The 72,089-nt window shown below is 34.9% G+C and overlaps 1 protein-coding gene and 1 long non-coding RNA gene across 5 annotated transcripts; both read right to left on the reverse strand.

The window, feature by feature from the left end:
- Positions 1-18,560: 18,560 nt before the first annotated feature.
- Positions 18,561-54,191, reverse strand: LOC100806098 (plasmodesmata-located protein 8). 4 transcript variants are annotated; one of them, XM_006591192.4, is made up of 5 exons: positions 54,108-54,191; positions 52,782-52,874; positions 20,420-21,200; positions 18,979-19,086; positions 18,561-18,881 (listed from the first exon to the last, which is right to left on the reverse strand). In XM_006591192.4, the coding sequence occupies exons 3-5, from the start codon at positions 21,174-21,176 to the stop codon at positions 18,877-18,879; spliced, it is 870 nt and encodes a 289-aa protein (XP_006591255.1). In that variant the 5' UTR covers positions 21,177-21,200; positions 52,782-52,874; positions 54,108-54,191; the 3' UTR covers positions 18,561-18,876. The 4 variants fall into 4 exon arrangements, 1 of the variants encoding a protein (XP_006591255.1); XR_005887259.1 differs by lacking the exon at positions 18,561-18,881 and adding an exon at positions 19,481-19,597 and having other exon boundaries at positions 18,974-19,086; XR_005887260.1 differs by lacking the exons at positions 18,561-18,881; positions 18,979-19,086; positions 20,420-21,200 and adding an exon at positions 49,469-49,528 and having other exon boundaries at positions 50,830-52,874.
- A 218-nt stretch (positions 54,192-54,409) lies between these two features.
- LOC106797861 (uncharacterized) lies at positions 54,410-56,127 on the reverse strand. The gene is made up of 3 exons (XR_005887261.1): positions 55,563-56,127; positions 55,245-55,420; positions 54,410-55,158 (listed from the first exon to the last, which is right to left on the reverse strand). It is a non-coding gene; the product is annotated as an uncharacterized lncRNA (long non-coding RNA).
- Positions 56,128-72,089: the final 15,962 nt, after the last annotated feature.

Here is a 72,089-nt window from a genome sequence, read left to right on the forward strand (position 1 = left end):
GAATGCTTAAATCAATCACTTCTCACAAGCATGCATCTTTTCAAAGATAAGAGCACAAGTATTAGAGTCACAGCTGAAATAAGCTAGTAAGCATGACAGAAATCAAGGAAGGATCATCGACCAAAACCTCACAGTCATTATTTCACTCAAACTCAAGTGTTTACGCTTATTCCATCATAAACGACCAACACAAGTTCCAACCTTTACATTTCATCTTCTATCATACAACAATGGACACACAAAAATGAATCCGAAAGACTTTCTAGGCTTGTAATGGGGTTAGGCTGCCAACAATTCATGGTTTTTCTAGGATTCAAAAGCTTAGGTTCTAGGAGAGCATTCATCCATAGAATAACCTTCACTTTTTCATTCATTCCTTCCCCATACTTGCCCTTTTTTCTTAAGCACTTAGCTTCCATACCTGAAATTATAGCATACACACTTATTAACTTTATTTATACTTACAGTTTTTTTTAACACAGAAATAGAAACAGTGTGTATATACTATTTTCTTTAACCATTTCAATCCTTACCCAGTGCCTCCCCCAAATTTGGGACAAATTTACCTTGATAATACCTCCCCCAAATTTGGGAAAAATTTTCCTTGAACCATCTTCTGTGGATGATGCTCTCCTACAACCTAAAATAAGGTAGCAGAAGATACAACTGAATAGGCTCAAGGTTTAATCGATCAATCAATTCATTCAGCTCAAACTGGGTGCAAGGGATAATTCATTCAATCACAAGGTTAGCTTTTTGGCTAAGTAGCTATTCATAATCAAGCATGGCCTTCATTGTTCTCAAGTTCATGCATCCAATCCATACATCAGAGATTCACGCAAAAATCAACACTAAATGATAGTTGTTTCTCTCAAAATTTTAAAGATCACACTCTCACCGGGATACGGTTAATGCATTTCTTCTCAATCAATCTGACAACCGACTAAAATTTTCAAACATAATTCCAATCATATGCTCATTCTCTTCTAATGACTGCAAACTTGATCCAAACAATCATCCAATCATCCCAATCCATTCAATTCATACATTTTCTCAATCAAATCAATTCCAAACACTCATTCCATACCAAACAAGCCACTGCATACAATGTTCAATCAATTCACTGTTCAATCAAGCTTTTTTGTACAAGCACACAAACAACTATGCTACTGAAATTAAAATGCTGAAATTTAAATGACATAAAGCATAAAATAACTGAAATAAAATTGATGTGTTCATAATGCAAAAAATTTAAACGTCCTGCTCCTCCTGTGGCTGGTCTTCATTAAGATCCAGTGCTGATGATGGATGAGTCTCCTCAAGAGAAGGTGCAGATGGTGGAGATGGCTGAGGGGTCTGAGTTGGAGTGTTCTCCTCCTCTGCTACTGCTGGTGATGATGCTGGTGTTGTGGGCTCCTCAGTCACAGGCTCCTGGGCTGTGGAGGCCCCACCCCTTCCAGAGGAAGAAGGCTGGTCTGCTGGCTAGGCCACCTGTCCGTCAAACTCCTCTATGCTCATAATGAAGGGCAAGCCCAAGCCCTAAAGGCTCTGCATGATGATGGACTACCCTCTATGGATGCTCTAGAGCATGGAGTGAAGCATCTGAGGAGTGAAAATAAAATCTGTTGGAGCTGGTAGTGGTATTTGTGAAGGTGCTGGAGGAATCACTGGAATATCTATGGAGGAAGAAGGAGGAAGTGTAGAAGAAGAAGGTGTTGGTGCCTCTAATGCTGCTATGAAAAGGACCTTAGATCTATTCCCTCTGGCCTTCCTGGGTCCTCTAAAAGTTACTGTTGGATCATCAAGATTCCAACAGTTCTTAATATAAGCCAAATTAATGGCAGGACTCAGGCTCTCCAAGGATCTAGAGTTAGAATGAACTCCCCTAGCCTTACATAAAGCTGTAATCAAGGCTAGGAATCCAAGTCTGGAAGTATCATGCAGAGCAGTGAGGGAGATCTAGTGGGAAATGAGGTACCCCACATTCATATCCATCTTCATAATAATGCCATAAATGAGTCTGGCCATGTCAAGAGTGACATCAGAAGTTGGGAGGTGGGAATCAAGTTTGAGAAGGAAAGAACACTCCATGTCTGAGCTAAGGTGGTCATGTTCTTCCTCAAAATCTTCAGGGGTTGCCCATCAGCATTAAGCTCGAATCCCCTCCCTGGGATACAGAGCTTAGCAGCCAACTCCTGAGGGCAAATCTAGAATAAGCACAGAGTGATTCCCCCTCTTCCACAATAACAGGGGTCTTCAAGAAAGTATTAAGCATATCCTCATCAAATTTAATCAGATGACCTCTCACCCTCACCTGCTTAGGTGATTTGTCCTTGCGGTCATAGAGGTTGGTGTAGAATTCCTTCACAATAGCAACATCAATGTTGCCATCCCCAAAGTCAGTCAACTCCTCGTCCTAATCGCGTCTTTCAAGTTCCTCCTTGAACTCATCAAACTCTGTATAATAGACCACCACGTTCCTCTCTGGCAGAAGCTTCCTAGGCACAATAATGTATGTATATCTTTCCCAAGCCTCTTGGGAAGTAAATCTTGATCTGTCAAATCTAACTTGTGTGGGTGTAGATGGTGCCTTTCTTTTCCTAGAAGCCATCTGCAAAATATAAGACAAAACACACAAGATTAGCACAGGTTTATTCTCAAGAAAACAGAAAAATTAAACTAAAAACAAAATTAGGCGCTTAGCGCAGCACGCTGGCGCTTAGCGCGCCTTATGAAATTAACACAAGCGCTAAGCGCAGCAAGCTGGCGCTTAGATCGAAGACCCAAAAAACATTTTTTTTCTACAAAATAGACTTAGCGCATAAGGGAGCTTAGCCCAAGTCTACAATTTTTAGAAATAGTAGAGGATTGGGGCTTAGCGCCACATGCTAGCGCTTAGCTCAGCCTCAACAGAGAGACAGTGAGGCTTAGCACACAGGTGCGCTTAGCCTTATTACAAAGGTTAAAGAAACAGAACCTAAGTGGCGCTTAGCTCAGCAAGCTAGGCTTAGCGCCTGAACAACACTAGTTATCTCAGTATACCATTGACGCTTAGCGCACAAGCGCGCTTAGCGTCAGCATCGTTTTTGTTTAACAACCAAGATGAACGTGCTTAGCGCGACATGGTCCGCTTAGCGCGATCATCAGAAATCTGAAAAATTTTAACAGTTGCGATGAATAGGCTAAGTGCACCAGGCGTGCTTAGCGCATTCATCGCGAATCCCAGAAGATACTCAGGTGTTTTCACCCCTTTTTAACCACATTGCCCCTAATTGGCTTCTAAACTACCTAAGGTCCTAAAATACCTAACCCTTAAACTAAGTAACTTAACCTAACAACAATGCTAACTAAGAAAACATAAATCCTCTATCCTAAGGTGTGAAGCATGAAATACAAAGCAAAAATGAAATCGGGTAACTTACTTGGATTGTGTACTGCAGAGTGTGAAGAAGCAAGGGAATGCAAAGGGGCAGATAAACACACAGCAGAAACAGAAATGCTCAGGGATGAGAGAGTGTAGAGGTTTAGGTGCCAAGGTAGCAACCCAAGTGCCTCTGCCTCTACATTTTAAAAAACTAAAATTCATATGGCGTGCTTAGCGCACGGCTGCGCTTAGCGTGCCAACGTGAGGTTTGAGTTTAAAACACTGGCGCTTAGCCTAGCCTCACGCTAAGCCCAACTTGAAGTTGTAACTTCCAGTAAGCATTTAGGGCTTAGCGCAGCAGCGACGCTTAGCGCTTTCTGCAACACCAAAAATCTTTCTGCAACATGTGCTTAGCCTGAGATGCGAGGCTTAGCGTACATCAAGCTTCAACTTATAGTGAGTGATCCAGTCTTAGCGCCACTACCTGTGCTAAGCGCACTTCCAATGACTTCAAAACAAAATGATGTTGGTGCTTAGCGCACCCTTTCTCGCTAAGCCCAGCTTGATAGCTCATCTTATACAATGAATCTGGGGCTTAGCGCATGATGGCATGCTTAGCGCAACTATAATAAATTTTCACAGAAAGGAAGTGGCGCTTAGCGCATCATCCACGCTAAGCCCACTACTTAAGGTGCAACTTACAGTGAAGATGTTGGGCTTAGCGCAGCGATGTGCGCTTAGCTGAACCATTCAGCCAATCAATTAGGGGTCTTTGTGCTTAGCACGAGCAAGCTCGGCGTAGCGCGTGAAGAGATGGCGCTTAGCGGATAAGCAATCTAAAAATTTTCTAAGTCATTTTCTGCTTATCTCTTCACACATAATTTTAACAACCCTTTTGTTCATTACTAAACAAGCTGAAATCAATCACAATCATAAGCAAGATGTCCTAACTATATGCAAGCAATAAAAATGAAGATAGAGAATAGAAAGAAAATATGGGTTGCCTCCCAGTAAGTACTTCTTTAACGTCATTAGCTTGACGCATCATCATGTTATCCAGGATCCAATAATGTTCCCACTTCATGGACCTTCTTCTCAGGTCTTCTTTCCTCCATCACATGAACTTTAAAATAGACATTCCGGTCAGGTGGCTCTTTATCTTCATGAAATAAATCAAAGCTGATTTTCTGATCTTCTATGCCCATTTGCAACATATTATTTCCCATATCTACTACACAACTTGCAGTAGACATGAATGGGCGACTAAGAATGAGAGGAATATCAGCGTCCTCTTCTACGTCTATCACAACAAAATCAGCTGGGAATATAAGGTGTTTCACTTTCACCAAAACATCTTCAATCACTCCATATGGTTTTGCGATGGAGCGATTAGCTAACTGAAGGGTCATGTGTGTAGGTATTATCTTTATCTGTCCAAGTCGCCGGCACATGGAAAAAGGCATTAAGTTTATACTAGCTCCCAAGTCTATGAGAGTTTTTCCTACTACAACCTCACCAATGGAACATGGTATCGTGACAACTCCAGGATATTTGTGCTTAGGTGGAAGAATGCGTTGAATCACAACACTACAATTGCCTTCCACCACAATTTTGTCACTGTGGATGTACCAGTTCTTCTTTGTCAGTATATCTTTTAAAAATTTGGCATAGAGTGACATTTGTTGAAGTGCTTCTCCAAAGGGTAAAGTAATTTCCAGTTTCTTTAAGATATCAAGAAATCTGGCCAAATGTCTTTCTTTCTCTTTTCGGGAAGGTACCAAAGGATAAGGTACTTCCTTGACTTCATTTGGAGTAGTATCCTTCTTCTTGTCAATGTTTGCCTCACTCTTTCCTTTCCTCATCTCATCGTCAACAACTTTCTCTTTTTGTTTTTCATTTTTCAACTTTTTTTCTTTTTCTCCTTCTTTTATTCTTTCTTTTTCTTTCTCTTTTATTGGTGTCTCTTCTTCCTTGTCATCTTCAGTCTCCTCATTAATCTCTTCAAGTTCTAAAAAATCAGAAACAGGTTCAAGTGTTGGCTTAGTTGCCACTGTTGTTTATGTTCCTCCATCTTCTTTCCAGCTTCACTATCATCTCTTTGGATGGCCATTCTACTTCTAGTTATCACAGCTTTACATTCCTCCTTGGGATTTTTCTGTATATTAGCTGTAAAACTGCTTGATGATCTATCCGCCAATTGCTTTGCAAGCTGTCCCACTTGGACCTCAAGATTCTTTATGGCAGACTCTGTGCTCTTCTGATTGGACATAGAAACCTGCATAAACTGAGCTAGAGTCTCTTCTAGCTTCGTTGTGCGATCATAGAGACTAGGCCCTTGTTGCAGTGGCCTTATGGATGGTCCACCTTGATCTCTATTGAACTGATTTCAAGTGTGGTTCCTCCATTGTCCCTGCTGATGATTATATTGTTGGCCATGTTGGAATCCAGAAAATCCTCCTACATTGAAATTGTTCCTAGGCTGATTTCCCATGTAATTGACTTCATGAGTGGGGTGTTCTTCAATAGGAATACAACATCCAGATTCATGAGCTCCTCCACAGATGGTACATCCTGCAACCTGCAAAACAGAAGCATGTGAAGTATGTGCAGAATGAATTTGAGTTGGCAACTTACTTAGTGTTTCAGTCAAGGTTTCCAGTTGCTTAGACAACAATTTGTTTTGTGCCAACAATGCATCTTGGGAACTTAACTCCAATAAACTCTTTTTGGTGGGAATGTGAGCTCTATCTCTCAAAATAACAATGTCGCTTGCAGCCATATTTTCAATGAGATCCATGGCTTCTTTAGGGGTCTTCAATTTGCTTTTCCCACCTGCAGAAGCGTCTAATAGCTATTTGGACTGCGGTCTTAACCCATCTATAAAGATATTGAGTTGTATCGGTTCCGAGAATCCATCAGTGGGAGTCTTTCTCAATAAACCATGAAATCTTTCTAAGGCCTTACTCAAAGATTCATTGGGAAATTGATGAAAAGAGGAGATGTGGCAGCTTTGCCTTCTGCAGTCTTAGACTCAGGGAAATATTTCTTCATAAATTTCTCCACTACTTCATCCTATGTCTTAAGACTATTACCTTTGAATGAATGAAGCCACCTCTTGGCTTCTACCGATAAAGAAAATGAAAACAAGCTCAGTCGAATTGCATCTTCAGGCACTCCAGCCAACCTAATAGTATTGCATATTTCTATGTAAGTGGCTAAGTGTGCATATGGGTCTTCATTTGGTAATCCATGAAACAAATTATTCTGAATTAACTGAATCAATGATGGTCAATAAGTAATGGTTTGTGCTTGAACTTCTGGTTGTGCAATGCTGGTGAAAAATTGTGGCACATTAGAACTTGAATAATCTTCCATAGTAACTCTTCTTGGCTCTTCAGCCATGATGTATTCTTCACTAGGATCTAAATGAGAATGTTCGGCAATAGGAAAACTAGAAGATGCCTCAGATGATTGAGGTTCTTCCTCTGGAAATGCTGTTGCCTCTAAGTCCTGCAAAAAATTTCTAATTCTCTCCTGATTACGCCTTCTACAAGTGGTGTTAATCTCCAAATCAATGGGAACCAAATCACCTGTGGAAGATCTTCTTTGCATACAAGAACAGTACAGCAGTTATCCAGTTCAAAAGAACAATCAATGTACTAAAACTACTATGTTAGTCAAAAGAATCAAAAAAATTGAAAAAGCAAAATTAAAGCAATGTTGTAAACTGAACTAATCTCTACTAAGAGTTTAGTTCCCCGACAATGGCGCCATAAATACTTTGATGGCTCCCCACTGCAGTTACTTTTTGTGCATTTATGTCTCAAGGAAATTTTCAATGGGGAGTTTTCTCACCGGAAAGCACACTAGGTCGTCAAGTATTTAAAATTAAAACGGATGAATTCGAGTATCGAACATAGGGAACTAATGTTAGCCTAGATTAAGTTCAGAATCGAAACATTGTTTAGAGAACATGTATAAGTGATAAATTCAAACAGAATTTAAACTAAACTTGTATGCTAAAAACTATCAAGTGCAAGGTTAATAAAATGACAGTAGTAGGTAGATATGTTGGGCATTTCTAACAAACAAGCTGATGCATAGAAATATATTTCTCTAATCAATCGTGCTCTTGTGTTATATGTTGTAGCCTAAATTACTAAACCCTTGATCCCTCGTTAGGCTGAATATCCAAGCTTCATCCGCAGATCCCTCATGTAAGACTACACCTAATTTAGACAGCCCTCTTAGGTTTAGACTAACTTAAAATGAGTTTTGTCCGCAGATCCCTCATGTAAGACTAGACTCAGCTCGAGTAGCTTACTAAAGTTTAGCCTAAGCTTCATCCGCAGATCCCTCATGTAAGACTAGGCTTAAACTAAACAGCATTATTGTAATAGCATAATTAAAACCAAAACATAACCCGCAGATCCCTCATGTAAGGCTAAGTTTCAATCTTGCTTCAATCAAGTTCTAAGGAAACAGTACATTTTCCAATGCCCAAGTCACCTAACTGTACACACAAATGGGTGATCAGACCAAAGGCATACAAACATTAAGCATTTAAGGAAGCATTAACACAAAAAAACATAATCAATTAGATATTAGGTATTTACATCAGTTGTTCATTAGAAATCCCCAACTAGGTTGTTTAGCCAGCCATTACAAAGAAACCCTAACAATAAATGAGATTAAAAGCAGAGAATGATAGTTCCTTACACAAGAAGGGGGATTCCTCCTCCTCTTCTCAGCATCTCACACTTACTCTCTACTCAATAATCTCTCTCAAATGACAAAACCTAGGCTTTAATGCACAAGTTGCTCCTCTTTTCTGCTTCTAGGGCTCTTTTCCCCAAATAGGCCTGTGGCTGCTCTGGAATTCTATGCCCTGGCCGTCTATAAAAGCTGTCATAAAAGTGTCATAAAGGTGGTAAAGGTGATACCCTAATTCTACACAAGACAGACTTTAAATAGGCTTTGAAATCGCGATGTTGCGCTTAGTGCCACCCTCGAGATTAGCGCGAGTAAGTGAAATTGGGCTTAGCACCAGTCTCGACCTTAGCCTAGCTGAAGGAACCTTCTGCGCTTAGCGCACTGATCTCGCGCTTAGCGTGCGGCTTTGATGCTAATGCTCTGCTAGATTCTCCGTTGCGCTAAGCGCGCTGAAACTACGCTTAGCGGTGGAGATGTGCTTAGCCCAACTGCTACATTTTGCAATTCAAAACTTAGCCTCTTTTTCACCTGAAAATGCACAGATTTGATAAAATTCAATGGAAATGTTCTAGGGACAACGTTAACCATAAAACAAGATTTATTTATCAAATTTACCTCAAAATGACTATAAATTGGGGAACTATACAAGCTTTGGAAAATGATTTCTATACAAAAGTTAGTCGTATAAAGCGACTAACACCCACCTTGATCTTGGGGGGGGGGGGTTATTAGAGTATTCGTACTCCACTAAGTGAAGTGTATTGGTTTATACTTAGTATTAGTTGTTATCTACCAACTGTTAGTTAATTTTCAGTGAGTTAGAGTCACTAACTGTAGTCAATTAGTAACTATGAGGGTTTAGTTTGTTAGGTTTATATTAGTCACTTTATATATAGAATCGACAGAGGCCTTTGTAACTTGGCCTTATAATTTTCTTATCAATGGAAATAGTTTTACAATTTCTCTCAATTTCTATCAATTTTAAATTAAATTAGACATAAAATTCAACAACTTTGAAGTTGAGATAAAAAAATATGAGTTCAAATTAGGGGTCATATGTGGTCATCAAGTTGACCTTTATTTTTTGAAGTTTAAGACTAGCAATGCTTTGGTTTTCTCTTTGTAATTTTGTGTTTACAATTTTGGGAATTTGATTAATTATCCTTGAACTAGACAAAATAATATTTTTGACCATGTATATTAGGTAAATTAAAGAGATTACTTTCAAATTTTAAAAGGCAAGATAAAATAGAGTGGGTTTCTAGAAAAATATTTTTGAAGTCAGGGGAAGGTCTAATTTGGAAAAATTATTTTTTTAGATTCATAGCAACTCTGTCTTGTTGGATTATTATTATTTTGTAGAATTTTTAGGAATTTTTTGGATTTTTGCTAAACAATTGGGATACCATGTTAGAAAGTGGAGACAATAACCTTTGTTCCTATGTAAAAAGTTTCTCTGTTAAAATCATTTAGCTAATTTTAATCATAGCATGTTTCTGTTATGTTTTTCTATGACTTTGGGTTTGGTGTATTATTCATGTTTTGTGATTAAATGCTTGTCTTGGCTAAGTGTTGACTTGCTGAATTGGATTGATAAAAAAATGTGTATCGCTGTTTTAATTATTTTGGAAGACCCAAAAATGTCAATTTTCGAGCAAGTATTATTTCTTATGTGTTGTTTCATTTGGAGACCGAGAGCAGTGTAACCTTAGGCACTAAATTTGTATGTGACTGTGTGTGGATACAATTGATTTACAATCGTAGTGTGTAATTGCCATGCTTGTTTAGATGTTTGATGTATGGTAGTTACAGGGACTCGGGAACAAGTATCAATGTTGACTAGAACTTTATTCTAATGGGAATAATATATCTTGAAAGACGTGCATTGTTGTATGGTAGTTCATAGGGGCTCGGGCACAAGTGTCTGTGGTGATTAGAACTTTGTTCTAACAAAAGTAGTTGCTTTGAGAGACATTCAAGTGGATGTTTATACGCGGTGGAATGCAGAAAGTACAAGATAAAGAGAGTAGTGGGGGCGTCTTGCTGGAAAGATTGTTAGAGCTCATAGGACGAAGATCAATTGGCGGTATTCACACCATGTGGTGTGAGGGATTGTGTCTCTAGTTAACTCACTAACTCTTGTGAGTTCACAAGTTCACTTACCCTCTATGAGTTGACTCTTGAGTAAATTCTTTTTTTAGTAGACTCTGGGTAGACTTTATAAACTCTAAGTAAACTCGGTAGACTCTCAAGTTTACCACGAGTCAACGAGTCAGCAAGTTCAAAAAATTAGACCAAAATGTATGTCATTTTGGGTTTTTTTCTGTCTGTTTAGTGTTCAACATACCTTCATTTAGTGTGTTATTCTCAAATACAAAAATTATCACCTTTAATAACATCAAACCCTCAATGGGAATGATCTACCACTACTATAACATCTGCAAGTTAGTATCTAGTAGTGATGCATTACTAGACTTTGTTATTTAAGTGTTGTGAAATTTATCATTTACTATTTTGCTTTATTATACTTATGAAATGTTTAATTGGTGTTATTTATAGATATTTTGTTATTATTTTTATATGAAGTGGTCTATTACGAGTCTACGAGTTGAGTTCACGAGTCGAGTCGATGGAACTTGTAGAAGCAAGCTTCATGATGATGAATAAAGTTGATTCAAGTAGTTTTGATGACGACAAAGATGATGACAAAAAGCTCAAGAGAATGATTTCAAGATTGAGTCAACAAGTTTAAGATCAAGATTAATTTCAAGTTTCATGAAAAGAAAACAAGAAGATTCAAGATTCAAGAGAAGTTTGATTTCAAGATTCAAGAGAAGAAATCAAGAAGACTTCACAAGGGAAGTATTGAAAATATTTTTCAAAAAACAAACATAGCACAGTTTTTTTTTTCAAAAGAGTTTTTCTCAAAATTTTCTAAGTTACCAGAGTATTTACTCTCTTGTAATCGATTACCAGTTTCCTGTAATCGATTACCAATGAAAAAGTTTGATTTCAAAAGCTTTTAACTGAATTTGCAACGTTCCAATTGTTTTTTAAATGGTGTAATCGATTACAATATATTGGAAATCGATTACCAGTGTATCTGAACATTGAAATTCAAATTCAATTGTGAAGAGTCACATCTTTTCATAAAATGCTTTGTGTAATCGATTACATGGTTTTGGTAATCGATTACCAGTGACAAGTTTTGAATTAAAAGTCAAGAGATGTAACTCTTCCAATGATTTTCAGGTTTTTCTCAAGGTTATAACTCTTCCAATGGTTTTCTTGACCAGACATGAAGAGTCTATAAAAGCAAGACCTTGACTTGCATTTTAATAACTCTTACATATCTTTTTGAATATCTTTTTGAACATCTTTTTGAACTTCTTCTTCTTCTTCTTCTTCCTTTTCCAAAAGCTTTCTAAGTTTTCTGTTTTCCAAACCTTGTTCTTTCACATAAAACAAAAGTGTGCTATTCATCTCTTTCATTCTCTTCTCCCTTTGCCAAAAAGAATTCGACAAAGACTAACCGCCTGAATTCTTTTTGTGTCTCTTTTCTCAATTTTCCAAAAGAACAAAGGACTAACCGCCTGAATTATTTTGTGTCTCCTTTCTCTCTTTTCAAAGAATTCAAAATGACATAGTCTAAGAAATCTTTTGATTCTTCCATTTCCCTTAAACAAAAGATTTTAAAGGACTAACCGCCTGAGAAATTTGTCTTAACACATTGGAGAGTACATCCTTTGTGGTACAAGTAAAGGGTACATCTACTTGGGTTGTTGTAACTGAGAACAAGAGAGGGTACATCTCTTGTGGATCAGTTCAAGTGGAGGGTACATCCACTTGGTTGTTCAAATAGAACAAGGGAGGGTACATCCCTTGTGGATCTTTGCTTGTAAAGGCTTTTACAAGATTGAAAAGAAATCTCAAGGACCGCAGGTCGCTTGGGGATGGATGTAGGCACGGGTTGTTGCCGAACCAGTATAAAACTCTTGTCTTTGTCTTCTTCTTCCCTACACTCTTTAATTTCCACTGTGCACTTTAATTATCGCTTTTACTTTTGGTTAAGTTTATTTTTCTTATCTTAACTTTGTTGTAAAAGCCTAATGAAATCTAGTAACATTAAGAAGGATAAATTTTTAATTAGTCAAGGCACATTAATAATTAATTCAACCCACCCCCTTCTTAATTACGAGTTTTCCAATAGTGTAGCTCATGACTCTGGATGCTGTATCCCTAGTGAAGAACCAATTTTTCATGAAGTCAAATACTTTTAATGTAGGAGGATTTACAGGATTCCAAAATGGCCAGCAATATCAACAATAGAGACAATGGCAGAACCACCCTGGCAATCAATTCAACAGAGACCAAGGTGGACCGTCCAATAGGCCTCAGCAGCAAGTGCCTAATTCAGTTAAAAGCTTTTGAAATCAAACTTTACCACTGGTAATCGATTACAAAAAACTGGTAATCGATTACCAGAGAGTAAAAACTCTGGTAACTTAGAAAATTTTGAGAAAAATTCTTTTGAAAAACAAAATTGTGCTATGTTTGTTTTTTGAAAAATCTTTTCAATACTTCCCTTGTGAAGTCTTCTTGATTTCTTCTCTTGAATCTTGAATTCATCTTCTCCTGAATCTTGAAATCAAACTTCTCTTGAATCTTGAATCTTCTTGATTTCTTTTCATGAAACTTGAAATTAATCTTGATCTTGAACTTGTTGACTGAATCTTGAAATCATTCTTTGGGCTTTTTGTCATCATCTTTGTCATCATCAAAACTACTTGAATCAACTTGATTCATCATCATGAATCTTGCTTCTACATTAATGAGAAAATTTGTACATTCCCAGGTAAAAAAAGGCTAAAATCTTGAAGTGCTAAAAGGAGCAGTCACGCTAAGCGGACCCTGTGGGCTCAACGCGCATCCACCGCTTAGCCCAGCTTCAGCGTGCTTAGCGTGACAAGGGAACCTGGAAGAGCACAAGAATCAAGGCCGCACGCTAAGCGCAAGATCAGCTTGCTAAGCGAGACGTTTGTCTCTTGCCAGGCTCAGCGCACGACTGACACCAAGCCCAAATCCACTGACTCGCGCTAAGCGCGAGGGTGGTGCTAACCGTGACGTCGTGATTTCAGAGCCTATTTAAGCCCGAATTGTCAGAATTAGGGTACGATTTTGAGAGACCAGAGCTGCATATTTTTGCATAGACTTCGAGAATAGTGCTCTAAAAGCAGCAAAGAGGAGAAGTTATGGAGGGATCCCCCTTCTTGTGTAAGCAACAATTATTCTATACTCTCTATCTCATTAGTGTTAGGGTTTCTGTGTATGGCTGGCTAAACACCCTAGTTGGGGATTTCTAAGGAACAGTTGATGTAACTATCTTTTCATATCTAATTAATTGTGTTTTATGTGTTCAATGCTTCTTTCAATGCTTAATTATTGCATGCTCTTGACCTGATCACCCACTTGTGTGTACTGTTAGATGACTTTAGCATTGGGAAATGTACTGTTGCCTTAGAACTTGATAGAAGCAAGACTAAATAACTACATTACCAGGGATGGATTGTGGGGTTTTGGTTTTTTGAATATGCTATGATGATAATGCTGTTTAAGTTAAGCCTAGTCTTACAAGAGGGATCTGCGGACAAAGCTTAGGTTAAATTAGTCTAAACTTACGAGGGATCGAGGTTTAGTACTTTAGGCTACAACATAGAACAAAAGAACATGATTAATTAGAGAAATATCCTCATATGCATCAACTTGTTTGTTAGAAAGACCCAACGCTTTTTACCTATTGCTGTCAACTTTTACTTACTTGCATTTACTGTTTTTATCATAGAATTAGTTTATTTCTATTTTTAACCATCAATTATCAATGTTTGTTCCAACAATGCCTTACTTCTGAATAAAACTCTATCTAATAAGCAAGTTCCCTGAGTTCGATACTCGGATCACTCCGTTTTAATTTTAAATACTTAACGACCCAGTGCGCTTGCTGGTATTTCATTTCCCTTGAATATATTTGTTAAAAATTGGAGAAAAAGGAACCATTTGGGAAATTGAACATGATTCAACACTCAGAAAGTCGTTAAGCTGATTGTTGCACTCAAAAAGTTATTATTCAAAATATTGTACTCAGAAAGACATTGTTTAGAATATTGTTTGAAGCTTTTCATGAACCAACCAATTTCATGTTTTCTTAAAGCTTTCATACTTTGATGCATATGATTGAATTGGTTTAAAACAAATCTTATTATCACAAAGATTATATAGTTCAAGTATGGCATTTTACAAACTATTTAAGCTTGTCATGAAAACCTTCTTATGTATACTAGTTTGATGCTTAGAATGTTTTAATGCAAATGCAACATATAAGACAGTAAATATCATAATGTAAAAGGAAGGAAATAAGATTCAACAAATGGATTTTTCTACTGGTTCACCCCAACCTTGGGCTAGCTACGTCTAGTCCTCACCCAACTGATGAGATTTTCACTAACATAACCATCAATCTATTGGACTAGTCAAATCACTCATGCGACACCGTCCTCTAAAAAATAAGATGTATGGGTGAGTCCTCTACTCCCCTATCATACTACAAGCAAAAGGACCGAAGTCCCCAATCACAAACACATTACACGCTTCACATATCCATTCATAATGTTCAACTACGTGCATTCGCTCTCGTAGCCTAATCTTTGACTATACGTTTTGTTCCATTATTCGGGTCTGGCTGCCTTATTAACATGTAATCATAGAGGTCTTACATCAACATCATTTATTTACTTTGTTGGGTGACGTTGTAGGAGTACATACCCTTACTGGTTATGCTCTCGATGATTGTTGGGATTGCCAAGTCAGCTACGTGAGTCCCCTAGCCTTGCAGAGGTATCACAACTTGACACTATGTTTGATCCCCAAGGACTTAGGTACCATTTGTTCCACCCACTCACTTATAGGTTTAGGCACTCTCTTGCCATCACTTCTCACTGGGATTGAATTTAGGGATGTATTCTTTTCACGAACATTTTTTGCAAGGTTCGTAGTTAGTACAAGTGACATGGTTACCAAGGCATAGGCTCTAAGCTCTCATTTGTGGTTCCCCATCCAACTTTAATATCATAAAACCATTGTCACATCACCCTTTTAGGGCACATCCTAATGGGACACAAGATATTTAGACCACACCTCTATGCACAGAAAGTTGTGTTGTCTCCATGCATCATTGTGCATCATTGTCATATGTCTCTTGTTGGAACTCTAATCCTTTCATACTCAGTTTCCGCACGGGTTTCACATCTCACTCGTGTCGTAACAAGATAGGTTCCATAAGTTTTACAAGATTCATCACATAATACCAAGTAACGATTCAAAGATTCACAGAGTAATTAATATCTTCGTGCTTCCTACCTTACAACTATCAGATCAAGAAGTTATTAAAATCTTATGAGATTATTCACCCATCTCCAAGTTCCTAATTCTCACAATACTACTACCAATAGTTGAAGAATCTTATTCTATCAACATTATGCATCTACATTCACACATATTCAAAATGACTTTCATATTGCTTCCACTTTGGGTCTTTTGTAATTTCTTTGCTTGTCTGAAGTTTGAATTCTACTTCTATTCATAACGCCCACACTCCATGGTGTTGTAAGATTGTTCGCATAACACTCCAAGCTAAGTTGTTATGTCTCCCTCGTCCTTTATTCAATCGCTTCTAATTAAGTAAGGGTATTTACCTATAACAAAATAAGACTACCGTTTTCCTTTAACATAATTCCTCTTAATCAAACTCATCTTTTAATTACCATTTAGGGGTTGGATCATAACCCTCAAGTTTCATCCTCCATATTCTTAACAAAACACATGACACATGTTTGGGATAAGAAAATTAGAATTTTAACATATAAAATGAAAGAACAACTGAAATTATAGAGTTCCCCTCGAGAAATTACTTCAAAGCATCACAAAAATCCCTTCAATCCACACAACCTAGCCTCCAAGAGCAAGAGAGAGAATGAGCTTTTCCTGAACCCTTTGTTCTCCAAAATGGCACACACCCTTAGGCACTCTAGTGGTCTTAATACCACTTGGATTAAGGCCCAATTAGATTGGGTGCCTTAACAAAACCTTAAACCCCCAATTAAGCTTCTTGACACTTAATCCTAGCCTTAACTCACTTTTAACTATTAATTCTAACTCTAACTAAGTTTTTTTTATTAATTAAACTCTCTTTTAAATGAGGTTTGGTCATATTTACCAATATGTCATTAATGAGTTGACCAAAGTCAACCTCTTCCCATTGACCCTAGTGGTCTACGGTCGACCATGTTGACTTTCTATAATTTCTACTAAAAATAAGTTTTTTTCCTCATTTTCTCACCTTTCCTCTAATCCTAATCTATTATAACTTTAATAATTTAATTACTTTGTTGCTAAGTGTCGCAACCTACCCTTCGACGGGAGGGCGAGGCAAAAAGAAAAACTGCGTCTTTTTTAAAAAAATGCATGGGAGTCGCCACCAACGTTTATTCGAGGAAAACATTAGAAAAACCAAAAAGAGGTCTGCGAATTTTGAAAATAAGGGTTCGAGAGTTGTTTACGCATGGGGAAGGTATTAGCACCCCACGCGCCTGTCACAAGGGACGGCAGCCTTTAATCGAGTGTGCGCAACGTGACTTCAAAATTATTTACTTTTCCCTTTTTATATTTTTTTATTTTTTTTTTGTCGACAAGGATGTTGCCCTTGCTCCTACGTATCCTCAGGTGCGATAAGGAATTCAGACCTACGTAATTCTTTAAGTATGAATGTTTGTGTGTTAAATTGATTTTATGTTTTTTGAAAGATTTATTTTAATTGCGAACAAAGAGTTGTTTAAAGCGTTGGACCTTGAAACAATGTTTTAAATTTTGAAAAGCGGAGAGAATCGTTAAGGTGTTGGACCTTGAAACAATCTCAAGTGATACTTGATGAAATAAAGTTTAGTTATGAGTTGGTTTTATCTTGGTTTTGTTTATTAACTTTCAATCTCTTTAAAGACAACTTTACAACACTAGTGATCGGTTAAAATTGAACTTTACAAAGAAAAACGAGATCGCCGATGATAGATGGAGAAGATGAATGTGCACATAATAACAAGGGGAACCCCTAAAGGTACATAGATCACATTCAATCCTCAAAAATAAAACTAACTGACGGTGGCACGAAGAACATAGAACATGAAAACGACGTAGGGAATGATTGCGGTCGTGATTCGGTAGCGCCTCAGCTTTGTTTCCTCTTCTTTCTTCTTCTTCTTTCTTAGTTATCTCAATTCCCTCCACTTTTGAACCTTTGGACCCCTTCTCAGCCCCCCTAGCATGCCTATTTATAGGAAAATGGCACTTAGGGCAATTGCAACTCGCCCAGGGGAGCTAAGGCTTAGTCCTGAAGTCATGAGCTCACCCAGGCAAGCTGGTTTCTTAACCTTGAAGTCATTTGGTGGCCCAGGCGAGGCAGAGGCTAGCCTAGGCAAGCTAGGGTTCAGGAAAACCAAGGAAAAGACTCTTTTGCCTTCCTAATCGAAACATTGAATGGTTGCTTGCTTTGCACTAGAACTGACATTCAACACCGTAAGTCGACTAGCAAGAATCAAAAAATCAACGAACGATAGTCCCCGGACGAAATTAGGATATGACACTAAGTTATCATTATTATTATTTCTGTAGTCATTTCATTTGGTTAGAAACACTTACATGACATCTTTGTAACACCAACATGCCGCACATCAAAATGGATACAGGTTTCGTGAAAAAAGTGTATGTTGTTACCTAACTTTCATATTAATGCAATATCTTTTCTCATACGTGATTCTACTTTCAAACAAGTGTTGTTTTGCCTATGACCCCTTCTTCTATATATTTCCCTTTATTTTTTCATTTAAATTATTCATCTTCTCATAACACAATCTTCTTTTGATAACATTTTCTTTAATCTATTATTGTTCTAAAATCATTTTCGAAAATGCGTAATTGAACACCCCTCATCGAAAATTACATGTTTTGCATATAAATCTTCATTTTCTTTACGAAATACATAATTGTTATGTTTCTTTGAATTTGTTACTGGGAACTACATTTCAGTACTTGTCTTCGTAAAGATTATTACAAAATTTGAATAAGTTGATTTTTCACAACTTGGGGTTCAAAAAATTACTAGTTCGAATAAAAAGAATTCATATCTCTGAATATTATTATTTTAAGTCCCACAAACTAAAAAAATACTTTTATTTGTTTAGAATTATTGTGAGAGGTTATCTGATAAGTTTTATGAGCGTCACGTTTCCTAAATCTCAACGTGTGATTGTGTCATATGACTATGGGATTCGGTATAATTATCATTTAAAATAAAAGAACCTCCCAAGAGAACTCTGTGTACAACTTGGAACTCTGAATAGTCTAGAATTGTCCTTCGAAAAGGGCACTAAGAAACAAGTCAACACAATAAAAAGGCAAAGTAATTTAGGAAGAAGTAATCAACAGAATAATCTACAAATGATTTTAAAATATGGAAAAGAATGATGGGTTTTGTTGGACATCACCAAGGCAAAGACAATCGGCTGCACTTTCTAAGTTGATGGATAACAGAGTTCTACTTTTAGTTCTTTATAAACTAAAAGATTACATCCATTTTCTTTGGTGGAAAAACATAACGTATTAAATTGATCAAAATGTGGAAGCAAGGTTTTCAATAAATTTAAACAAACATTTGAGGACCTTTCGTAATGATTACCCCTTTTAGCACCTCTCTCTTAACCTGCATGTAATGAAATAAATGATCATGAGCACCATCATCTCCTCAATGATATTCATTTCATAATACATAGGGATCACAATATTAGGAAAATATTTACCCGCTGCTGTTTTGCAAATTGAGAGGATTACAACTAGAACGGCAAGACCTGCAAACACTCCCACAATAATGGCAACCGATTTCCCCACTTGATCATTGTTGGAGGAATCTGCACAAAACGCCAAGTTGAAGTAAAGCTATGCGAAGTTGAGAACTATTACTATTTTGCCCGAGATCTAACAAGAGACGCTCCTTAATTAAATACATTTTATTGCACAAAAATATACTTCCAAACTAAGAGAGAAGACAGAATTTAAGATGGTTATATTTTTTCACTTAATTCATAGTATTTATTTGAGTTAACAAATCAAAAACAAAAAGGGAAGGAAAGGGAATCTTAGACTTCGCTATAATCTCATATATATACTCATGTTAATGTTTGATAATAAAAAAAATTACAGTTTTCACATTAATATTGAAATTTACGGCAAGCTTTGATTAATTTTTTAAGCATATAATGGAAGCAAATTATCAGTGTAGGAATTTATGGAAGAATATATAACCTTTAGTTGTTGGAGGTTAAAACATGTTTCTCAGATTCCATGCTATCTTCTTTCAATTGCAGCTTTATGCCAAATCAAGTCAGTACTTGAATGAAACCAGTGGGATGCTGAGGTTCACTAGCGAATTGATAGGAAAAGAATATAGAATGTGATACTAAGTAAAAGGTATTCAAACAAAGGGATAAAGAGGAATGGCACAAAGAGGGCATTTTCCTAAATAAAGTATAAAAGCATATGTTCTCAATGCTTTCCCCCATAAAATATTATTGACCATTGCATTTCACAATTTGTTAATACCTCTGCTTCCTCTTCATTTTCTGATCGCTTTTCTACGAAGGGGTCATTTATGGCATAACTGTTCATGCTCCTCCCCCCTAGTAATTCAAATCGTATTCAAAACAATTTCATCTTTTAATGCTCCTATCTCCTAAGAATTGGATTGATTTAGTTATAATTAACTTTTTTGCCTGTGCTATCTTCGAAAATATTTTAAGCTAGGATTAGCAATAAATTAATTAGCGGCAACACTTTGAAGTAGAAAACACATCCGGGGTGGAATAAGTTGCCTTTGCATAAAAAAAATGCTTCTAGTTTTACTAAATATTAGCAAAAATAGTAAGGATTAAGTTTTTAGTCTCTAAATTTTTTTAAATTTTAATTTTTAGTCCACAAACTTTTGATTGATTAATGTCAGTCAATTTTTTTCATTAAGATTTTTAGTTCCTAAGTTTTTGTTTGACTAGTCAAGGTCTCTCAACATTTAAAAATTTTAATTTGTAGTTCCTATAAAAAAATTTGAACTCATTATTTTTATTTGTTTAATAAGATTTGAAAGATTAAAAACCAAATTTTTGAAAAGTTTAAGAACTAAAAATCTTAACCAAAAAAGTTTAAAGACTAAATTAACGTGAAAGAAAGAAGAATGAAAATGAAATGAACCTGATTCATGATAATAACCAGAGGCCCAGTATCGAGCATAACATTGTCCCAAGAACAAATCAGCTGCTGCTGCTGATCCACATAAGCTTTTCAGCTTTCCAACTGCATCTGCTATACAAGAGGAGCAATCTGATACACTTAAATCCCCCAAGCATTGTGCAAATCCTTCAACTATGCCTGAACTACTGACTCTAAATCCATTAGCTGTTTGCAAATCAGCAAGAACATCGTCTCTGCGATGGAAGAACTCGACGTCGCTAGTCGCGGCTTTACTACATTTCTTATATCTGAGACTGGTGTCCAGTTTGCCCAGGAAATCACCAGCATGCTCATATCTTACAAGGCAGCCTTCAAGTTGCAAAGAAGCCCCAAGGGCATAGGGACAAACCAACCCTATTTGGTTAACAAGTCTTCCTACACACTTTGAGCAATCAATTGGATGCAAATCGCCTCTGCACTGATATAAGCCGTATACACTTCCTTCTTGCGGTGTTAGGCTTCCATTTCCAACAGCAAAACTATTGTAAGTTATATCAGAGGATGAACTGACAACTGAAGACAGAAAGCTGTTAAGGTTGCCTTCAAAGGGTGAGTTTGGTTGGTATTTTTCTTGAGAACAGACTGCATATATGAAGATATGAGCTCTTGAAGGGTAGCCACGAGCACTCAGAACCGAAGAAAAGAAAATTAGCAGGGAAGAGAGTCTCAAAGCTAAGATGATTCTGTAACCAGACTCCAGTTGAAGACTTCTCAACATTTCTTTTTTCTTTTTGCTGGTTTTCTGCGAATATGAAGTATGAACCTTCCTTAAGTTTTGTTTTTGTGCCTTGGTTATGACAATTAAAGAGTGAGATAGTGGTTCGTTTTTTGGGCCTGTTGAATGGAGCCTTTTTCTTTAGTAAAAAAGGGCTTTTGTTTGGTCATGCATAGAGCATCAACTTTTGGTCATAAAGATTAAAATCAATATGTCCATGAACACACAAAACTATATATAGAGATTCCTATTTGTTCCATGTCTTCACATGATCCAAACATCCCCAAAAATTACAATAATTTGAAGGCTGATCTCCATTATTATCGCAATCAGATGAAGTTGTCAAACTTTCAAATGTTATGGTTGAATACTTACGCATGCTGCTTTTGAGTGGTACGTACACCTCTAAAAGCAATTGAATATAACATTAATTTCATTTCCCCATGGAGACCAAATTCCATAAAAACTTAGCTAAATTTACTTTTACTATTCACAAAAGTACATAATCACATGCATCCTGGATCCTTTTTCTGTAACTCGCCCCTACTTAAACGGCAAAATAACGAATTGTAACGAGAGAACATTTTGCTATGATGTTTCAAATGAGAGACTAAAGAATATGAAGTATTATATTTACATTCTTCACAAACTGCTGAATCTCCATTAAAACTCATGCTACTTGTGGTCATGTGTTCATTACCACAAGTAGCTAGATCTCGTGTTTGATACAGTAAGGCATCAAAAGGCAGTAACTCGACCTAAAATTGAAATCGACACTTACAGATCTTCTCTTGTAAATTTATGAAAATAATATCAGACCCCACTCTGTTTAATTTCATCAGTTTACTTAAATAAGTTATGGAAGGGAAGTTTGTCTAACAAGCTACGATTTTTTTTTTATAAAATCGCTTGTGATCATTTGTATTGTTGGTTACATACAAAGTAACTATTTTCATGTTTTCAAGATTAAAGTTATGTTAAGTCATTTAAGGTAGTTTCTAATTTTTTTAGTAATTAAAAAAAAATTGACTATTCGGTACACAAACCTTTTTTTAATAGTTTCTAATGTTTTTTGAAACTCTACTTAAAGTAACATTTTATTAAATGTTAGTTTCTAATTTTTTATATTTTATTCTTTTTTATCCTTAGTATCTTTTTTTATAATACTCTACTTGAAGTAATTATTGTTTATAATCATTAATTTAATTATTATCTTTTTTAAATAAAACAAATTTATTATTTGTTTGTTTTTTTCATTCAATCATCCTACACATTTTTATATTACACTATTTTATTTTAATCATTATACTATTTATAACATTTAATTTATTATTTTAACATTATATTTCACGAAATTGACAATGATAAATTTAAAATTAATTTTATTTTAATTTTATATTATTTCTAGATTATTTTTAAATATTATGATAATTAACACAGTAAAAGTATAATGTTTACTTAAGTGTATTTTTTTACCTAATTTTAAACTTAATTAAAAATATTTTAAGACATACAATGAGATTAATAGTAGAATATATAATATGAAAAAATATATAATAATTGAAACTAAAGTTGTAATGAAAATAATTTATCTATAAATAAAAAATTACAAAGATTCAAAACTAATTGAAAATAAAATTATATTTTATCCATAAAATAAAATTAAAATTTATATAAAATTATTATTTAAATATGTTCATTTATGTTATTTTATATTTTTCAACTACTTCAACAGATAGTTCTACTGAACATTTATAATTTAATATGCTATTTTTTTAGCTTAGCTTCCAACTTTTAGCTAACAGTTAGCTTTTCAACTTGCAACTAATTTTGTCAAACATTACCTAAGAATCTCTCTGAATAATTAATTTCTTTATGATTTGAACTATGGTCAATATGATGCTCTTATTACAGTACCAAATTTTTATGGGTAGGTATTAATTGTATTCTAGTTTTTGAGATTTTTATTTAATTACACTTTTGGTTCCTAGGTATTGCAATTCGACAGTTTTAATTCTTCAAGTTTCAATTGTGCCAATTGGATTTTCCAGATATCTTAGATGTACGATTTTAGTAACATTGATTTCAATTGTCCCAATTGGATCCCCAAGTATCATAATTGTGAGATTTTAGTTCCTTTGTTTAATAGGCCAACATTGTTAATAGACACACACACACACACACACATATACTTGGAAGATTAAAACCACACATCTGTGATACCTGAGAAATTCATTTGGCGCAATTGGAACCTACGAGACTAAAATTGAACATCTTTTTTATATGTGGGAGACCCAATTGGCACAATTGAAACAAGGAGAACTAAAATTGGACAATTGTTATACCTAGGGAACCAAAAGTGAAATTAATTGAATTTATGTGTTTGTGATAAGGATGTTAATGAAGGATCTTTTTTAAGGAAGGATTGATTAAGTATTGATTATGTTTTATTCATATATGTGTTTGTGATATGATCCATACAAAAGTTTTTTGTAACTCTATTTTTTAAAAGGTACATTTTGTTTTGAAAACCAATCCACCCCCCTCTCCTCTTGGTTTATTGAGTTCCATAATCTTTTTTCAATTGGTATCAGAGCTAAGTCTTGAAAGTTACTTAAGATCACAGTTTTTTTTAAAAGATGGGCAAAAAAAAAATCACTTTCAAAGATGGTGCATTTTTTAATCGACATCCTTTGTTAGAGGGTGAACATTTTTCTTTTTGGCAAAAGAGAATGGAAATCTTTATTCAATCAATTGATCCCGGTACATGGAATTCCATCATTAAAGGTCATTTCATACCTAATAAAGAACTGGATGGTAAATTAATACCTAAAGAATGGGATGAAATGAGAGATGATGAGAAAAGAAAAGTGCAAGATGATAAAAAAGAAAAAAAAACATTTTAACTTTTGGTTTGTCTTCTAATGAATTCTTTCGTACTACAAGGTGAAAAAGTGTAAAGGAAATTTGAAATATGCTTGAAGTCACTCATGAAGGCACAGTGGATGTGAGAAGAGCAAGAAAACACACTCTTGTATCCTAATATGAAGCGTTCCAAATGAAGAATGGGGAAACCATTTTAGAACTTCAAACAAGATTCACTCATATTATGAGCAGTCTCCTTGATCTAGGAAAAATGTTTTAAGATAAAAAGTTGAACATCAAGATTCTAAATTGTCTTACAAGAACTTGGGAACCAAAGATTACAACAATCAAGGAATCCAAGAATCTAGCTACAATGATGATGGAAGCTCTCTTCGGTAAATTACTTGCCTATGAACATGAACTGACTCCATAATCTTATGTAGAAGAAACAGAAAAGGAAAGGAAAGGAATAACACTGAAAGTCAACTCCTCAAAGGAAGAATACAAAGATAATTCTAGCAGTGAGGAAGATGTAGAGAATTTCAATTTGATGGTAAGAAAATTTGGAAAATTTCTCAGGAAGTCCAAAGACAGAAAATTCTTCAAGTCAACAACCTCCGAAGATGGAAAATTTCCTTAGAAAATATGGTGAAAAGAAAAGAAAGAAGACCAAAAAATGTGGAAGCAAAGCTTCATGATGAATCAAAAGTGATTCAAAGGTGTTTTGATGATAACAATGATGATGACAAAGGTGATGAACAAAAAGCTCAAAAGATCAAAGAACAACTCAAGTGAATCAAAGAACAATTCAAGTGAATCAAAGAACATCTCAAGTGAATCAAGAACAAGATTCAAGACTCAAGAAGAAAGCCTAGAATCAAGAATCAAGATTCAAGATCTCGAGAATCAAGATCAAGATTCAAGACTCAAGATTCAAGAATGAAGAAAAGACTCAATCAAGATAAGTATCAAAAAGTTTTTTTCAAAACTTTGAATAGCACATGAGTCTTTGACAAAACCTTTACCAAAGAGTTTTTACTCTCTGGTAATCGATTACCATATTGTTGTAATCGATTACCAATAGCAAAATGAGTTTGAAAAAGTTTTCAAACTGAATTTACAACGTTCCAAATATTTTCAAAAGGCTGTAATCGATTACAATGTTTTGGTAATCGATTACCAGTGTCCTTGAACGTTGAAATTCAAATTCAAATGTGAAGAGTCACATCCTTTCACTTAAAAGCCTTGTGTAATCGATTACACTAATTTGGTAATCGATTACCAGTGTTTGTTTCTGAAAAATCTAAAGATGTAACTCTTCAAAAAGGTTTTGACTTTTTCAAATGGGTTTTAAGTTTTTCTAAAAGTTATAACTCTTCTGAATGACCTTCTTGACCAGACATGAAGAGTCTATAAAAGCAAGGCTTTGTTTTGCATTTTCATCAATCTTTCTAACAACAATCTTGAATACTTTTCCAATCAATCATATACAATCCTTTACAAGCCTTGAATCTCTTTGAATCTCTTTGAACTTCTTCTTCTTCTTTGTACCAAAAGTTTTCTGAAGTTTTCTGGTTTTCTAAACCTTGAAAACTTGTGCTATTCATCTTTTCATTCTCTTCTCCCTTTGCAAAAAAGAATTCGCCAAGGACTAACCGCCTGAATTCTTTTGTGTCTCCCTTCTCCCTTGTCAAAGAATTCAAAACGACATAGTCTGAGAATTCTTTTGATTCTTCCCTTTCCCTAATACAAAAGTGTTCAAAGGACTAACCGCCTGAGAATTATTCACAAAGTATCAAAGGTTTAACAGCCTGAGATCTTTGCCTCAACACATTGGAGGGTACATCTTTTGTGGTACAAGTAGAGGGTACATCTACTTGGGTTTGACTGAGAACAAGAGAGGGTACATCTCTTGTGGATCAGTTCTAGTGGAGGGTACATCCACTAGGGTTTCAAAGAGAACAAGGGAGGGTACATCCATTGTGGATCTTTGCTTGTAAAAGGATTTTTACAAGGTTGAAAGAAATCTCAAGGACCGCAGGTCGCTTAGGGACTGGAGGTAGGCACGGGTTGTTACCGAACCAGTATAAAAACTCTTGTGTGTTTGTTTCCTTCTTCCCTACTATTTTACTTTCCGTTGTGCATTTAATTTTCGCTTTTACTTTCTGTTAAGTTTCTCTTCTACTCCATATTCTCTTAACAACATAAGTAAAAGCCTTAAAAGAGTAATTTTTAATTGGTAAAGATTTAGGAATAATTAATTCAACACCCCCTTCTTAATTATTCTGAGGCCACTCGATCCAACAAGTGGTATCAGAGCAGGTTTCTTGTAGGATGGCCTCCTCAAATCCCTTGTTTCCTGAAGGAAATTATATTCACAGACCACCCATTTTCAATGGTGAGGGTTACCATTATTGGAAAACCCGCATGCAAATATTCATTGAAGTCATAAATCTAAATATATGGGAAGCAATAGAATTAGGACCACATATACCCACTATAGTAGATGTAAGCACAAGTACTTCAACACAAAAACCTAGAGATCAGTGGACAGAAGAAGATAGGAGAAAAATCCAGTACGATCTCAAAGCCAAAAATATCATCACTTCAGCCCTAGGGATGGATGAGTACTTTAGAGTGTCAAATTGTACTAATGCCAAGGATATGTGGGATACTCTCCAGTTAACCCATGAAGGAACCACAGATGTAAAAAGGTCTAGAATAAATACCCTTACCCATGAATATGAGTTATTTAGGATGAATCCAAATGAAAACATTCAGAGTTTACAAAAAAAGGTTTACACATATTGTAAACCATCTTGCATTATTAGGAAAAGTTTTTCCTAATGAGGATTTAATTAATAAAGTCTTAAGATGTTTAAGTAGGGAATGGCAGCCCAAGGTAGCTGCTATTTCTGAAAGCAAAGATCTCTCTTCCATGTCTCTTGCCACTTTATTTGGTAAATTGCAGGAACACGAGATGGAACTTCAACGCCTCAATCAAAATGAAGAAAATGACAAAAAGAAGAGAAGCATAGCCCTTAAAGCCTCATCTTCAATACAAGAAGAAAACGAAAAAGAAGATTCAGATGATGAAGATTTTTCCTTTTTTGTTAAGAAATTTCAGAAATACATCAAGAAAAGATGAATTGATAGACGTCAGAATTTCAATAATGGAAGAAAATCACAAGAGGATTCTCAAGTCCTTAGGTGTTACAAATGCAACCAAATTGGTCACATCAAGGCCAACTGTCCATCAAATGAAGAATGGTCGGAGAAAAGTGAAAAGAAAAGATTTGACGAAAGAAGAACTAAGAAAGCATACATTGCATGGGATGATAATGATTCATCTGATGGTTCATAAAAGGAGATTAATCTTCTAACTAAAGATTGTGAAAGTGACGAGAACGTCTCTCAAGGATAAAAAACAAGGAGAAAAAGCATGATCCTCATCTTTGAAGATCTAGACACTTCAATTCTGAAAAAGGTAATATCAAAACCATTATCTTATTAAAATTTCTCTTAAAGTTGAAATTTTTATTCAAACAATTTGACTATGATGACTAACAATTCTTTATTTGTTTGTCTTTTGATTGTTTGAAATCATGAGTATATTTGCTTGATTGATTTTATCCTATTTGCATGATATATTCATTCATATAGTTAAGTAAAATCAATATTCTTCTTGCTTGTGTTTTGATTGTTTTTGATAAAATTGATTATCTTCATGTTTTTTAAATATTTTTTTTTGCATGACATAATATGTAAATTACATGATTAAAAAAGTTACTCGTAAAGTGTTTTCAAATTAGTTTTCATAGAAAAATACTTTGATAGAAACTCAAAACCTCTTCTCCCCTAGAAAGCTTGTTGTTTTTGTTTTCTGGCTAAAATAACCACTGGTAATCGATTACCATAATAGTGTAATCGATTACAAGCAGTTATTTCTGGCAAAGTTTCTCTCTGGTAATCAATTACCATATTTGTGTAATCGATTACGACGCGTCCCTGCATCTATATATTCAAATTTCAAATTCTGAAATCTGCAACCTTTCTCTCTCTCGAAAACCCTTGCCCCCAATTTTTCTTCCAGCCATATCTCACTCAATTCTTGCCCAAATCACTCCCCGCAAAGCCCAAACTTCATCTTTTTTCAATATCTTTCATTTGAACCGATTGAAATCCCAAAAACACTCCTCAAATGGTAGAACCATCGAAAAAGCGGAAAGGAACCTCGAGTCGGAGTCTGCGACATTCTGGGTCACAGGAAGCCCCAATTCCTCCCTCCATTCCCTCTGAATCATTATTTTTATCAGAGGAACAGCGTACACAGTACACAAACCTCTTTTCCTCTCATTCCATTGTAGACCCAAAATTCATAGATATGGAGTTCTTCTCTAATGAGAATTTTGAATGCTTCCAAGCATTTGAAAACTCCAATCTTATTCCATTTATGTCTCTAAAATTACCTGTCTATTCTGAATTAGTCAAAGCCTTTTATTCTAATTTAGAAATCCATGAAGGTACTCTAAACTCTAAAGTTTATGGGATCAAGATGGTCATTGACCAATCCCTATTTTATGATTTAACCAAATTGCCTAGTGAAGGTGTGCCTTTTGAGGGTGCACTGATTGATGAATTGAAATTCGATTTCTCTGTGCATGATGCCCACCGGTTGGTTTGCACCAACCAAGCGGATATGACCGGAAGACTTCTTGCCGGTTCATTGGCTTTTGAAAGCCGCATCTTTCATTACCTTATAGTTTGCATTTTGCTTCCTAGATCTTCAAACCTTGCCCAGGTTTCTGAAGAAGATCTCATTGTCATGTGGGCCTTTCATAAAGGTTTACAAATTGATTGGGCACATCTTGTTAGATATCGCATGCATAACGCATTGCGATTGAATGCCCCATTTCCTTATCCTCACCTTGTTACCCTCTTCCTTCAACATTTCAACATCCCTCTTGATTCTGAACCTTATGTTCCAATCAAGAGATCATTCCTTATAAGCGCTTCAGTCATAGCATCCTTTGGTTATATTAAGGAGCATGATGGCTCATGGGTAAAGAAGGGTGCTAGAAATATTGGTGAAGAAGGACATGAGGGAGAAGATTCATCTCTTCTTTTGAAGATTTTGGAAAGGTTTGATGGTCTTCAAGCCTTTGTTGGTGAGAAGTTTGATAATTTAGAATTGCAAGTGGATATGCGCTTCAATGAAATGGAGTCAAGGATGACAAAGGTTGAAGAAGATGTATCTTACATCCGGTCAAGCTTCGATCTTCCACCACCGCCGCCTCCATCATCTTAGAATTATATTTTAATATTATTACTACTTTGATTTTCAGCCTTGTATTTGGCTATATTACTATGGTATTTGAACAATTTATTATTTCCTTATTTGCATGGTTTGGTTGAACAAGTATGTTATTTGACTATGTGGATTTTATAAGTTGATCTGTTTATGATTGTTGCTTCATGGTTTTTACTTCATGATGTGGTTAATATTTTTTATGAATGTTGTATGAATGTTTAAGATATATTTGCATACTTTAAGTTTGATACGCACTTTGGCATTTTGTTGATGCCAAAGGGGGAGAAAAATAGGGATAAATCAAGAACTCACATGAGTAATCAATTTAATTTTAAGATAAGCATAAATTCAAAAACAAAGGGGGAGCATTTATAAGAGTGATCGACTAGGAAAAAGTGTGTGTGTGTTTCTTGATTTCAGAAGTTGTCATCATCAAAAAGGGGGAGATTGTGGAAGCAAAGCTTCATGATGAATCAAAAGTAATTCAAAGGTGTTTTGATGATAACAATGATGATGACAAAGGTGATGAACAAAAAGCTCAAAAGATCAAAGAACAACTCAAGTGAATCAAAGAACAATTCAAGTGAATCAAAGAACATCTCAAGTGAATCAAGAACAAGTCAAGAGTTCAAGAATCAAGAAGAATTCAAGACTCAAGAAGAAAGCCTAGAATCAAGAATCAAGATTCAAGATCTCAAGAATCAAGATCAAGATTCAAGACTCAAGATTCAAGAATGAAGAAAAGACTCAATCAAGATAAGTATTAAAAAGTTTTTTTCAAAACTTTGAATAGCACATGAGTCTTTGACAAAACCTTTACCAAAGAGTTTTTACTCTCTGGTAATCGATTACCATATTGTTGTAATCGATTACCAGTAGCAAAATGAGTTTGAAAAAGTTTTCAAACTGAATTTACAACGTTCCAAATATTTTCAAAAGGCTGTAATCGATTACAATGTTTTGGTAATCGATTACCAGTGTCCTTGAACGTTGAAATTCAAATTCAAATGTGAAGAGTCACATCCTTTCACTTAAAAGCCTTGAGTAATCGATTACTCTAATTTGGTAATCAATTACCAGTGTTTGTTTCTGAAAAATCTAAAGATGTAACTCTTCAAAAAGGTTTTGACTTTTTCAAATGGGTTTTAAGTTTTTCTAAAAGTTATCACTCCTATGAATGGCCTTCTTGACCAGACATGAAGAGTCTATAAAAGCAAGGCTTTGTTTTGCATTTTCATCAATCTTTCTAACAACAATCTTGAATACTTTTCCAATCAATCATATACAATCCTTTACAAGCCTTGAATCTCTTTGAACTTCTTCTTCTTCTTTGTACCAAAAGCTTTATGAAGTTTTCTGGTTTTCTAAACCTTGAAAACTTGTGCTATTCATCTTTTCATTCTCTTCTCTCTTTGCCAAAAAGAATTCGCCAAGGACTAACCGCCTGAATTCTTTTTGTGTCTCTCTTCTCCCTTTTTCCAAAAGAACAAAGGACTAACTGCCTGAATTCTTTTGTGTCTCCCTTCTCCCTTGTCAAAGAATTCAAAATGACACAGTCTAAGAATTCTTTTGATTCTTCCCTTTCCCTAATACAAAAGTGTTCAAAGGACTAACCGCTTGAGAATTCTTTTGTATCCCCATTCACAAAGTATCAAAGGTTTAACAGCCTGAGATCTTTGCCTCAACACATTGGAGGGTACTTCCTTTGTGGTACAAGTAGAGGGTACATCTACTTGGGTTTGACTGAGAACAAGAGAGGGTACATCTCTTGTGGATCAGTTCTAGTGGAGGGTACATCCACTAGGATTTTAAAGAGAACAAGGGAGGGTACATCCCTTGTGGATCTTTGCTTGTAAAAGGGTTTTTACAAGGTTGAAAGAAATCTCAAGGACCGCAGGTTGCTTGGGGACTGGAGGTAGGCACGGGTTATTGCCGAACCAGTATAAAAACTCTTGTGTGTTTGTTTCCTTCTTCCTTACTATTTTACTTTCCGTTGTGCATTTAATTTTCGCTTTTACTTTCTGTTAAGTTTCTCTTCTACTCCATATTCTCTTAACAACATAAGTAAAAGCCTTAAAAGAGTAATTTTTAATTGGTAAAGGTTTAGGAATAATTAATTCAACCCCCCCTTCTTAATTATTCTGAGGCCACTCGATCCAACAGAAAATAGAAAAAATCCTACATAGCTTGGAAAGATATTGCATCAACAACCTCCGACTCTTCTAGTGATGAAGAAATTGCAAATGTATGCTTAATGGCGAAGTCTATGAATGATCCATCAACCAATGAAGAAATTGAGGTAAATCTTGATTTTGAAGAAATTTTGAAGCATTTAATGAAATGCATGAAGAAGCTCAAAGGCTTGTTGTTTTAAACAAAAATCTGAAAAGCGAACTGAAATTGCATATCACTAAATTGGCTTCAACACAAGGTGAGTTGGATAAATTGAAACAAGAAAATGAAAAAAATTATTTCAAGATGTAAAATCAATGGTTATGATTATACCTCTACTTCTTTTAACATGGATGATTACAAGTCTTTGCAAACCAAGTTTGAAAGTTTCAAAAAGAATCACTATGCAGAACGTATGAAGTTACAAACTGAGTTTTCCTATCTTAAAAGATCTATTTGGAAAATTAAACAAAGGAAAAAAGTGATCTTAATCACACGCTCAGTTTGCAAAAGCATACTACTGATAAGAGTAGCTTAGGGTATAATAAGCAAACCACCTATTCAAAGAAAACTAAGTTTGTATCCTCAAAAGGGGTGAACCCAAACAAGGTCTCCAGAAATGGGAACATAGCGTATTCTAAGATAAATGCAAAGACATGTCGTTATTGCATGAAAAGAGGTCATACATCATAGAAATGCTATGTTAGAAGATTTGATGTTCCAAGAGGAAAATGTATCTGGATTCCAAAAGATTTATTTATGAAGATTAACCCCATTGGACCCAACTTAAATTGGGTACCACCTCTCTCTAATTGATTTTATCTTGTAGGTGTGCCTAAAAGCAAGGGATTCACCATGGTACTTGGATAATGGCTGCTCTAGGCACATGAAGGGTGACAAGTCCAAACTCTCTGACTTTGCGTCAAAAGATGGAGGATATGTCACTTTTGGAGACAATAATAAAGGAAAAAATAATGGGAGAAGGAAATATTGAAAATCAGCACAAAACTCAAATAAATAATGTTCTATATGTGGATGGACTAAAGCAGAACCTCCTAAGCATTAGTCAACTTTGTGACAAAGGCTTCAAAATTGAATTCAACAAGAATTGTTGTCTTATAAGTGAAATCATGTTGTTTGGTAAAGTTACATTGGCAAGAGAATAAGTAATATATATATATATATATATATATATATATATATATATATATATATGCTAAACATTGAACATGCATCATCTTAATCATCTAGTTAGGAAAGACTTAGCAATTGGTCTTCCAAAACTCAAGTTTGAGAAAAATAAATTGTGTGAAGCTTGTAAAAAAGGGAAGCAAGTTAAAAACTCCTTATAATGAAACGTTGTTTTTACTTCAAAACCCCTTGAACTATTTCACATTGATTTATTTGGTCCCTCTAGAACTATGAGTTTAGGTGGAAATTACTATGGCTTAGTAATAGCGGATGATTACTCAAGGTTCACATGAACTTTAAAAAAAAAAAAAAAAAAACTGAAGCTTTTGATGCTTTTCGCAAACTTGCCAAGGTGATTCAAAATGAAAAAGGTCTCAACATTGTTTCACTTAGAAGTGATCATGGAGGTGAATTTCAAAATGAGTCTTTTGAAAAATTTTGTGAAGAAAATGGATTTCACCATAATTTTTCTGCCCCAAGAACACCTCAACAAAGTGGAGTTGTAGAGAGGAAAAATAGATCCCTTGAAGAAGGTGCAAGAACCCTTCTAAATGAAACAAGGTTACCTAGTACTTTTGGGATAATGTTGTACATACTATTTGTTACACCTTGAACAGAGTACTTATTAGACCTATTTTGAAGAAAACTCCTTATGAACCATATAAAGGAACAAAACTCAACATTTATCACCTAAGAGTTTTTGGTTGCAAGTGTTTCATTTTAAACAATGGTAAAGACTCTCTTGGCAAATTTGATGCAAAGACTGATGAGGCTATCTTTCTTGGTTATTCGTTGCATAGTAAGGCATATAGAGTATTCAATAAAAGAACTCTAAATGTTGAAGAATTTGTACATGTAGTTTGTGATGAAACTAACTCTATTGTTCAAGAAAATTCTATAGAAGAATATGCAAGTTTTCAGGAAAAGGATTCTGCTCTTGAAGATGACATCAAGGCTGAAGAACTTGAACAAAACAAAGTAATCTCTACGACAACGCCTAAAGAAGTTCCTAGAGAATGGAGGACTCGGAAAGATCTCTCATTGGATAACATAACTGGAGAAATTTCAAAGGGTGACTCTACACGTTCTATACTTAGGATTCTATGTAACAACATGGCTTTTATTTCTCCGATTGAACCAAGAAACATTGATGAAGCCTTGTCTGATGAACATTGGTTAATGGAAATGCATGAAGAGCTAAATTGGTTTAAGAGAAATGAAGTATGAGACTTAGTTCCTAAACCAACCTTTCACAAGTCAATCAGAACCAAATGGGTGTTTCGAAATAAACTTGACGAATATGGCATCATAGTAAGAAATAAAGAAAGATTGGTTGCAAAGTGATACAACCAAGAAAAAGGTATTGACTATGATGAAACCTACGTTCCAATTGCAAGGTTAGAAGCTATAAGATTGCTGCTTGCATTTGCATATATCATGGATTTCAGACTTTTTCAGATGGATGTAAAAAGTGCCTTCCTCAATGGTCGCATTGAAGAAATAGTGTATGTAGACCAAACACCAGGTTTTTTGGATTATGAGCATCCTAACCATGTCTAGAGACTGAAAAAGATTCTATATGGTTTGAAGCAAGCACCAAGGTCATGGTATGAAAGATTAGGTAGTTTTTTAACTGAGCAATCTTTCACCAGAGGTCAAGTTGACAAAACTTTGTTTATCAAGAAAGTAAACAATGAATTGTTAATTGTTCAAATATATGTTGATGATATTATATTTGGTGCTACTAACGAAACCTTGTGCAAGGAAGTTTCATGTTGTATGCAAAAAGAATTTGAGATGTCTATGATGAGAGAATTGAACTTCATTCTAGGACTCCAAGTCAAGCAGATGAAACATGGAACCTTCCTCAGTCAAACCAAATATTGTATAGAACCGATTAATAAATTCGGTGTGGAAAAATTCAAAAAAGCATCTACTCCAATGGCTACTTCAACCTAACTTGACTTAGATGAGAAAGGTAAATCAGTAGATGATTCAAGGTATAGAGGTATGATTGGATCACTTCTCTACCTAACTACAAGTAGACTGAATATCATGCTAAGCGTTTGCTTATATGCAAGATACCAGTCCAATCCTAAGGAATCTCACCGAACTACCGTTAAAAGGATCATTAAGTATCTTAAGGGCATAACCAATGTAGGTTTGTGGTATCCTAAAGGTACCTCTTTAAATTTAAGAGGCCTTTCAAATTCTGATTTTACAAGATGGAAATTAGATAGAAAAAGCATAAGTGGGACATGCCACCTATTAGAAAGCTCTCTAGTGTACTGAAATTGCAAGAAACAAGCTTGTGTAGCACTTTCTACTACTGAAGTTGAATATATAGCTACAGGAAGTTGTTGTGCTCAAAGTCTCTGGATGAAGCAACAACTTAATGGCTTTGGAGTAAACCTTGATCATATTCCTCTAAAATGTGACAACATAAGTGCGATCAATCTAACAAAAAATTATGTCATGCATTCTAGGACTAAACACATAGAAATAAGGCATCATTTTCTTAGAGATCATGTGTTAAAAGGCGACTGTCGCATTGAGTTCATCGATAGTGAGCATCAATTAGTAGACATTTTCTCTAAATCACTTGCTAGAGATAGGTTCTTTTTCATTAGAAATGAACTAGGCATATTAGATGCATCTAGCATAGAATGACATTTTGTTTGCATAGTGTGTGATGCACATTGCTACTCATATCATTTGTTTTTGTTTAGTTTGTATCTTAGTTTATTGATTCATATGCATACTCATTAGTTTTTTTTTCTTCAGAAAATCGCATGTTTTTCCTACTTATTTCTTGATTTCTCTTGGTTTTAATCGATTACTCTTCGTTTTAATCGATTACTGTATGATATTTGTTTAGTAGGTTTTTCAAAACCTTCTATTTTAATCGATTACACCATGATTTAATCGATTACCATTGCTTGGTATGTGTTTTCAGTTTTGAAAACTTTTTGTTTTAATTTATTACCCCGCGTTTTAATCGATTGCCAATTTTCATGTTTGTGGTGTTGTGTTTAAAACTTCATGTTTTAATCGATTACCTGTCTGTTTAATCGATTACATGCTTGTATGTATGAATTTAGTGTGGATTGCGTTCTATTTTAATTGGTTACTTAACGTTTTAATTAATTACAATGGCCTTAGGGGGAGTTTTTCTGGCATATTTAATCGATTACGCAAGCACTTTAATTGATTACTTATAGTAGCTTTTGGTTTTAAGTGAAAACAAGGACCAATTTAATCGATTATTATGTCATTTTCATCGATTACTTGTGTTTTTGTTGCATGTAATCAGTTATATTTCTTCTTCACCTCATCAAAACCTCCATTACTCCAGCATTTACTCCTTCCACCTACCATAGCCAACCTAAACGTCTCTTTCCCTCTATAAAAGACAACCCAAATCTCTACTTCAGTCACACCTTCACCTACTCAAAGTTACTATTTCCAAACCCTAATTTTCCCAATTTTCTCAAAGCACAGGGTCTGTCAAAATTTGTGCAGATGAAAGGAACTTTCTGCCTGGAGTTGGTAAATGTTTTCTATACTTGTGCCAGCGCTGACATGGAAGACAATATGTACTCTAGTGTCAATGGTGTAAAGATGATCATTGATGTTGTAGTTTGGAAAGCATTTGTCGGACTGGATATGGGTGGAGTCCACAAGTTCGAAGAATCTGCGGATGGCTACAACACGATGCAGACATATAGAGGTATGATCCTTGACCCAACAAGGAATCTGAGAACCGCCTAGGAGTTAGTGGTTTAAATGTTGAACATAGGATGTTAGTGTATCTCAATACCTACATTCTCGCTTCTCGTACCAAGGTCTAGCAATCATGTGCAGGTAACTGACGACAACTTACAGATCGTATATGGGCTGAAATCAGGTATTCAAATGAATTAGGTACTTATGATTGAAGATATTATGCTAAAGAGCCATCGATTGGTGGATTATGAGCTTCCATATCTTGACTTAGCCTCTAGATTCATTGATTACTTTAATATCGATGTTTCCAATGGGATAGTAGATTTCACCCAAGCCTCTAATGAGATAACTAAAAGGCATCTCAAGAAGCTTGGGATGAGATTTGTTGATCATGAATGGATTATGGCCGAATAGCCACCATCAGCAGCAAACATGGACCAGATGGAAGAAGAAGCAGAAGAAGAAGCTCAATAAGAGCCCGCACACCAATGGAACCCTTTTGAGTCTCTTATGATTCAGAAGATGGATGTCATTCTTCACCTCCATCAAGAGCACCAAGCCAATGCTCATAGTTCCTTAGAAAACATTACTACTAGGTGTGAAAAAAAAGAAACTAGGCTATCCCTTAGTAACCTTCTCAACCCGGATGAGGATGAAGTGTAGTCATGTTCTTGTGCTTGGTTCTGCTGTTTGTTGATTTGTTTGCTATGACATGTTCTGTCTGTCTCTATTTTAAGATGATAGTTAAGTTTTTTCTTATGATTAATGGTTATGTAATGTTCTATGATTAATGAAATATGGTTTTATTTCTCTTCTACTTATGTGTTCTATTTTGTGTATAATCAAACTTTTTGGCCTTGTTAATGCCAAAAGGGGGAGAATATACACCATTGCATATTTTCATATTGGTTGCATTGCATAAGCATTGAGCATTGCATTAATATCAGTAATATATATAAGTATGATATATGATGATGATGATGAATTAATCTGTTCTTAAGTGTTAAGAATTTTTCAGGATAGACTAAGGATTAAGTCTCCAATCTTAAGACTCAGACCCTTAAAATGCACTCAATGTCATATTTAAGTTTGACATCATCAAAGCTAAAAAGGGGGAGATTGTTAGAGATAGGGGAGCAACATGAGCAACATGGTGAAAAACATAAATGCCAAAGCTTAAAGCTCAAGGAAAAACTTGAAGATGTTTTGACTTTACATGCCTAACTCCCTTTAGTGACATTTATATTGGTTGTTATTTTGTATGTTGCATCTTAGTACATATGATATTTGTATTGCATCATTCATTATCATGGTTAGTGTGAAAAAATTATCTAAGTTAGAAAAGTTTTTTCAATAGGCAAAAACTCTCTATTTTAATCAATTACAGATCTATCGTAAATCGATTACAACAAGTTATCTGAAGCTTGAAGAGTTGAGTCTCGTATCGGTTAATCGATTACAGTTGTTCCATAATTGATTACTCTATTATTTGAGACAATGATTGATTTATTTAGGATGTTGGACAAGTGGCCTTAGAAATATTAAGAAGGGGAGGGGTTGATTATGATTTCGTTGACTATTCCTAATTGAAATTTTCCCTTTCTTAATTATTCCCTAGATTCAAATATTTCTTTGTTAACAAGTTACTGAAATAATAAATGAAGGAAAATAACTTACGGAAAAGTAAAGACAACAGAAAGTAAAAGAGATAAGGGAAGAGAGAATGCAAAGCCGAATTTATACTGGTTTGGCCATAACCCGTGCCTACGTCCAGTCCCCAAGCAACTCGCTTGAGATTTCCACTATCCTTGTAAAATCCTTTACAAGCAATGAACCGCAAAGGAATACCCTCCTTTGTGTTCAGTGATTACAACCAAGAAGTTATGCCCACTTCTTGCAATGAACCCCAAGGAACGTTGGTCCTTTGTGTCCAATGATAATAACCAAGAAGTTGTACCCACTTCTTGCAATGAACCCAAATGCGGTTAGTCTTTTAAGTCCAATGATAACAACCAAGAAGTTATACCCACTTCTTGCAATGAACCCAAAAGCGGTTAGTCTTTTGAGTCTAGTGATCAACCAAGAAGCAAATCCTGCTTCTTGCAATGAGCCCAAAAGAGGTTAGTCTTTTGAGTCTAGTGATTGCAACCAAGAAGACCTTCTCTTGAAAACAGTCACCAAGAGTAGGTCTCTTGAAAAGCTAAAGGAGGAGAGGAAAATAGAATAGCACAGGTTTTTGCCCAATGAACTTTTCTTGACAAAGCAAGTATTGAACAAAAACTTTTAGAAAGAAATTGAGAATGATTGAATGAATGAATCTAAAATTCGTGCCATGGTCACATATTTATAGCCATTTGATGGCTCTTTAAGAAATCATGTTAAAGGTTGTGACTCTTGGAAATTTCTTCAAAACTAGTCACTTTAAAAGTCATGACTCTCTTTAAAACTAGTCACTTTAAAAGTTGTGTCTCTTGGCTATTTCTTCAAAAAAAACCAGTCACTTTAAAAATTGTGACTTTTGGCAATTTATTTTTCAAAACCAGTCACTGGTAATCGATTACCATTATAGTGTAATCGATTACACATCAACAGTTCTGACTCTTTATGTTTAGATTTGAAAATCAACGTTTAGAAATGCTGGTAATCGATTACACAAGTTTGAAATTTTTATCACAAGTTGTGACTCTTGAAATTTGAAACTCAACGTTTAAAAAACACTGGTAATCGATTACAAATGTAGTGTAATCGATTACACAAGTTTGAAAATGTTTTTGAACGTTACAAAGCAATGGTAATCGATTACTGGTTTATGGTAATCGATTACTTATTTAAAAATTAGTTTGAAAAGAATGTTGGCTACTGGTAATCGATAAGTAATCGATTACCAGAGAGTAAAAACTCTGGTAAAAGATTTTTCTTTGAAAAATTCTTTTGGACAAATTGTGCTATTCAATCTTTTCATTGAAAAATTCTTTTTAACTTACCTTGATGCTTTTCTTGAGGTTCTTGCATATCTTGAGTCTTCTCTTGAATCTTCACTTGAATCTTTGATTCTTGAAACTTGCTTGAATCTTGATTCTTGACTTGAGTCTTTGGTATCATCAAAATAAGCTTGGAAGCTTTGCTTCTACATAGGAGTCTCTATTTTAATCGATTACCAAGTGGTTTAATTGATTGCTTCTGTTTTGTTTAGTAGTTCAGAAGTGAACAAGAACACTTTAATGGATTACTTTGAGTATCTAATCCATTACATTGTTCTTGAGTTATTTCCAGATGTTGGGAAGAACACTTTAATCAATTAAAAAGATAATCTAATCGATTACTTCAGTGAATTAATCGATTACTTTGTAGATTTAATTTATTAGAGGCGGTTATAACTATTTTCTCTATAAATAACCAGCTTGTTTTCTCCTCCATATACATCAAGAAAATACTCAATATCTTGAAAATAACCCATAACCCTCTAAATGAGCTAAAGATCTCGAGCTGTCATTAGTGAAAAGAGAAGAGAAGAAAAGAGCTTTATAATGACTCACAACTTCTTAATCATTTAATTATGAAGACTTTTTCTTAGAAGTGAGTTGTGTCTCTTGAGTTGAAGAAGAACACCTCCTTAATCCAGCAAGGATTTTTGCGGAAAAGATTGATCAGGTTGTATCTCTCTTTACACATTTTTCTGTGTATGGTTTTACACGTCTTTTGGTTATGCATGAATCACTTAGGGCATGCTAGAATAGGGTTTTCTAATTTGGGCTAAGAGTAGGATTCTCTTAGGCTTATATTCACTAAGGACCCTAGTGTTGGGTGCCTTTGTAATTGGATGTATCATTAGAACTCTATTTTTATAACAAAGAGTGATTGTTTTTCTCAAGCAAGATTATCCCTGTGTTAAAAGATTTTGAGGAGAACCTTGATTATCAAAAGGGTATTTGAATTTGAATTGATTTTATCAAGAAAATTTCAAAAGTTATGAAATCTATTCACCCCCCTTCTAGATTCCTAGTCCACCTAACATTTAATATTTAATGTATTAAATTTAATAAAGAATTTATGTAAAAAGAATTTAACATTTTACAATCGCTAGATTCAAATTATAATTTTACCATATTCGTGGATACAATTAATGGAAATTTAAATTTAACTAGCCTTGAAGCCATGCATACGCATGGATCGCTCTGCTATATTTCGTTTTTTTTGTTTTAGTAACAAAATTGTGATTAGATTAAGAATCAGTCCGATCATAATTCATCTTTCTCCTCCTATTCTCATAGTCATTTTTTTTATTACAATAGAAACTGGCACACACTCATAATAAGACATAAAAATGACAAAAACAGAAAGTACATAATCACTCTTGACTGATTAAAAAAAATATAATAACCACTATTTTCTCATTAAATCCACTCAGCACTCAATCACAACCAACACAATAATTATGAGTGTGTGCAAGCAAATGACCAACCAATTTAGTTCAATCAAGATCGATGTCAAATGTCATTCTCTGAGGAGTAATTCCATTTCAAATTCAAACACCAATTAATTACACCTATCTTCATGTCTCCAAGTCTCTAACCTCAAACCCCAGAATTACACACTATATACAATTGCTAACCCAATCATAATTTACTCAAACTTTCATACATAACATCAAGCACCCAGTCCATATGGGTGTATTGAAGTTCAACTCCTATTCAATCTAAACTCAATAAGTTATTGCTAGTTTTCTTTTTTTTCCAATGCAAGGACAGAAGGGCATTGGACTCTCCATTCAATACCAGCTTTTCCCTATGTTTTTATGCATCCAAATAGTAGACACGGGAAAATGGACACGACAGAGGACAGATCCGAAGTCAAGAAAGTATGAAATATGAGGTATTAAAAATGGAAAGGAAGTCATACCAGCTTTCAAAATTTTCTTCTTACCATCAAAAGCTAATTTGACCAAAGTGGGTCTATGATGAGGACAAGGCAAGTAATAAGGGCAAGGAACCTTTAGAAGGACTTGGAGGACCTATGGCAAGGGCTAGAACAAAGAAGGCCAAGGAAGCTCTTCAACAAGTGTTAACCATGCTATTTGAATTTAGGCCCAAGTTACAAGTGGAGAAGCTTCGGATTGTTAATTGCACCATGTTCCAAGAAGAGTAGAGGGTGCCACTTTTGTTGAGTGGTTTTATTAGCATTTTGTTAGTTGAAATAAAGGCCCAAACATGTGTTAAAGTGGCTGTCAATTCTCTTGGGATTTGCACCACTTATGGGCTTGTTTTAATTTAAAGAAATTAAAGTTAAATAAGGTAAAAACTCTAGGATTGTGGCTGTCTCTTGGCTGACCAAGGAGTTGCATAGTTTTCCATATGTTTATGTGTCTTAATTTTAGTTTTAATTAGGTATAATGACACCATCAATTGTTGTTATCAATTCTAGTTTTAATTAGGTTTAATGACACCATCAATTGTTGTTATTGGTAATCATTTCACTTGTGTAACCAACTTGATGTCATTCCTATTTATAGGTTGCATATTTTCTAATAAAAATATAGACCTTGAATTTGAGTTTTTAATCGCCTTCTAAAGTGTGAGAGTGAATCTCCTTAGTTACTTGAATAATTCAAGAAATTGGTTTATCAAGGAACACCACCTTGTGTGTGACACCAATTCCGGAGGAGTGATTCTTCCAACCCCCTTCTTAATTCTCCTTCTTCATCTTTCTAAACCTTCATTCTTTAATCCCACTTGAACACCATTGTTATCATCTTCATTTTCCATCCAAACACATTCAAACTTTGAACCAAATATCTTACATTCAACCCTCCATAAACTCGTCACTTTCTCTCTCTTCAATAAATTTCATAAAAAAAAAAAGAAGAAGAACCTTTGAAGATCTATCTTCAACCCTTGTGCAAATGGGTTTACATCATTTTGGTTATCAGAGCTCCGGTTCAAGGGTTTTTCAAGAGTGGTTGGGTTGAAATTTCTTAGTAACATCCTTTTAATTTCTTCCTTGCCATTTTATATTACCTGCAAAAATTAGGCCTTTAATTTCTTATTAAAAAAAACATAAACTTATTTAATAAAAATTATTTGGGTTGAATGGTTCATGCTATAATAGCTTTCAAAAATTCTTGAAGGTAATATAATTGGTTGTAAGAAGGTTTGAATTACGAAATTATGAAGTTTAATTCCTTCAAAAAAAAATCCCATTGCGTAGTTGTTGGAATTTTCGGTCGTTGTTCTAAGCTTTTGTTAGCCTAACCCTAAGCCTTTTCCTTGTTACAAATTGGTGGTTGAACTTTGTGTAAACTTTATCTTGAATTGCTTTAGAACTCAAGGAGAATTCTAGAGTGGAAAAAGGCAAGAGTGTACAAAATATTTAAAAAAAAAGCCATATTTGAGAGATACACTTAAGTGTGGTGAGGTTCTATTTTCTTTATAACTATTATTATTTTTATTTTGAATATGTCAGGTAGTGGTGAACATCAATTCGATGGGGCACAAAGATTCTTGTTGGATGCTCTCAATGTTCAAATGCAAAGACTATTGAGGGAGAACAACAGGGAGTTGTTTGAAAGAATTGAGAGATTAGAGAATCATCAACGTCATGAGGAAGAAAGGAGAGGAGGAAATGGTAGTGGTCCAAGGCCAAACTGAATTGAAGGAGTTAAGCTCAACATTCCTCCCTTTAAAGGCAAAAGTGATCCGGAGGCATATTTGGAGTGGGAGCTCAAGATAGAGCATATCTTCTTATGTAACACCTATGAGGAGGCTCAAAAATTGAAGCTAGCAGTTGCAGAATTCTCAGATTATGCTCTTGTGTGGTGGAACAAATTGCAAAGGGGGAGAGCTAGAAATGAGGAGCCTTTGGTGGAAACTTGGATTGAGATGAAATAGATCATGAGGAAGCGGTATGTGCCGGCAAGCTATACTAGGGACTTAAAATTCAAACTTCAAAAGTTGTTCCATGGTAGCAAAGGCGTTGAGGAATACTATAAAGAAATGGAGGTGCTCATGATTCAAGCCAAGATAGAAGAGGATGAAAAGGTAACCATGGCTAGATTTCTTAATGGTTTAAATAGTGATATCCGTGATATTGTTGAGCTGCGGGAATTTGTTGAAATGGAGGATTTGCTTCACAAAACAATCTGAGTAGAGCAATAGTTGAAAAGGAAAGGTGTGGCCAAAAGGAGTTCCACTAATTATGGTTCTTCTATTTGGAAGGACAAGGGTAAAGGGGTTGCCACCTCTAATGCAACACCTATACCATCAAAAACTCCTCCAAAATTCCAAGAACAATCCTCAAAAAAAAGTCGGGATGTGAAGTGCTTTCAGTGCCAAGGCTTGGGACATTATGCATATGAGTGCCCTAACAAGAAAGTCATGATTCTTATAGACGGAGAGTACATTAGTGAGTCCGAAGTTGAAAAGGGAGAAGAGAGTGAGGATGATGAGGAGGAAGTGGAGAAAACACCGGAGGGAGAATTGTTGATGATTAGGCGGTTACTTGGCCATCAATTGAAGTCAATGGAGGAAATTCATGGAGAAAACATTTTCCACACTAGATGTTTGATCAATGGCAAAGTTTGCATGATGATCATTGATGGAGGGAGTTGTACCAATGTGGCAAGTGCAAGACTTGTGTCTAAATTGAATTTAGTCACAAAACCACATCCTAGGCCGTATAAGCTTCAATGGCTTAGTGAGGATGGAGAGGCGTAAGTAAGGAAGCAAGTGGAGTTGGATATTTCCATTGGAAAGTACAATGATAAGGTGCTTTGTGATGTTGTTCCTATGGAGGCCAGCCACTTACTCTTGGGGAGACCATGGCAATTTGATAAGAGGGCTAATCATGATGGTTTCACTAACAAGATCTCTTTCACGTATCAAGGCAAAAAGATAGTGCTCAAACCATTGAGTCCACAAGAAGTGTGTGAGGATCAAAGAAAAATGAGAGAGAAAATTCTTCAAGAAAAGAGAGAAAAAGAAAAAGAGAGTCAAACACTTGAGAGTTCAAAAAGTGAGGACAAAAAGAGGGAAACACAAGAGAGGAAAAAGATGAGTGAAACACTTAAAGTGAGGGAGAATTTTCTAGCTACAAAAGGAGAGGTCAAAGGGTTGTTTCATTCAAAACAGTCCCTATACTTGTTGATTTGCAAAAATTATGTTTTGACCACTAACACTTTTGACAACTTTGAATTGCCTTCTAGTGTGAAAACTCTTTTGCAGGAATTTGAAGAGGTGTTTCCATCAAGTGTTCCAAGTAGGTTGCCATCATTGAGAGGAATTGAGCATCAAATTGATCTCGTGCCGGGAGCTTCTTTGCCTAATAGGTCAGCTTATAGGAGTAACCCTCAAGAGATCAAGGAGATCCAAAGACAAGTGGAGGAACTCATTGGTAAGGGAGGGGTAAGAGATAACATGAGTCCATGTGCTGTCCCAGTAATTTTGGTTCCAAAAAAAGATGGTTCTTGGAGGATGTGCTCCAATTGTAGAGCTTTAAACAATATTACCATTAAATATAGGTATCCAATACCTAGACTTAATGATTTACTTGATGAATTGTGAGGTGTTTGTTTCTTTTCCAAAATTGATTTGAAAAGTGGTTACAATCAAATAAGGATTAAAGAAGGAGATGAATGGAAAACCGCTTTCAAAACTAAATATGGATTATATGAATGGTTGGTTATGCCTTTCAGTTTGACTAATGCTCCAAGCACTTTCATGAGATTAATGAACCATGTCTTGAGAGAATTCATTGGTAAATTTGTGGTGGTGTACTTTGATGATATCCTTGTTTATAGCACAACCCTTGATTTGCATGTTGCACACTTAAAATCGGTGTTGTGTGTGCTTAGGAAGGAACAATTGTATGCTAACCTTGAAAAATGTATTTTTTTGCAAAGACCATGTTGTGTTTCTTGGTTTTGTAGTAAGTTCCAAAGGGGTTCAAGTTGATAAAGAAAAGGTCAAGGCTATCCAAGAGTGGCCTGCACCTAGAAGTGTGACTGAGGTGAGAAGTTTTCATAGACGATTTGTGAAGGATTTTAGTACCTTGGAAGCACCTTTGAATGAGGTAATTAAGAAAAATGTTGTTTTAAAATGGGGGAAGAAACAAGAAGAAGCTTTCAATGCTCTTAAGCAAAAGTTAACCAATGCCCCCATACTTGCTTTGCCAAATTTTTCAAAATCTTTTGAAATTGAATGTGATGCTTCAAATGTTGGGATTGGGGCTGTATTGTTACAAGAAGGTCATCTAATTGCTTATTTTAGTCAAAAATTAAGTGGTCCTACCCTTAACTATTCTACTTATGATAAGGAGTTGTATGCCTTAGTGAGAGCGTTGAAAACATGACAACGCTATCTTTATCCTAAGGAGTTTGTGATCCATAGTGACCATGAGTCCCTAAAATACTTAAAAGGACAAGCTAAGCTAAACAAAAGGCATGCCAAATGGGTGAAATTTCTTGAGCAATTTCCTTATGTTATTAAACATAAAAAGGGAAAAGGAAATATTGTTGCGGATGCCTTGTCAAGGAGACACTTTTTGCTTTCTATGCTTGAAACAAAAATGATTGGATTTGATTGCTTGAAAGAAATATATGAAGGAGATGACACCTTTGGTGAAATCTTCAAAAATTGTGAAAGTTTTCTAAAGATGGTTTTTATAAATATGAGGGCTATCTTTTCAAAGAAAATAAATTATGTGTGCCCAAGTGTTCTATTAGAAACTTGCTTGTGTGTGAAGCCCATGAAGGAGGGTTGATGGGGCATTTTGGGGTCGAAAAGACCTTAGATACATTGAAAGAGCATTTTTATTGGCCTAACATGAAGAAAGATGTGCAGAAATTTTGTGAGTGTTGTATTATTTGCAAAAAGGCCAAGTCAAAGGTAATGCCTCATGGTTTGTATACCCCTTTACCAATTCTGGATTCTCCATGGATTGATTTATCAATGGACTTTGTTTTAGGGCTGCCTAGAACAAGTAATGGTAAGGATTCCATATTTGTTGTTGTTGATAGGTTTTCTAAAATGGCTCATTTTATTCCTTGTAGGAAATTTGATGATGCTAATCATGTGGCGGATTTGTTCTTCAAAGAAGTGGTGAAACTCTATGAATTACCAAGAAGCATTATTAGTGATAGGGACTCCAAGTTCCTAAGCCATTTTTGGAGGACCTTATGGGGGAAGTTGGGTACTAAGCTACTATTTTCTACTACTTGTCACCCTCAAACGGATGAACAAACAGAGGTTGTGAATAGGACTTTGGGTACCTTGCTAAGGACCGTTTTGAAAAAAGAATCTTAAAAATTGGGAAGTTTGCTTACCTCACATTGAATTTGCTTATAATAGGACTGTGCATAGCACCACTAGTTGTTCTCCTTTTGAGGTTGTTTATGGTTTCAATCCACTAACTCCTCTTGATTTGTTGCCAATGCCTAATATTTCAGTTTTTAAGCATAAGGAAGGACAAGCCAAAGCGGACTATGTGAAAAAGCTCCATGAAAAAGTCAAGGCCCAAATTGAAAAGAGGAATGAGAGCTATGCTAAACAAGCAAACAAGGGGCGCAAAAAGGTTGTTTTCCAACCCGGAGATTGGGTTTAGGTTCACATGAGAAAGGAGAGGTTTCCGGAGCCAAGGAAATCCAAGCTTCAACCAAGAGGGGATGGTCCATTTCAAGTACTTGAAAGGATAAATGACAATGCGTGCAAAATTGAATTGCCTGGTGAGAATAATGTGAGTACTACATTTAATGTGTCTGACTTAACTCTTTTTGATGTAGATGGAGAAGCCGATTTGAGGACAAATCCTTTTGAAGAGGGAGAGAGTGATGAGGACAAGGCAAGGAATAAGGGCAAGGAACCTTTAGAAGGACTTGGAGGACCTATGGCAAGGGCTAGAACAAAGAAGGCCAATGAAGCTCTTCAACAAGTGTTAACCATGCTATTTGAATTTAGGCCCAAGTTACAAGTGAAGAAGCTTCGGATTGTTAATTGCACCATGTTCCAAGAAGAGTAGAGGGTGCCACTTTTGTTGAGTGGTTTTATTAGCATTTTGTTAGTTGAAATAAAGGTCTAAACTTGTGTTAAAGTGGCTGTCAATTCTCTTGGGATTTGCACCACCTATGGGCTTGTTTTAATTTAAAGAAATTAAAGTTTAATAAGGTAAAAACTCTAGGATTGTAGCTATCTCTTGGCTGACCAAGGAGTTGCATAGTTTTCCATATGTTTATGTGTCTTAATTTTAGTTTTAATTAGGTATAATGACACCATCAATTGTTGTTATCAATTCTAGTTTTAATTAGGTTTAATGACACCATCAATTGTTGTTATTGGTGATCATTTCACTTGTGTAACCAATTTGATGTCATTCCTATTTATAGGTTACATATTTTCTAATAAAAATATAAACCTTGAATTTGAATTTTTAATCACCTTCTAAAATGTGAGAGTGAATCTCCTTAGTTACTTAAGTGATTCAAGAAATTGATTTATCAATGAACATTATCTTGTGTGTGACATCAATTCCGGAGGAGTGATTCTTTCAACCCCCTTCTTCATTCTCCTTCTTCATCTTTCTAAACCTTCATTATTTAATCTCACTTGAACACCATTGTTATCATCTTCATTTTCCATCCAAATTCATTCAAACTTTGAACCAAATACCTTACATTCAACCCTCCATAAACTCATCACTTTCTCTCTCATTCAATAAATTTCATAAAAAAAAAAAAATAAGAACCTTTGAAGATCCATCTTCAACCCTTGTACAAATAGGTTTACATCACTCTATAAAAGTGCTAAGTCTACTCCACTAGTTCCCTCTTGTAGTTGTGCCTTTACTATCCAGAATATGAAATTATTCATTTCCTCAAGGGTTCTATTTTTTAAATTAATTTCACAATTTATGTTACTTGAAAATTAACTAATCTTATCAATCATAATTATGATTTGCTTGTGACACTATTTCCTTCCTGATAATGTTATAATTGGGTTAACTAACATTACTTCTAGTACTTATTAGGTGTTTTGCTTTTCCTATTTATTAGGTGTGCATTAGCTGTAGTACTAACCGCATTTTATAAAAACATTTGGCAATTGTTTAAAAAACATGAACCATGCAAGGAAATAGGATTATAAATCATAAGGTTCAAGAGAAATAAATATGCAGAATTGGTAAAGAGCACAAAATAAAATTAGCAGTCCAAATCCAAGTATCTTTCTGCCTTTAATAAAATTGATAGAACCTTGTATATAACTGTTAAAATTTGAAAGCTGCCAGTCTCTAGTGTTCAAATAAAACACAAATAACTTGAGCAGAAGTTAACATTGCAGCACATAAAAAAATTAGACAGTAAAATGAAATGAAAGGAGGTGTTAGTTCCTGCTTGGCTGCTCTATTAGCTCGAGTCTTCTCTTCATTTGTGTTTCTAAAATTGTTCACCTTTGAATAGGAGACCATATTATCCCTCAAGTCACACGGTTTAAATATCTTGGGTCTGTAATACAGGATGATGGGGAAATTGAAGGGGATGTGAATCATCGCATTCAAGCAGGATGAATGAAATGGAGAAAAGCATCGGGGGTGTTATGTGATGCAAAGGTACCGATCAAGCTAAAGGGAAAGTTTTATCGGACTGCGGTAAGACCGGCGATTTTGTACGGAACAGAATGCTGGGCGGTCAAGAGCCAACATGAGAATAAAGTCGGTGTAGCGGAGATGAGGATGTTGCGGTGGTTGTGTGGTAAGACTCGACAGGATAAAATTAGAAACGAAGCTATTAGAGAGAGGGTTGGAGTAGCGCCTATTGTAGAGAAGATGGTGGAAAATAGACTTAGGTGGTTTGGGCATGTAGAGAGAAAACCGGTAGACTCTGTAGTGAGGAGAGTAGACCAGATGGAGAGAAGACAAACAATTCGAGGCAGAGGAAGACCCAAAAAGACTATAAGAGAGGTTATAAAAAAGGATCTCGAAATTAATGGTTTGGATAGAAGTATGGTACTTGATAGAACATTATGGCGGAAGTTGATCCATGTAGCCGACCCCACCTAGTGGGATAAGGCGTTGTTGTTGTTGTTGTTGTTGTTGTTGCTGTAGATCACTGCAAATCACCAAAAAAATGAAGTTGTAGTTAACGGTGGCTGGCAAAGGCATCCCCGTTTTTGATTTCAGATGAGTCGAAAAGCCTTAGAAGTAAACCAATATGAGATCTGGGATATAGAAGATGCAAATGGGGAGTAGAAGAGATTCTGAATCAGAAATAAATCTATGAGAAAGATAAAATGATTTTCCTAACCAACAATACCTACAACTTCATAAATCCAATTAGTAATACATCAATGTGTACAAAAATCTTTTCAAAACAGGAAAATAAAATAAAATATATTAAACACAGTTGTCATGAGTTGGAGCAAAACAATAACAATAACTTGGAGACACTTTCTAAGGTGATTAGCAGTCATTGATCGATGTTAAGTATGGAATTCAGGTATAAAATTTAACAAAGCTCAGTAACTTACTATCATATATGTCATTTGTGCACACATCTTTAAAATTATAATCGGAGTCAATGAAGAAAGAGCCATGCATATAAAGATAATTCACGTTACGAAGGAATATCATGTTAAGAAGGAAATACAATTAAAAGTATGTAGCTCCCTAACTTTTTCCCTAACTTTTACAAAAATATCAAAAAAATTATGGGTTCAAAAAAGAGAAAAGTTAGTAGAGATCATGCTTTATACAATTCAAACATTTTCTAGTTTTATAATACAAACTTTAAAAAAAAATACTGCCCTGGTTTTTGTGATGACATGTTATTAGAAACAAATTAAATACATAGATATATAATTAAATAATTAAATATGTCTTTTTATGCTTACATTTATCAACTAATTTATCAGCTAGTTTTATTAAATATTTTTAATTATATTAATCATATATTAATAAGCTTTTATGTGCACCATAAATTGCATTAGGAAAATTAAATGAGTCAAAAAGAATCATCCTTCTATTTAATCCATATAAACTAACATGATATAGCCACCTCAAAATAAATATATCAGCCAATGTTAAATTTCTACAAACCTTAAATTGGTAACTTTGAAAGATAGCAACTATTGTAGTCATGTATATTGAAAATAAAGGTCTACCATAGTAAAAAATGTATAAATATTCACAAAAAATATAAATGAAATCCAAAGGAGTTAAGGTAAAACAGAACACAAATCCATAGAGTTCTTAATGAAAATGATGAGGTTTTTGTCTTGGTGTTAGAGGCTCCGAAGTGTCCGACCAGAAGGAGACAAAATAACCAATCAATTGAATGTGCAAAACATGAAAGAATTGAACCGAAGTCATATTCCTCAAACAAAAAACTAAATAAAAGAAAAGTATACCCACCCTTTTCAGAAGTTCCCCTTTTAAAGAAAAATAAAGAGTAGCAGCAATTTCTTCTGCCATATTTTACTGTAAGACCCCAGTACCCAGCTAGCCAACCTGCATAACACTATTTTCTTTCTGCTGAGGCAATTCAGACACACTAAGTCACATGGCCATATCAATATCATAACTCTTGAAATTAAACTCTTGTCCTAGTAAAATATTTATTTTCTTCCATCATAACTCTTGATCAATGTACAAGCATACACAATATCAACTCTCAAAAAGATGTTTCATTATTCTCAGAAAAAACATCACTTGTCACTTTCCTCACAGTTTAGTTCTGATATCATTTGAGTGAGAAAAATGATAAAAGTTATTTCTTCAAATGCCCATCCAAATCCAATGAGTAACACAATCATTAAAATAGAAGAAAATTTAAAATAATTTTGTTTACTCGTAATTTTTATAATCTGCACTAATAAAAAATAGAATTGTATAATATGCATGTAATCTTAAAGAAACATGACTATTAAAAGAATATTTTTCTTAAAAAAAACATTAAAAATCATTATAAAAATGTATTAGTAATATTATTTAAGATAATTATTAAGTACCACGGTAAAAAAAATGTAAAATTAAGTATATCTTTGTGAAATTATTTTTATACAATAATTTATATTTTTCGACAGCCATGAAAAGGATAGGAAGAAAAGAGATAAAATTAAAGTATGTTATAGTAACTTATAACAATAGATGATGTAATGGAGATGGAGATAAAGAAAAAAAATACTATTATAAGAATTATTGTATAAATAATATAATTCTTACATTTTTAAAATGGGCATGCACTGAGGTAATACAATACTTTCTTCATTTGTAAAATAACAATAAAATCAGTCTATCAACTATAAAGCATACGGAGGTCAAAGATTTCAACAACTTATATATGCAAATGCCACATAAAAAGTTACCACAATTTTTTATTTTTCTTATTCGTATTTTTAGAAAAAGAATGTTTCTAGATCTATATTTACAGGTGCAATAATTGCCACACAAAAGACTTGAAGTGTGTGAAAGACCAAGAGAGTAGCTCCAGGCTCTCATCCGAGACCATCATCCTCTTGAGCCTAAGCTCCTCCAAGCCAACCTTGCTCTCATACTCCAAAGGGGGAAGGGGATAGGGAAAAAAAACAATCCCAGAAAGATAAAGCTTTCATACACAAACCATCATAATTCAAGAAAAAAGGACTAAAAAACAAAAAAATCATTGACAATACCTCCAATGTCTCCCTAAACCCATAAATTCATTGGTACATTATAGAACAACATGGTAAGCTATATAAATAACTTGCACATCTAGCCCCCTGATACCAATCTAAAAGCCCCAGTTCGTTACTCATTTGAACTTAGCATGTACTATACTATTGTAGTCATGTATATTGAAAATAAAGCTCTACCATAGTAAACAATGTATAAATATTCAAAAAATATAAATGAAATCCAAAGGAGTTAAGGTAAAACAAAACACAAATCCATAGAGTTCTTAGTGAAAATGACGAGGTCATCCTCCAATAGTGAACACCATAGGGGGGGTTCATAACTCTTTTATGGGTCCTAGTCTTACCATGCCACATCAATTTTAAGTTTAGCGACTTTTCACTCAAATGATAAAACTCTTTTAAGAACTTCAAATGCGTCTCACAAGTTATCCCACATCTTTATATTCCTTTAAAATGGGTCTCACAAATTACCTCTTAATTATTTTTTAATGGTTAAGAAGTAAGAACCGACTTTGCATGTGGCATCCATGTCATCCTCCTTCAACGGTGAACCAAGTTAAGAACAATTCTTAACTTTAAGAATTAACCTAAGAACTAACACCGGAGAAGTTTTAATGAATAAAGTGTTCATCCAAGGGAAGTGGGCAAATTTAATGGAAAAAATTGCAAATTAATATTGAAGATACACACCTAAGACTCCTCAGGAGGAAATATTCGTAGAAGAAGGCATATCTTTGACAGTTCCACCATAGCATCAACCTGTTTGCCTTGCATTTCCAGAGCCTATAATTGAAAACAACAAATGCATGAATTTAGCAGAGCGTTCCAGAGGACAAATATGATCTTTCTAAAAATGAGATATTTGATGGGACCAAAATTTCAGACATTAATTCTAGGCTTGACACTCATTTTTAAGACCTGTAGTCAAATTGTTGATTTTACATGCAAATGCCACACTAATTTTATTCCAAAAACTTAATACAATGCAATATTATCTTCTATGCTGAAATTGAAGTTTTTAGTGATGTACCAACAATTACGAAAACTTAATAAATGATTTATTTGAGCCTGAAATTGAACTTAATTTAATGCATAGGATCATATATCTTATGAATATATATAAAATCTTTGTAGATAGGAAATAAAAAAGTAATATATGATCTTTGTATAAAATGCACGTCAGCATCCAAGAAACTATTAACGAAAATAAAACCAATATTTCTTGATGCAATCAATTCTTTCCCTTGCAATTTGAACAAAGAGGAAGAATATGTAGTGAGCTCCACTTGTTCCTATGCACAATGAATTTATTTTCCTCAGAGAATCCAAGATTAGAAAGAATCCTAACATTGTCCTACTAAAAAAGAATTTAAAATGCTATATGTGTGTTATAAGCAACCACCTTTTGATAGATGAGGGAAAGGTGTATGTTAGTTGTCAAATAGTTAGGATTGCTAGGATATCTAAATGTTAGTTAGTTAGTTAAGAAACTATAAATAGTCTTTTAAAGGGGAATTAGAGAGATTAGGGAGAGAATTTGGGAAGTGGAGGGTGGTGAGACCTCGAAACTCATCTGTACTCTGTTTTGGGTGCACTATTATAATAATACAGACATTCTTTGTCTCTGTTTTTGGTCCAGTTCTATCACCTTTTCCTCTATAATTTTGGTCACTGCCTTCAATTAAAGTAGCTAGCTAGGGATTATGGTGTTCTCTACGGTTAAAGCATTGTATACGATCAATTAGGCCATAAACACTTGGACTTCACTCACTATTACTTAACTTGACATCCTTAACATACTAAAATTTAAAATTATGCAGAGGTACTTATTTGCAAGGAATTTAATAAATCCTGGAAGACCAATAACAGCTCCCTTGAATCATTGACATTGTATGCTTACTTATATACTGTCTCTAATGTGCTAACCATGCCAATCAATTAGTGTAACATAAGTTTTATCCAATGAATATTTAATGGATCTGCAAGAGTTTTAGCAGCAAAAATAAAATTAGTTACCTTACTCAATGGTATGGTTATATGGCAGAATTTTGGTCTTCCAAAGGGTTTTTTATCCTTCAGCTTCTCCAAAAGGCTTAAGCTGTTTTAAAGTATATTAGATTAGACATTAGAAAATTATTACATTAGATTAGATGAGCGAATATTTAGTATTTATTATTAAGAGAAGACTGAGTGTTGAAAAGAGAATGTGGTTAGCATTTCTCAAATATCATTTCTCTTTCTAAATAGAAATTAAATCCGTAAAATGTATTTGTATTAGCTTTTCATTGGTGAATTGTGGGTTGGGTGAACTTGCCTTGTAACCTCTTGGTGCCACAGTGAGAACACAAACAGTGAGATAGCCATTGGTGAGTCCCAAGAAGGAGGCTAGCAGAATCATCCATCCTTGGTCACCATATTTTGCTGTGAAGTAGAATGCTGGGATCAGCAAGAATCTAGAAAACACTGCTATTAGTAAACCCTTTCTTGATTCCAACTTTAGCCATGGCACAAGGGGAATATATATTGGTATGAAATCCACCACATTATACATAGCAATTAAAACAACTGGGTACTTGCAATGATCACCACCAGTTCCAAAATAAACTCTTTTAACTTTTTTTCCTATCGGTTCCATCAGCCATCAAAAGGACAAAATGGACAAACACAAAATCAAAGGATCTAATATTTTAATTAAAGTTTTTAAGGCCATGGTCATAGGCTATGTATTAAGCATATGCTTATTTTGCATTTTTTCCCCTTGGGATGGAGAATGTTATATCTACATTCTAATAACATTAAGTAGAAAATGTTTGCTCCAAAACTGTGCAGAAAACAGATTAAAAATATATATCATGTCATGTCAAAAGGCAATTGGATTACAGACTAAGCATAAATTAAGCACTCACCATGTGCCTAACTGATGTGTTCCAGTATTTTCATACAAAAATCCAGGAAAGATTGACAGTGTTACCACAAATATATAAAATAAACCAACTACATAATCATGGTTCTCAACAAATAATTGTTTGTTGCTCAACTGCTCTTCTTTTTTGCTATCATATCCACCCTACAAAAGTTCCAAATCTTTTAGGAGATAATAAAATATTATTTCCACCTGAGTAAAGTATTATTGTTTTAGCATAATTATATTACTTGATCATCAGTCTTTGTTTGAATGCCAACAACAGCAAGGTTAGCTGCAACAGTTTTTTATCCCTCTAATGCTGCTTTTGAATGGTAATATTTCACTATGGGCAATTTGGTGAAGTAGATTGCATACAGGATGATACAAACTAACTCAAAGAATGTGGAGATTGCCAAGAATAGTACTGCAAAATAAGAAAATACAGACAGGTTTATAGAATAAATTAATTTCAATATATAAATTAATACAATAAAAGCACCAACAACATTGCATTGAATAGATCCTATGAAATTAATTTCAATATATAAATAAGAAAATATATAAACCTGCCAAGAATTAGACTCAGCCAACTGAGTTGAGCACCACCAACATTACTTTTTCTAGACAGGACCCCACCCATGCTACAGAAAATACAATAAGATCAAAGTAGAGTGCCGGCGCGTGAGAGTTCATCGCCGCCTTCGCCATCAGTGACTCGCCGGTCCCTATTTTGCAAATAATAAAACCGAATATGCACAAAAATGAATAGCCCCAAGATCTCCAGCTCCGCCACGCGGTCAGAGAGGCTCTGCAAACGTAACTCATTCTCGAGCTGCCTCTCCACACGTCGGTAAGCGAACGACGGCGCGTGCACCAGATCTGCAAAAGCATTGAAGTGGGTTGGAAGTGGCAAGTGGTCGAGGTCGAGAGAAAGTGAGTCTTCGACGATAACGAAGGAAAGAAAAGTTAGGAGTAAAATAATCATGATGATGGATGGATGTTTGTATGTATCAGCTCATTGTGATGTTGAAAGGGAAAGGGAATCGAGATTGCGACTAACGGTAGGAATAGGTCAGGCCGGTCTACCAGCGTCTACAATCTAATCTATGTAAAATTTGGTCTAAATTGACCTATTTAATAAAAAGGTTAGACTTAAGCTTAGGCTTATTAAAAAGCCTTATAAGCCAGATAGACGTTTTATCAATCTATTTCATTGATTTTATTCAATTGGATTAAAAATATATTTTAAAAATAGATTTAATAAAATCTAATGTTAATAAAAATTTAGTTACTCAGCATTAAAAAAATACACATGTTAGTATCTAATATTATTAAATATATCATTAGTTAGATAATTTCAGGCATTAATTTTATTCAATCAGGATAAAAAAATGTTTTTTAAAATCATACATATACAAAGGTATTTCAAAATGTTTATGTTTTCTTTTAAGTTAGGTATTCAAAATAATTTTATTTTAAAGTAGACTGATTTAACATTAACAAAAAAAATTAATTATTCACAATATTGATATACTAATTAATGTTTTTATTGAATGATTTTCATCAATATTAATTTATACAATCACAATTTTCATATTCCTTTTATTAATAGAGAATTTTAACTGAGAAAAATAATTTATCAGAGAATTTGAATTTGAGTAATTTAGAGTTCATTGTTTAGATGTTTTTTTTGAAGAATTGAAAATTTTGAAATTTTAAAACAGAATTTTAAACAACTAAAAATCTGGAGAAATTGAAATTCTCTTCTTATCGTTTTTTTCAAGAAACACACCGTCTGACCTCGTGGAATCGATCGGATATGAGCGTAGAGGAACACGTATAACTAGCACACCAATCATATCTTTTCTTTCTTTTTCATCCTCATAATTTTTTTTTTCAAACACAAAATTTGAAAATAAAAGAATTTCAATTGAAATATTTGAAATTCTTAGAATTTAAAATTTCTCATAATTTTAAATTTTCTCATCTAAACACACTCTAAACTCTAAAGGAATTAGAGTAAATAGAAATTGCGTATATCAAATCAAATACTTTGCAATTTATGAAGAACATAAGAAAGACGACACTGTCTCTGAAGAAATTGCCCATGCTTGATTTTTGCAAAGAAGTCAAATACTTATATTATTGAGGGTGGAATTTTCTATCATGAGAACTTAACGTACAACTCATTCAATTTCTTATTTTTCAAATATTAAAAATTTTAAATATGAATTAATCTTAGCCGTTTAATTATTAAATTGTGAAGATAGATTCACAATAATGAGTATGCTTGATAATTTTAGTATTGGAAACATGTGTTTATTTTTTTTCTTTTCTTATCTTTTTATTGTCCTAGATTGTGTGAATGTTTATTCACATTATGATTTACAAATACATTGCTCCCACATGAAGCATTCAAATCAAATTGGACAACGGATATTAAGAGACTCTCGAAGTATGAAGTGTAGCAAACAAAAATATAGCTTTGCCTTTTTACTTATATTTTTTATATACTATTTTTAGTATTTTATTTGGAAGTTCTTTTTTATTATCACTTCATTTTATATTATTTACTTATGACCTACCTTCCTTGATAGATGGTAGATACAAAGCAAAATTGCGGAATTGTGTCATTAGTACAAAGTGGTTAGGGATATTTGTAAATATATTGAAATTTGGTTTTAATTTTTGCTTTTATAATAACATTTGATATGTATTTGCATGCTGAAATGTTCCTATAGATATACTTGAAATTTTCATAAACATTTTGTATGCAACATATAAGAATAAAAGAACAGTCTCTTCTTTTCTTGCTCTCACTTGCTTTTAATTGTTTTTTTTTTCTTCATCTATTTTGTTATCATTTTCTTCATCTTTTTTATTAAATTAATTTTTGTATGCAATATCTATCCAATTATTAATTATCTTTCTCAAATTTAATGTAATATAATACTAAATATTTCAAAAAATAATTTCATATATATATATATATATATATATATATATATATATAATTTTTACAAATATAATATAATATATTTAATATAAAAATATATATAATCTATAAAAAAACTGGTGCATCTCACAAGTTTAGAATATAGTATCTATCCATATATTATATGTAAATGAAGCTTGAAATTTAATTTGATAACAACTGTTTATTTGATTTAATCATATTTAATGGTTGGTGGTCGAAAGTTGCAACTAACATAGACTTTGATTAATATAACTAATATATAATTTCAAATAATTTATAATTACCTAAAATATATTAAAATTTATTTCATGAACAATAATAAGTAAAAATATAAATATTATAATTATGTAGTTAAAATTAAACTAATTTATAATTACAGATACATATTTTAAAACAATTTCATGAATAATAATTATTAAAAATAATGAATTTATATATAATTTAAAATAGTTTACAATTAACTATCATTAACGATTAATTTTTTAAAATAAGGATTTAACATAAGAGTTAAAGCTACATTTTTATAATAATTATTTAATTTTAATTTTTTATGATTAATTTTTAAAATAATGATTATTTTAAAAATGTAGTGTAAAACTTTATTTACTTTTACGTATGATTATTTCTCTTATGATTAATTTTTTACTTTCTTATGATAAATGTTTAAACTAATTAAACTTTATTTACTTTTACGTATGATTATTTCTCTTATGATTAATTTTTTACTTTCTTATGATAAATGTTTAAACTAATTATTATTTTAAAATATAGAGTAAAATTTCATTTATTATAAAAATATACATATATATATATATATATTAAATTTAATACTATTCATTAATAAATTAAATTTAAACACAAATTTTAAATTATTGTTTAAAATTCTTTTGACATGATAACATTTTGGTTTAATAACTTCGGTTTATTTTTCCATAATAAAATAACGTTTGTTTCTAAAATCAATCTATATTATATATAAACCGTCTTACTTCTCCATCTCCCACCAACCTCAAGCTTAATTCCCTCCATTGCCATTTTTTTTTTCAATAATAGCCTCCATTTAAACCTCCCTACTTTATAAAATAATTTAAAGCATGATTGCTCAATTACAATTTTTACCGTTATGAATTATATAATTGTTCAAGCTGGATATCCTAATTCCTTCCATAACTAATTTTGCGGTTGTGAATTATCAATTGCTCAAGCCAACCTCAATCCTAATTCCCTCCATTGCCATTTTTTTTTTTTTAAAGAATAGACTCCATTTAAAGCTTTCTTACGTTATAAAATAATTTAAAGCATGACTGCTCATTTACAATTTTTATGGTTATGAATTATATAATTGCTCAAGTTGGATATCCTAATTCCCTCCATAACTAATTTTTACGGTCATGAATTATTAATTACGCGGGCTAGATTTATTAATTACGATTATGACTCGAGTTCGAAAGTTCCTGTAATACACCTTTGGATAATATCAGAAATCGAGAATCCAAATGATACCCAGTAGGAGTGGCCAAGACCCTAAGTCATCGGGTGTAAATTATAAAAATTAAAATCAGTAGGTACAAATTATATAAATATAAATAAAATAAAATATAAAAATATAAAATTTTATTTACAAATTTAGTGAATTTTAAAAAATGAGGGGGTGCAAGACCACTATTACTGAGTTACTTTTGCTGGATCAAAAGGTTACCTTAAATTTAAATATTGTATTTTTTATGCAACATTTTCTCATTTCATTTCAACTAATATATGTTTATGGTTATCTATAGATTGATACAAGTTGGTTTTCTTACCTAACACCAATTGTTCACAAATTGAAGATGAGATAATTCCATGTTATCATTTTGTTTTTATATCTTTTATAGACATTCTTGCTTCAAATGGTGATCTTATGCTTGGTGAGTTCTTTGTATATTTAAAGCTTCAACAATTATTTCTCATATAAAGTATTTTTAACATTTTATCTTATATTTTTTTATTTTTGCAAATGCAATTGGTCACATGATTAAGAAGAAAGATATAAAGGAGATTGAAAAATATGGAGTCATTACTACTAAGAGAAGAAAACACATATTTAAGTTTGGATACTCATTTTTCAAACCATGATGGAAGAGATGGACTTGATGATATTCACACCTCATAAGTGCCAAATTTCAGTTATTTTTGGGATTAAATTGTTAGCACTTATCCTTTAATTGTAATAGTTTTCTTATCAGCTACCCTTAAAACTAGTTGTAACTATATATTGTACATTTACTAATATTGTTGTTTAAATATGAAAGATTCATCCATGATTTTGTAGGTTTTGGTGGTTGTTTGTTAGATCTAGAAACAAAGCTAAAAGGAAGGGCAAAATTATCTTTTCATGAAGATTTATGACCCTAAATTCGTCCAGGCTAGCATCTAGCTCGCTTGGGCTAAGATAAAACTTCAACCCTAAGAAAGCCACTCGCCTGGGTGAGCTCCAGCTCACCTGGGCAAGCTGATACCTTCAGCCTTTAGCAAGCAGCTTGCTCGGGTGAGTTTCCCCTGCACTGAATAGCTTTTTCTATAAATAGTCATACAGGGGAAGGGGAAAAGAGATCCAGCAGCTTGAAACCTAAGAGAAAAACGCAGAAGAAGAAGGAGAAGAGGAAAAGTGGAGCCAAGGCACTACAGAGTTGTGACTGTGGATCACTTCCTTCTTCATTTCTCTTGTTAGTCTTGTGCTCTACACAATGACCGGTTAGTTTTTCTTAAGGATTGGAAGTAATCTTTGTACCCTTATGTATCTCTTTTGATATTATATATGTATTAATCTTTTATACTCATTATTGGTAATTTCATTCTACTCGTAATGCTTGATTCTATTTTATCACTAGTGTCATGAAATTGAATTCTAAGTGAGATTAGAAAGTAATCTTAGAATTTGAACCAAATGATTTTACTCTTTATGTTACGTTGCTAGGAATAAAACATAACATTTTGATTGCAAAAAGTACGAGAATATAATTCTAATGCTGGGATATTTATTGCATATGCGAGGGATCAATATTTAGTAAATATTCTTAGGTTCGAAGTGCGAGGAATCGACTTGAGATAACTATGTGTGCATTAGCAATGTTAGAAAATGATGTATACATGTTAATCTTATTAGGATACTAAGGGTATGAATGATGAAATCCAATCCTATGTTTTCTTGAATTACTTTAAATCGTTTTCGCAATTTCTGTGTTTCTGACGCACTGAATTCCGTTATTTTCGTATTTCTGTTATTTCTGTAAATCTGTTATTTTTACTATTCTTTTTTATAAGAATCCTAAAACTGCCCAGATACAGGGACCTATGACCAAGAGTAGGACCAAACAGTCAATGGATACCCTCCAACAAATGGTATCAGGCATACTTAACAATGCCCAAGTGGAGAAGGATGAAGGCCTAGAGGCAGAGGCACTACCAAGAATTTTAATTGTTGCTAAAGGCCCAGACTAATTTGAAGGCACATGCCAAATATGTTCTTTTTTATATTTCTATTTTTTTTGTTGTCATTTTGGCCCAAACTCATTTGAAGGCCCATGTTTATTTCTATCTTTTTGTTCAAATACTCTATATGTATTGATTTTGTTTTTAATAGAAGCACTTTTTGACATTTGATAAAATTTTGTGAGAACTTCTCTTTGAGTTCCTCGCTGAACCAATCTCGGACTTATCAAGGTAATCCTTGTGGCGTCTATCCTGACTTATCTTCCCTCTCTGGAAGTGGCGTCATCCAAAACTCTGTAACTTGTATCAAGCGATCACTCCTAGTAAGGATCACATCATCTGGTATCAGAGCTTTGACTCTTGTTACAAGTTCTATCCTATCCAATTTTATTTTTTTCTCTTTGTAATTTGTCTCAGGTTCGTATTTTGTTATGTTATTTGCGTTCTTGTTTGTGTCTTGTTGCGTTCTTGTTTTCGTTCTTGTTCTTATTTCTTTTAGATTCTGTGTCAAAAAAATTGTTTGAATTTTGTAACAAATTCTGTTTGGGGACAATTTGGCTTACCGGAAGAATTTAGGGGTTTAGGGTTAGTAGGCTTTTGAATCTATTTTTTCTATTTTCCTATTGAACGAATTGTCTGATTGCCTCTTGAATTTGGACTAGTGGGATTGATTGATTGAAGAACTGTCTATTATCCTGGATGAATTTTAAAAAAGAAAGCATTATATAAACAAAAAAAAGTTGTAGAAAGTTTGAAAAACAAAGTGGGTGTTTGATCTTTGAACGCAGATTTGGCAAATCTGTTATCCAAATCTGTTATCTAAATCTGTTATCCAAATTTGTTATCCAAATCTGTTATTCAAATACGTTATCCAAATTTATTATCCAAATCTGTTATTTAAATCTGTTATTGAGGCTGTGATAATTAAGTTGTCTTTCCTGTTCTATTACCTTATGCGTCCAATTTGATTCATCCAGGAACTTAAGAGGGAGTGAGTGGTAAAAAGAAAGAGTGAAAACATCACACAAAAGCCTATATTGAGAACATTAAACACAAGTGTGCTTCCATCAAAGAGAGAAACATGTGAGTAAAGTGTGGTGAGGTCCTGAAACCTTTGTTTAAATTACTACAAATTTTTTTATTCCTTAATTATGGCAGGAACTGGTGACGATGGTGGTGAATATCATCAACTGGATGAATCTTAGTGTTTGTTACTGGACATGATGACTACACAGATGCAACGTTTGTTGAACCGTAACAATGAAGAGCTCTATGGACGAATTGAAGGATTGGAGAACCAACTGAATCAGAATGTTGGAAGACATTATGGTGGGAACAAAGGGGGCAATGATGGACCCAGGCAAAACAAAATGGAGGGGCAGAACATAATTGAGGGAGTAAAACTCAATGTACCTCCTTTCAAAGGCAAGAGTGACCCAGACGCCTACCTTAATTGGGAGATGAAGATTGAGCATGTATTCTCTTGCAATGATTATACTGAGGAGCATAAGGTGAAGTTAGCAATAGCTGAATTCTCAAACTATGCCCTTGTTTGGTGGAATAAAACTCAAAGAGATATGATGAGAGAGGAAGGGCAGGAGATAGATACATGGATTGAGAAGAAAAAGGTTATGCGAAAGAGGTATGTTCCAACTAGCTACAACAGAACCATGCGACAAACTCCAGAGGCTGTCCCAGGGAAGTCTGAATGTGGAGGAGTACTACAAAGAGATGAAGATGGCACTAGTGAGGGCAAACATTGAATATGAAATTGAGGACACAATGGCTCGTTTTCTGAGTGGCCTAAATCCTGACATTAGAGATTTTGAATTACAAAAGTACGTGGAATTGGATGACTTGCTGGATAAGGCAGTCCGAGTTTAACAATAGCTGAAGAGGAAAAGCGCAGCAAGAAGGAACTTATCCAACACCTTTAACCAAAACTAGACCAATAGATCCAAGAAGGAGGGAGGCTACTCATCCAACTCTTCAACATAGTCTCCACATGGAAGGTCAACAATGCCCAATGCTGGAACCAAGCATAATTCTGCCTCATCTTCCAACACCGATACCAGAAACATAAAATGCTTCAAATGCTAAGGCAGAGGACATATTGCTTCTGACTGTCCAACCAGGAGGACCATGATCATGAAGGCAGATGGAGAAATCACCAGTGAATCTGAAATCAGTGAAGAAGAAGTGGAAGAAGAGCTTGAGGAGGAAGCTATGTAGGGTGATAAGCTAATGGTGAGAAGGCTCTTGGGAAGTCAGATGCAACCACTGGATGACACCCAAAGAGAAAATATTTTCCACACTAGATGTACAATTAATGGTAAGCTTTGCTCTTTAATTATTGATGGAGGAATTTGTACCAATGTTGCAAGTTCCAGGTTAGTGTCCAAACTGAATTTGGATACTCAGCCCCATCCTAGGCCATACAAACTTCAGTGGCTTAGTGAAGATGAAGAGGTAAAAGTGACTTAGTAGGTTGAGGTGTGTCTCACCATTGGAAGATACAATGATAGGGTGCTATGTGATGTGGTTCCAATGGAGGCGACTCATATACTATTAGGAAGACCATGGCAGTATGACACCAAAGCAATGCATGATGGCTTCACCAACAAGATTTATTTCCATCACCATGACCAGAAAATTATTCTTAAACCTCTATCCCCTAGAGAAGTGTGTGATGACCAAATCAGAATGAGAGAACAAGAGAAAGAAAAGAGTGAAACACCAAAGAGGAATAGGAAAAAAAAGAGTGATACATATGAGGGAAAGAGTGATACACATGAGAGAAAGATTGATACACATGAGAGAAAGAGTGATACTCATGAGAGAAAATTTAATTGTGTAGTAAAGGCGAGTGAACTAAGGAAAATGTTACTTGCTCATGAGTCGCTCTATCTATTGTACTGCAAAGACAATAGAGTTTCTGCTGAAAATTCTAATGAGTTAACTATTTATGTTTCTCCTAGTGTTGAACCCTTATTGTTGGAATTTAAAGATGTCTTTACCAAGGAGATTCCTCATGGACTGCCACCTTCAAGAGGCATAGAACATCAAATTGACCTCCTTCCACGAACTTCGTTGCCTAACAAGCCAGCTTACAAAAGCAATCCCCAAGAGACTGATGTTGTTGATTTAATTTTCAAGGAAGCGGTGCGTCTCCACGGACTACCAAGAAGCATCATTTCAGACCTAGACACCAAGTTCCTTAGTCACTTTTGTAAATAGCATGGCTGAAAGAGGAGAAGGAAATAGACCACCAAGGAGGACTCTGGGTGACTATGCTTATCAACAAGGCCTAAAACATTACAATAGCATAGTCATTCCTCCTTTCAGCAATAAGGTCATGGAATTAAAGCGAACACTCCTTAGTCTAATTGGCTCACATCCCTTTGCTGGAATGGATCATAAGGATCCATACACATATTTGTCTACCTTCATGGAACTATGCAGTACTATGGGCGCTTCTGACGAGGATGTTGAAGTTGTCTACCACAGAGCTTTTCCATTTTCATTAGCAGGTAAGGCAAAAACATGGCTCCAATCACATCCAAATAAAAGCCTCAACACTTGGGAAGAGGTGGAGGCGAAATTCATAGCAAGGTTCTTTCCTCCTTCAAGATTTATCTGTGCAAAATCTGCCATCGCAACATTTTCCCAAGGATCTAATGAACCTCTCTGTGAGACATGGGAGAGATTCAAAGCTTTGTTGTGAAGGTGCCCAAACCATAACTTTGATGATACTACACAACTGCATATCTTCTATAGTGGTTTGAAACCTCAAACCAAGATGATCCTTGATGCCTTGGCTGGAGGGACTATGATGTCCAAGAGTCCAGAGGAAGCTATTGTAATCATTGACTCCATAGCAGCTAGTGATTATCAAAGTCGTCATGATAAATCTCTGACTCAAAGAAAAGGTATATTGGAGTTGGACACTCAGAGTGCAATTCTAGCTCAAAACAAACTCTTAACGCAACAAATTGAGGCCTTAAGAAAATAGATAAGCCAAGTTCCTCAACAATATCACCAAGGTGGACCACATAAAACACATCAAGCTCACCAAGTTCAAAAAATTTTGAGTTGTGATTTCTGTGGTGGTAACCATAAGAATGGCCACTGTTCAACACCTGGTGATGGACAACAAGAAGAGAAGGCCCATTATCTGCAGAACCAAGCTAAACCTCAATGAAACTTTCAAGGAAGCTACCAAGGCTATAGAGGTGGCTCAGGTTCAAATTAGCCTTATGGCTGGAGACCACAAAATTCTAGTCCCACCAACACTTCTTTTATAGGTCCTTCTAACAACTCTTATAGGGGTTTTTTCAAATACGGGTCCACAACAGCAGCAAGCTCAGCCAAATATAATGTCAAAGATGGAAGATACTTTAACACATTTTATGCAGATATCCATCGTAAACCAGAAGAACACTGATGCTTCTATTAAAAATCTAGAAGTTCAAGTTGGACAACTGGCAAAACAGCTATCTGAACATGGAAGTGGATCTTTCTCAGCAACTACATAGGTCAACCCAAAGGAACATTGTAATTTAATTACAACAAGGTGGGGGACTGTGGTTGGTTTTGTTGGAACAAGTGGCCTCAGAATAATTAAGAAGGGGGGGGGGTTGAATTAATTATGAACGTGTCTTGACTAATTAAAAATTTATCCTTCTTAATGTTGCTAGATTCAATTAGGCTTTACTACTAAGTTATGAGAAAGTAAAGAACAGAAAAAATAACTTAGACAAAAGTAAAGCGGAAGTAAAAAGTGCACAGCGGAAAAATAAAGAGCGTAGGGAAGAAGAAAGCAAACACAAGTTTTATACTGGTTCGGCAATTACCCGTGCCTACATCCAGTCCCCAAGCAACCCACGGTTCTTGAGATTTCCAATAACCTTGTAAAATCCTTTACAAGCAAAGAACCACAAAGGATGTGTCCTCCCTTGTTCTCTTTGAACAACCAAGTAGATGTACCCTCAACTTGAAGCAAACCACAAAGGATGTACCCTCCCTTGTGTTCACTATTACAACCCAGAAGCTACCCGCTTCTTACAAAGAATTCTCAAACGGTTACTTCTTTGAATTCTTTGTTTAGGGAATCAAAAGAATTCTCAGACGGTTAGTTCTTTGAATTCTTTTGGCAAGAGGGAGAAGGAAAGAAGAAGAAGAAAATAGAATAAGCACAAGTTTTTGCCCAATGAACTTTTCTTGACAAAGCAAGTATTGAACAAAAACTCTTAGAAAGATGTTGAGAATAATTGAATGAAATCATCACTTAAAATTCGTGCCATGGTCACATATTTATATCCATTTGATGGCTCTTGAAAAAACAAGTTAAAAGTTGTGACTCTTGGCAATTTCTTCAAAACTAGTCACTTTAAAAGTTGGAACTCTTTTGAAAACTAGTCACTTTAAAAGTTGTGACTCTTGAAAAAATCTTCAGAAACTAGTTGTTATACCCTAATTTCGTCCGGGAGTACTTGCGGTCAGTCCTTGAACCTTGTTTGCTCCCTTCAGAACCCTCGAAACAAGAATCGTTGCATAATCTGTAAAGTTTCACAACATTCCAGAAGGAAAACGAGCATTGTTGCATAATCCGTAAAATTTCGCAACATTCCAGAAGGAAAATAGGTGTCGTTGCGTAATCCGTAAAGTTCCGCAATGTTTCGGAAAGAAATCAATAAAAAAAACATGAAAACGGGAGTGTATTTAGCAAAATAGGGTGTGTGTAAATAAACTGTTACACTCTAATTTCAATTGAGGACCATTGTTGATCGCTCTGGAAGGCTTAACACTCATCACGGTGGAATCCGTAAAGTTTCGTTAGATTTCGGAAAGAAAACAGCCAAAAACACAAAAATGGGGGGGGGGGGGAACTTATCAAGATCCTTCATGTTTTGTTGAAAAATGGTTTCCAGGGCTTCTGTAATGCTTCCGTAAAATTTCTGAAAACCTTGGGTAAGCATATTTCACTTGATATTGGTGAAAGGGAAGAGGAAAAAAGAACAAAATCAAGTCCTATATGCTTCTGGGGCTTCCGTAAAATTTCTGAAAACCTTGGGTAAGCATATTTCACTTGATATTAGTGAAAGGGAAGAGGAAAAAGAAGAAAATCAAGTCCTATATGCCTTCGTAAGGCTTCCGTAAATTACAAAAGGGGGGGGGGGTGGTGGAACTTAGCAATTTTCAAATTTTGAATCTCGGCTCTTTCAGAACACTTTGGAAGCTGGTTTGCTTAAGGAGGAAGCAACCTAGCTCGCCTGGGCGAGCTAGGCGACAACCTCCTCTCCTCTTTTCCTATAAATAGGCGAAGGGAGGTTGTTCCAAAGGGTCCCTAACCCCTATGCTATGCATTTCAGCTGTTTTGGGTGAAACAAATTGTTTCCGTGAAGAAAATCCAAGCCGAGGTGCTTCCGTAACGCTTTTGAGATGTTTCCGTGTGCAAATCCGTGAAGGTTTTCCGCCGTTCTTCATCCGTTCTTCGTTCTTCAACCTGTAAGTTTTCGAATCCGAGACTTTCAATTCATTTCTTGTTTTGTTGGCTTTCATCTTTATTTTGTTCACTTTCGTTTTCTTTTCTTCCATTTTTAACGAGCTTTAACCGATCGTTTAAGCCGCTATCTTGCCTAATAAATGATAAAATGAATTTCAACCGATCATTTGCGTTGTAATCTCATTTAATCACTGTTAAAGCAAAATCTAACCAATCGTTCACACTGTAACCACGGTTAAACCAAAAAAGGCAAAATAATAATAAAATAATCAAAATATCTTTGAATAAAATAATCAAAAAAATCAATTGGACGGTTTTCTTTGGAAGTTTCCTTGAATGAATTGGCTAATAACCAAAGTGAAACTAAAGGTAAAATCAACTCACAAATCAAGCTTTGTCCACAAAAATCACTAAAAACCGTTTTAAGCTCCAACGCCTTAAACGGTCCTCTTTGCTTTTATCGGTTAACATGGACCGTTCAAAAGCATAAAATCAACACATAACTTTACTGCTTTTGCAAGAATTATGTAGTCTGATTTCCTCATCGCAATTGAGGATACGTAGGAGCAAAAGCCCCATTTTTTTCAACCACCCCAAGAGATCGTTAATGGTCCAAACGCCTTAATGTTTCTCTCCTTTCAAAAACCAAGAGATCGTTAATGGTCCAATGCCTTAACGTTTCTCTCCCTTTCAAAACCAAGAGATCGTTAATGGTCCAACGCCTTAACGTTTCTCTCCTTTCCAAAGATCAAAAGATCGTTTAATGGTCCAACGCCTTTAAACGACTTTTGTGCGGTTAAAATCGATCTTGCGGAAAAAGATCAAAACAACTTAACCAACATTTAGTTCTAAAGGAACTACGTAGGTCTGATTTCCTCATCGCAATTGAGGATACATAGGAGCGAGGGAAACACCCTTGTCGACCACAAAAAGATAAAAAATACAAAAAGCCCATAAAAAACATAAAAACATAAAAAGAGAAAATAAAACAAATTGAAGACATGATATTGCACATTTGATTAAAGGCTGTCGTCCCTTGTGACAGACGTGTGGGGTGCTAATACCTTCCCCGTGCGTAAAAACAACTCCCTAACCTTTCACACTTAAAGTTCGTAGACCACACCTTTTTGGTTTTCCCGATGTTTTCCTCAAATAAACGTTGGTGGCGACTCCGTGTGCCTTCCTCCCTTGGAAGACGCACCCGTGAGCCCTGCGTCGCCCTCCCGCCGAAGGGTAGGTTACGACAGTTGGCGACTCCACTGGGGACTATTTTTAGAGAGTTAGTCCTTCTAATCTCATGCAATGATGACTTCCTCTGTTTGTTGGTTTCCTTTTATTTCTCTTACATTCTTGTATATAACTCTTTGATGCTTTTAGTGTGATTTTGAAATGTATGCATGAGATAGATATTTATTCATTTGATGCACACAAACAACAATACTATTTGTGCACACGGTGAGTTGAAAAGGGGCCCTATACTCGGGTCCATGGGAACATAAGGAGTGGAGGTGAATCTGTGGTCATGCTGGGTCTCCGATTTGCTTGATAACAATGAACCCTCATCTAGAGTTTTTCTCTTTGATAACATATTGTTGCTGGTAGTCCCTATTGCCGCGATATGTTTTTTTGAAAGGGATGATACCTCTAGAAACCATCAAGAGAGATATGACCACCTGGGGAATTATCACTAAAAGCCTTTTAGTTCCTCCCGTTTAGGTCCCTAAAATAGGGGCACGAAGAGAACACGTTGCGTGCCTTTTAAACCTTACCATGCATATAACCTAAATGTCATGTACGCCTTTGTTGTATGATTATTTGAGGATATTGCCATGCTGTGTACATCCCCCTGTTGCGCTTTTGTGCATCTGCATCATGTCATCACGCATGCATTGTATATTGGTCTCGTCTTTTGTCACAAGAAGCCGGAAGGTCCATATCACCTTCTTAATTGCACACATGGGGCATTGCACCCCTGAATGCGCAAGTAAGAAGAGATGATTTTCTGGGCTCTCGTGTCCGTAAATGCATTCATATCATGCATCGTATAAGCATATCTTCATGGCATCGTAATGGACATATCGTACCTGCATTTGTCACTTATCATTTCATGCATTTCATTTTGCATAAGTCATTTCATCACCATGCATTTTCATCTTACATGCTTTTTGAATACCTTTTATTTTCATGTTTACTCATGCATGATCCTTGCGTTTTCCTCTGCAAAACAAAAACAAAAAAGGAAGCATGAAAGTTCACACTGCATTCTTAGTTGCATGTGTTAGGTACCATGAGCTAACCATGTTGGGATCATAAACCTGTTTCTCTTAAAAAACAAAAATGATTGAACATGGTATCTAATGCATGGTTAACTAAGAAATGATGTTTCTTCGAGCATCTCAATCTCATAATTACATTTGCCATGCATAGCATAAGTATGCCTGAGTCATTCATCTCTATGAAATGTTGTCAAAGTATTGGCGATCAAAATTGCCATTCCTTGGATTATAAGGTTGAACCAAGCTCATGCTTTTATGAAAAGGTTCATCAAGTCAAGTTGAAGTATGGAAGTAACCATCTTGCAAAAAATTGGGGCAAAAGATGGATCGGGTTACATTGCTGCTTCGTCTACTGCCAAACACATATAGGACTATTGATGTCTTTGTTACTTCTAGTTTCACCTTGACAAAGATGTCATGAACCATGTTGAAAATATAAATTGATTCAACCCCATGTCCTGCATAAAAATTTGCAATACTTCAATCGTGCATCATTCGCATACATCCATGCTTTTCATTGGTTGCATTGCTCATTGCATTCTTTCCTTGAAAAAAAATAATGAACTTAATCATTGTTATCAAAAGGAAAGAACACGCTTTACGGCGCCCTTACCGAACTCGTGCTAGAGCAATGGGTGAAGTAGAGGAGGTGCAATAGCAGGTGAAGGCCGACACAGAGATCTTGAAAGAGCAAATGGCCACAATGATGGAGGCCATGATGAGCATAAAGGTGATAATGGAGGTTAATGCGGTTGCAATAGCCACTACCAGCACCATTGTTGAGGTGGACATGACCCCCCCATATGGCCTCAACCAAATAAATCATCCAACCTCAGATATGGTAGGTCTGGAAGGCAAAGAGTTGGGAGGTGCGGGCGGCCCTCATTTAGTGCGAAAAACAAGCATGCCTTCCCACCATATGGCTTGCCTCCCAACTATACGCCACCCAATGTAGCGTACACTCCCAATGAGAATGCCAATAACTCCACTCCTATACTCATTGAGAGCCAACAACCTCAATCTGATCATGCACATGTCTCTCGACCCATTGGGGAGACACATGAAATGCCCCACCACAATCTAGCCGACTTCGAGCCTTGCCTCGGATATGCCACTGAAGGGCAAGCAGTTCGTGATATACCCCTACAAAACACATTGGAGGGCCCTCAGTATCACCCACAACCACACCCCTTGCATTCCACAGCGGTTAAAAACCTTCATGCTATGGAAGAAATGGGAATGTTGGATCATCTAGAGGAAAGGCTCAGGGCCATTGAAGGAGGCGAAGATTATGCCTTTGCTAACCTATAAGAGTTGTTCCTAGTACCCAATATCATCACCCCTCCCATGTTCAAGGTGCCGGACTTTGACAAGTACAAGGGGACTACTTGCCCCAAGAACCATCTAAAGATGTATTGTCGGAAGATGGGGGCATACGCAAAAGATGAGGAACTGCTGATACATTTCTTCCAAGAAAGTCTTACTGGGGTAGCTGTTACCTGGTACACTAACTTGGAACCTTCCCAAGTCCATTCTTGGAAGGACCTAATGGTTGCCTTCGTTAGGCAGCGTCAGTACAATTCTGATATGGCTTCGGATAGGATGCAACTACAGAACATGTGCAAAAGGGGCATGAATCTTTCAAAGAATATGCCCAAAGGTGGAGAGACCTGGCAGCCCAGGTGGCACCCCCAATGACGAAAATGGAGATAATAACCGTGATAGTAGACACATTACCAGTGTTCTACTATGAAAAGATGGTGGGCTACACACCTTCAAGCTTTGCTAATTTAGTTTTCGCTGACGAAATGATATGAACCCTCATGGCATAAGGGCTGACTTAGGATTGTATAGGATTAAACCT

The sequence above is a fragment of the Glycine max genome, chromosome 11 (assembly GCF_000004515.6).
Source record: "Glycine max cultivar Williams 82 chromosome 11, Glycine_max_v4.0, whole genome shotgun sequence".
Lineage (NCBI taxonomy): Eukaryota > Viridiplantae > Streptophyta > Magnoliopsida > Fabales > Fabaceae > Glycine > Glycine max.

Coding starts and splice junctions, on each gene's coding strand:
- LOC100806098 (XM_006591192.4), bottom strand. CDS start 21,176: ATGTTGAGAAGTCTTCAACTGGAGTCTGGTTACAGAATCATCTTAGCT. Junction 19,087..20,419: donor TGGTTATTATCATGAATCAG/GTTCATTTCATT, acceptor CGTTTTGTGCAG/ATTCCTCCAACAATGATCAA.